General features: G+C 43.7%; 4 protein-coding genes across 6 annotated transcripts; 2 read left to right on the top strand and 2 right to left on the bottom strand.

Moving 5' to 3' along the window:
• Window positions 1-1410: 1410 nt before the first annotated feature.
• Window positions 1411-6542, bottom strand: TARM1 (T cell-interacting, activating receptor on myeloid cells 1). The gene is made up of 3 exons (XM_083376443.1): window positions 6081-6542; window positions 4516-4776; window positions 1411-2129 (listed from the first exon to the last, which is right to left on the bottom strand). Exons 1-3 carry the CDS (start codon window positions 6205-6207, stop codon window positions 1999-2001), a joined length of 519 nt encoding a protein of 172 aa, XP_083232569.1. The 5' UTR covers window positions 6208-6542; the 3' UTR covers window positions 1411-1998.
• Window positions 6543-15061: 8519 nt separating this feature from the next.
• Window positions 15062-22933, top strand: NDUFA3 (NADH:ubiquinone oxidoreductase subunit A3). The gene is made up of 4 exons (XM_083379105.1): window positions 15062-15234; window positions 18374-18448; window positions 19278-19355; window positions 22745-22933. The coding sequence occupies exons 1-4, from the start codon at window positions 15219-15221 to the stop codon at window positions 22831-22833; spliced, it is 258 nt and encodes an 85-aa protein (XP_083235231.1). The 5' UTR covers window positions 15062-15218; the 3' UTR covers window positions 22834-22933.
• Window positions 22934-24845: 1912 nt separating this feature from the next.
• On the bottom strand, window positions 24846-33112 carry TFPT (TCF3 fusion partner). Of its 3 annotated transcripts, none has more exons than XM_083378490.1 (6): window positions 33063-33112; window positions 31817-32050; window positions 31438-31508; window positions 30656-30725; window positions 28700-28924; window positions 24846-25263 (listed from the first exon to the last, which is right to left on the bottom strand). In XM_083378490.1, exons 2-6 carry the CDS (start codon window positions 32039-32041, stop codon window positions 25165-25167), a joined length of 690 nt encoding a protein of 229 aa, XP_083234616.1. In that variant the 5' UTR covers window positions 32042-32050; window positions 33063-33112; the 3' UTR covers window positions 24846-25164. The 3 variants fall into 3 exon arrangements, with proteins under 3 accessions (XP_083234616.1, XP_083234614.1, XP_083234615.1); XM_083378488.1 differs by having other exon boundaries at window positions 24846-26207; XM_083378489.1 differs by lacking the exon at window positions 33063-33112 and adding an exon at window positions 32809-32915 and having other exon boundaries at window positions 24846-26207.
• Window positions 33113-33500: 388 nt separating this feature from the next.
• Window positions 33501-50610, top strand: PRPF31 (pre-mRNA processing factor 31). The gene is made up of 14 exons (XM_083378487.1): window positions 33501-33680; window positions 35187-35372; window positions 36497-36557; window positions 36759-36842; window positions 37928-38025; window positions 39317-39423; window positions 40668-40837; window positions 41530-41687; window positions 41773-41862; window positions 43412-43539; window positions 44334-44406; window positions 47164-47292; window positions 48902-49000; window positions 49554-50610. The coding sequence occupies exons 2-14, from the start codon at window positions 35199-35201 to the stop codon at window positions 49680-49682; spliced, it is 1500 nt and encodes a 499-aa protein (XP_083234613.1). The 5' UTR covers window positions 33501-33680; window positions 35187-35198; the 3' UTR covers window positions 49683-50610.
• Window positions 50611-51192: the final 582 nt, after the last annotated feature.

Here is a 51192-nt window from a genome sequence, read left to right on the forward strand (position 1 = left end):
CAGGTCTTCCAATGGCCAGCTCGCCACCCCCAAACTGCTGGAGGGCAGCTCGCTGCGGGACAAGAGTTACACTAATATCAAAGAAATGGTGGAATAGAATCATTAAAGAAAGGATGCCAAAGGAGGGACAGAATGAAATGTGAATGACAAAAATTAAAATAATGTTTTGTTTTTTAAAAATAATTAAACTGAATGGTTAAATTGTCCCGTGACAAATTGTCCCTGCGGTGAGCTGACGATGGCAAGTTGGCTGTGGCGAGTTGTCTCATTCTGACTCCTGAGCGCCTCCACCCCTAGGTCAGGGGTAGGCAACCTTGGCTCTTTTATGACTCGTGGACTTCAATTCCCAGAATTCCTGAGCTAGCATGGAAACCTCTCCATTTCTCCTCAACATGGCTGGCTCAGGAATTCTGGGAGTTGAAGTCCACGAGTCATAAAAGAGCCAAGGTTGCCTACTCCTGACCTAGGTGCAGATTGTCTGTTTGTCTATGGACATTCTCAATCTTTCAAGTCATGGTTGTCCCAAAAGAGCTTTTTCAGGAGGCAACTGAATATAAATCCTTTGATTCCTCACCATCCAGTCAGAGATGAAGAAGCTTCTTGGATGAGAAGCGAAACATCTTCAAAGAAAAACAAGGAAGTCTAGATGCCTCCTGAAAAAGCACCTGTGGGAGCTTGTCCTTTTCTTCTCTTTCCTTCCACCTTTCCCAGCCTTATGGACTCTTCCATAAGGCTGGACTCTTATGAACTCCCAGACTTCAATTCTGGGAGTTGAAGTCCACAAGTCATAAAAGGGCCAAGCTTGAAGACCCCTGCTAGAGGGTTGGACTGCAAATCCCAGAATTCCAAGTTGTGATGGCCAATGGGGATGCTAGTTGTTTCTACTCCCAGCCCCTTGATGAGATTCTATGTACTGATTTGCTGAAATGATTACATTGGGAGAAATATTAGTGGTACTTTAATTTTCCTGCATAGATAACACAACTTACTTATTTTATGTGTGTACCTTTCATACTTTTGAACAAGAGTCCACAACACAAAGTTGAACAAAATTCCTGTTTCAGCCTCAGCTACTGAAAGTTGACTCAGCCTTCCATCCTTCCGAGGTAGGTAAAATGAGGACCCAGATTGTTGGGGGTAATTAAGCTGACTTTGTAATAATGCCGCTTGGGGGTGTGTGTGAAAGCCCTAATAAGCAGGCATATACATAGAATGAAGGCTACTGCTAAGTTTGTAAGCCGCCCTGAGTCTTCGGAGAAGGGTGGGATATAAATGGAATTAAAATAAAATAAAAATAAAAGTAAGTGAGTAAATTGAGGACTGCTCTAACAATATTCTGGTCACTGTAATAATTCTCTATAAATGTCCAATCTACCTCCAACCTTCCATAAGACAGACAAGACAAACACATAAGTAAAATAAAAAAAGCAGGTTTTATTGCAGATATGAAGACCAGCTTCTAGAGCAGTACTTCTAAATCTGGGTAAATTACCCCAAATTGGGTAAAAGCAGTTTTTTTGGGGGGGGGTAATGACACACGAATCCATTAACCATCACCACAGGACAGTTCAATTTAAATGGACTTAAAGATTGCCACGTGTGCTAAAATACAGTACATTCGAAAATCTCCCAAAGTATTCCTTTTAAGATGAAACGTGGATGGAAATTACTAAAGGTAGTTTGTTGAAGTGACATAAAGATCATTCAGTGATTTTTTTTTATGACACAGATAGTCCTCGAGTTAAGACCATTCGTTCAGGGGCTGTTCCAAGTTACGGCGGTGCTAAAGGAAGGGACTTGCAACCACTTCTCAAAGTTCAGTAAGACTTTCTGATAAATGGTTTTGAGTAATGAAAGCTTCAATCTGCACAGGAAGCTTTCAGTTGTCTTGACTGGTTACCCCTCTTCTTATTGGATGCAGCCACCAGAAAAGACCGTTTCAAGCCATGCTTTTGCGTGACCCCACATATCTCGCGGATTCAGAAGCTTCTGCCTGGCTCACTTCTCGCGAGACCTCTCAGTCCAAAGCGCATCAGCCACAAAAGCCACCGCTGCCACAAGGATAGCGAACCCCAGGCCGAGCCGTATAGAATTGGCTGCAGTGAAGTCAGGGCTCAGCAGAAGTGAGTCTTTAAAGGAAAAAGATATATATGCATATATATATTTATACTGTAAAAAAAGGAAAGCACTTCCACAATAAATCTTCATTATACATTCTGACTTTCTTAATGACATGTTTGCATCTGATGAGCTTTTAATGGCTGAGCTTTAATAGTTTAATTACAAGACTGCTATTTAAATTTTGTTCTGGCTGGCTTGAGCACAACCGATTAAATCTTCCCTAGAAGGAACAGTGGAATTGTAATTGATCCTTCAAACTTTTGCAGTCTAGTCATAACTGGAATTAAATCATTGCCATGATGTGCTTAACTATAACTGTTGAACAAACAGCTGGCTGAGTTGACATACTCATGAGGGATCCTCAATCCTCTCTGAGCTTGGCTCTTTTCTTGCAGACATTTCATTACCCAAACTAGGTAGCATCATCAGTGCTAGTAAGGAATGGGTTTGTTCTCAGTTTATATTTGAGTGGCTTGCCCAGTCAGTACTGGTGAGAGTGGTCTTGGTTGTGCTGCTTATTGTTAGCTTGTTCGGCAGTTCCTTGAATGGCTTATTGTTTATTTCTCGATTGTTGATCTGATGTTAATCTGGATGTAAATCTATGCTCATCTGAGTGTTGGCTGCTGGTGGGGAAATGTTTTAGTATTGTTGTTCCCTTGTTAGCTTTTCTACAGTATGTAGCTGTGGTTTATGTTTATGTGTCTGTTGATGACATACTCATGGCATGAAACCACATTGGTTGTATTCATAGAACTGACTAAGATAAAACCAAACAACCTATATTACGATTTAGTAGGATGTGCAAATCCAGAGGATGCTTTCCACAAGAGTTTATTTATTTAATTTATAGGCTGCCTGATTCCATCCTGATGCTGGACGGCATACAACTCAAGACAATTAAAAATAGAAGAATACAGAGATCCGACAAAATAAATGTCTGGAAAAAAGAACACACACACACACACACACACACACACACACACACACACACAGAGGCCACTAAAATGCACCTCTCTCTCTCTACTCTAGGCCAAGATGTGGGAAAAGTTGTTTGGTTTCATTTAAGCGGAGGCAAGATGGAGGGGTCATATAAATCTCTTGAGGGATATCCTATCACAGTGTCTAATCCAATGTTTCTCAACCTTGGCAATTTTAAGGTAGTGGACTTCAACTCCCAGCCCATTTAAAGTTACAAAAGCACTGAAAAAATGGACCAGTTTTCACATGTATGACTGTTGCAGCATCCTCATGGTCACATGATCAAAATTTAGACGCTTGGCAACCGACATGTATTTGTGACATTGCAGTATCCCAGGCTCATATGATCACCTTCTGTGACTTTCTGATAAGCACAGTCAGAGGGGAAGCCAGATTCACTTAACAACCATGTCACTAACTTAGCAACTGCAATGATTCACTTGACAATCATGGCAGGCAAGTTCATAAAATGGGGCAAAATTCACTTAGCAACAGTCTTCCTTAGCAAAGGAAATTTTGGGCTCAATAATGGTTGTATTAAGAAAACCGAGATCATGGCATCCGGCCCTCTCAATTCCTGGCAAATAGAGGGGGAAGAAATGGAGGAAGTGACAGATTTTATTTTCCTGGGCTCCAAGGTCAGCGCAGATGGGGACTGCAGCCAACAAATTAAAAGACGCTTGCTCCTGGGGAGGAAAGCCATGGCAAATCTAGACAGCACACTAAAAAGCAGAGACATCACCCTGCCAACAAAAGTGCATATAGTCAAGGCTATGGTCTTCCCAGTTGCAATGTATGGCTGTGAAAGTTGGACCATAAGACAGGCATCTACCTATCCATTTGCTTAACTCTCCTTACATATGCAAATTCAGGAAAGCATCACTCATGGACACTGGGAAAGAGTTGCAGAATAGACTCCAGCAAGGTGGGAAGCAAGGCCATGATGATAAGAGTTTCCCGCTGATTCAAGGGCGGTTGGGTACTACCTCAACACAGGAATGGGGAAAGACCCCATGGCAGTTTCCCTCAAACAGGCACTGCTATACTTTCCTATGTAATCGAGAGAATAGTTGTAGCTCCGGGTTGAACGATGGAGTCCTTGGTGTTCTCTGAGCTTGGTTTGTTTTCTTGCAGACGTTTCATTACCCAACTAGATAACATCACCAGCGCCAGAAAGGAGTGGGATTTGCAGTGATGATGTTACCTAGTTGGGTAATGAAACATCTGCAAGAAAACAACCAAGCTCAGAGAACACCAAGGACCCCACACTTCCTGCATAAACGTGGAACTTTCTTCAAAGGTTAGACTGTGAGCTTCTCAAGATGAAGACTTTGCAAACCGTCATTTACCTGGATGGTACATCACCACCACCACCACCCTCTCAGTCTCTCCTGCCCTCATTCCCTCTGGGCTCACCTTGTGTCTGCCTTATGGTATCGTTGAGTTGGTTTTCCCCAAACTCGCAGCTTAGCTTGCCCTTGAGGTTGCTGAGGGCTTGTTCTGTGAGGCCAAAGCTGGCGCTTGTCCCATTTTGCCATGCTCTGGTTTCAGCAAAGATCTCCCCATCAATATAAAGATAGAACCAGCCCCCAGCTGTGGAGGGCATTGAACAATTCACTCGATACTTCCCTGCAGAGTCAACCAACACCTCTTGATATCTGCTAACATCAGACACACCTGGGGGGAAAAAATCAATAATTTTGTTAAAGGCAGCAAAACTAGTAAGCAAGGGAGTCTGCAGGGAAGAGGTCAAAAAAGTCAACCTAATGATGGGGTTTTGACTGCAAAGATGTGGCTGCCATTTTGTCCCCCTCAGCTGGTAAGGAAGAACTCAGGGGGTCTCTCAGCTCTCTTTTCATTACCCCTTTCTAGTCTCCAGACCACATTTCAGAAACAAAAGCTAGACGGTTTTATTAATTTATAGTCATTCCTGCAAAGATTACTGGAATTGCTGATAATGCAGGGTGTCCAGACATGAACTGTTCCGTGTATTTTTTTCCCACACAAAGGAACAAATGAAAGGACCAAGAAAGAAAGAAAACAAACAGCTCTCTGAAATAAATTTTGTGTACATTCGTGCATTGTGAGTGTATGTAGAAGAGAGATAATAGTACAGGAATTAAATTATGAATAATCTAATATTTTCCCTTCTTGTGCCACCTTTCTTTACTTCAGACAAAAGAGCTAACAGGAAATGGCAATCAAATACAGTATTAAATAACTCAAAACAGTAAACCCACAAATTCCAGGAGGGAGATCAAGATAAAATCAGCCATTTTAATCATATCCGAATATGCCTTTAAATTCAGTTTTGACTCCACAGTATGTTCAGAAGTGAAGTTCCCGCCCCACCTTGCCTTCTTTCTGGAGCTGAAAGAGAAGAACTGATCCGAAAATACTATGTTGGATTTGTTTCTAAGGCAGGACTAGAATTCACAATCTCCTGGTAATTGACCCAAAGTAACACAACTGGCTTTCGTGCTTAAGATCAGTCTAGAATTCAGTTCCTGGTAACTGGTTCAAAGTCATTTAATTGGCTTTCATACCTATGACAGGACTAGAACTCACAAGTTCCTTGTGATTGGCCCAAAGTAACACAACTGGCTTTCATGCTTAAGGCTGGTCTAGAATTCAGTTTCTGGCAACTAGTTCAGTTATTCAGTTGGCTTTCATGCCTATGACAGAACTCACAAGCTCCTGGTGATTGGTCCAAAGTTTCCTTTAGATTTCATGCCTAAGGTGGGACTAGAACTCACAGTCTCCTGGTAATTTGCCCAAAGCCACCCAGCCAGGTTTCACACCTAAGTCAGGACTAGAATTCACAGTCTCCTAGTTTCTGGCCTGGGGCTTTTAACCACTACACCAAACTCTGTCTCAGTTAATCCCAACATGGAGCCAACATTCCCCACTCATTGTACAATTCAGGAAAACATCTGTGTGCTTTAATTTTGGCAAGATGCCACCTCCTCGCCTTTCCTCACCCAGGATTTTCAGCACCACTGGGTTGCTGGCATTGGACCATATGACAGGATCAGTGAGGCTGTGGTAGTAGCATGTGTAGCGTCCTTCATCAGCCCCTGTGACATTCTCCAGGGAGAATTCAGCCATGTTGGAATCCCCTCGAGGAGTGACCTCATACCGGAAGTCCCTGGCCTGGTAGAAGACGAAGCTGACGCCTGAAAAGGGAGCCCAACAACGGAGTGTCCAGTCCTGTCCCAATGAGATTTCTGTGCTGGGACTCGCAGCAATTGAGGGCTGCACGTAACGCACTGGAGGAGACAAAAGTTTTACATTCAGCTTCAGGACTAACCAAGTTAATTAGAGTGGTTGTGGTTATTGTAATGTATGTGCCCTTCCCTCTCTATTTATTGCAGGGTTTCCCAACTTTGGCAACTTTAATACTTGTGGACTTCAACTCCCAGAATTCCCCAGCCAGCCTAGCTAGCTGGGGAATTTTGCGAGTTGAAGTCTACAAGTCTTAAAATTGCCAAGGTTGGACACTCCTGCTCTAGAGCAGAGGTCCCCAACCTTTTGTGCACCAGGGACTGGTTCTATGGAGACAGTTTTTTTCCATGGCCTGGAGGGTGCATGGTTTTGTGTGCTGCCTGCATCTTGCGGATGAGGCTTTGCTTGTTTGTACGGACTGGTTGCTGGCATGCTGCGGCATGGTACTGGTCCACGGATTGGGGGTTGGGGACCCCTGCTCTAGAGCAATATTTTTCAATATTTTTCAGCAATTTTAAGATCTCTAGATTTCAACTACTAAGAGTTGAAATTCACACGTCTTAAAACTGCTAAGGTTGGGAAACATTATTCCAGAGCATCCAAGGAAACAAAACATAATAAAAATTAATCTCTGCCTGGAATATGCCAGCACCCCAGGCAGGGAGGAATGAAAAACAATATATTTCCTTTCAGAACAGCAGCTAGATCTGTTTCCTTGGGAGCAAGCTTTTCCAATTTAAATAAAAGGTGGGTTTTTCTATTTTTTTAAAAACATAGATAAAAACCAGGTTTTTATATCTGTAGTTATTCCTAGCCAAGCTATCTTTTAGATGGACTGGCTGAGGATGATGGGAATTGGAGGATTTTTACAAAGTGAATGTCATTCTTGATGCTCTTCTATCCTGCCTCAGTTTGGAGCGGGGTTGACATTTGACCTGGTGTGTACATATTTCAAACAACACATGCTTAGTTAGGATTGAAATGTAGTGTTGCTTTTCAAAATGGAGGGAGGGAGGGATAATAGGATGGATGGATAATAGTTTAGTTAGTTTAGTTTTATTAAATTTTTTATACCGCCCTTCTCCCTAGGGACTCAGGGCGGTGAACAGGGCAAATGATAAAAGTACAAAACTACAAAAGTTAAAATAGAATTAAATTAATGCCCAAGATAGAACAGTAAAATATACAAATATTTAAAAACCCAAATTAACTCCCCATCAGGCCAGGCCAGCTTGTTCAAACAGGTGGGTCTTTAACCCGCGCCGGAAGGAGCGGAGATCCGGTGCCATCTGGAGCTCCACCGGCAGTTGATTCCATAAGGCTGGGGCACCCACAGAGAAGGCCCTCCCCCTGGGGGCCACCAGCCGGCATTCTCTGACTGGAGGCACCCTGAGGAGGCCCTCTCTGTGGGAACGCACAGGGCAGAGGGGGGTTGATGCCGGCAGCAGGTGGTCCCCGAGGTATTCCGGACCCATGCCATGTAGGGACTTAAAAACCATCACTAAGACCTTGAACCTCACCCGGAAGACAACTGGTAACCAATGTAGCTCGCGGAGTAAAGGTGTAACATGGGAGTACCGGGAAACTCCCAAGACAACTCTCGCGGCCGCATTCTGTACCAGTTGGAGCTTCCGAGTGGTCTTCAAGGGAAGCCCCATGTAGAGAGCATTACAGTAGTCAAGGCGAGAGGTCACGAGCGCATGAGTGACCGTACACAGGGCATCCCGGTCCAGATAGGGCCGCAACTGGCGCACCAGGCGAACCTGGGCGAAAGCCCCCCTAGTCACAGCTGCTACATGATCTTCCAAGGTAAGTCGTGAATCTAGGAGGACTCCCAAGTTGCGAGCCCTATCCACGGGATGGATAGATGGATGGATGGATGGATGATAGAATGCACAAATGGATGGATAATAGAATGGATGGATAGAAGGATGGAGGGATGGATAATAGAATGGATAGATGGAGAGAGGGCTGAAGGGAGGGAGGGATAATAGGATGGAGGAAGGAGGGGATGAAGGGACAGAGGGATGGATGGAGGGTGGTTATTGTTGTTCAGTCACTAAGTCATGTCAGACTCTTCATGATCCCATGGACCACGGCATGACAGGGTCTCCCAGAGTTTGCCCAAATTCATGCTCATTGTATCAATCACACTATCCAACCATCTCATCCTCTACCATTCCCTTCTCCTTTTGCCTTCCTTCTTTCCCAACATCAGGATATTTTCCAGTGAGTCCTCTCTTCTCATTAAGTAGCCAAACAGAATGGATGGATGGATGGATGGATGGATGGAGAGAAAGGGAGAGAGATAGGATAGATTCAGCTTAATACTCACCTTCTGTGATGTTTGCAGGCTGGCTGAGTGGAGAGCGGATGGCCTTCCCAGCCTGCCAGATTTCATAGCTACAGTGGAATTGCTCACCTGAGCCTAACTCATGGACCTCAAAGGTGGCACTAGATTCTGTTGGCAAAGCTCTCTTTTGAGCTACTGGCTTCTGGCTGCCTCCCGTGTATAAGGAAAACCAGCTGCCTGCATACTCCTCTTGGGCAGAACACTGAAGCTGGTGCTTCCCCATCGCATCTTGAGCTTGGTGCCATACAATGGATGGTTTTGGCAGAGCTAGAAAAGAGAGAGAAGGGGGAGGCTTGGATCACCAAACATGCCAAGCCAAATGTGATTTGTTTGGTTTTGGGTTAATGCATACTGTAAATCATGCCAATTGAAGGTTACTCAGTCAGCCATGATTAGGTAAACCAAGTTATAAAACGATGCATAATGCCAGCCAAAGGGAGTCTACATTTGTACAAAAAATAAACCTGTAGGTAAGAGGGAATGAAGATGAATGCATCACTATTTTATTTGGTGTCCTGTCTTCTCCAAACCTGGATTAATAACTTGGGGATCACCGAAACCAGATTTGAATCCAAAACTCAATAGTTTCTTCAAAAACCAATGATTACAGCTATCAGTCTGGGCTGCAAAAATTGAGACAACCACCAAATGGCAGCAGAAGATTAATTGAACATCTTTTTGTTGCCTTCTAGGGATGCGGTGGCTCAGTGGGTTAGGACGCTGAGCTTGTCGATCAGAAGGTCGGCAGTTTGGCGGGTCAAATCCCGAGTGCCGCGTAACAGAGTGAGCACCTGTTACTCATCCCAGCTTCTGCCAACCTAGCAGTTCGAAAGCACGTAAAAATGCAAGTAGAAAAATAGGGACCCCTACGGTGGGAAGGTAACAGCATTCCGTGCGCCTTTGGTGTCTAGTCATGCCGGCCACATGACCACAGAGGCATCCTTGGACAAGTGCTGGCTCTTTGGCTTTGAAACAAGATGAGCACCAGCCCCTAGAGTTGGAAATGACTAGCACGCATGTGCGGGGGAACCTTTACCTTTACCTTAGTGGTCATTTAGATTTTTGCATACCTGAACTCAGATATGTTGCATTGTAACTTCTTTAACCTCAAATAGTTCAGTCCCAAAAGGTGTTGTATTGGAGAAGATTGACAGGCATACAAAACCCTGGTTCAATGTCTTGCTAAGCCATTATTTGTTTTATTGTCCAGACTCCAGAATCTGCTGAAATTGATTGGAATCAAGCACCACCCCAATCCCTTAGAGCAGGGCTTTTCAACCTTTTCACCCATTGTACCATTTTTAGGATATGGCAACATCTGAGTACCACCAGTCGCCTAGCAAGGTGTCAAAAACTTGATGACCAAAAAAAACAAAAGGAAAAAAGTGATGAAGTACAGGTAGTCCTCAACTTACAACAGTTCGCTTAGTGACTGTTCAAAGTTACCATGGCACTGATAAAAGTGCCCCCCAAGCCACAGCAGAGCAAGACACCTACCTGCCCGCCCGGCGGCGCTCTTCCTCCTGTCCAAGGTTGAGGATTGGCAGTGGGGGTGGGGTGGGTTGGATGTTTGGTTTTTATTCCCCCCCATCTGCTGGGTGGTTGAAGCAAGTTTTGGTCACTTCACATGACCCTGGGACACTGTGACTGTCATAAATATGAATCAGTTGCCAAGCATCTGAATATAAATCACAAGACCCTGGAGATGCTGCAACATTCCAGCTGATCAGCAATTCTTCTGGGCTCAGAAGCGCCAGGATCAGCGCTGACCTCCAGCTGGAGCCTGGCGCTGATCCTGGCGCTTCCGCTGAGCCCTGACAGCCCTGCAGCTCCAGCCGTCTCTCGCTCAGGCTTGTGCGGTGCTGCCACCGGTTCAGCTCATTCCCCTCCCCCACTACCACTTTTCTAGGATGGTCGTGTACCACCTGCCAGGTGCCAATGTACCACTGGTTGAAAAGCCCTGCCTTAGACAAGGGCCAGATTCACATACAATCCTGCCTCAAATAGAATAGTGAGTCCCATCCTTCCCCACAAGTTATGCCCAGTAGAAAACCCCGAGACCCACTTGGATATAGTGGTGAAGGCACCAGGGTAGAAACCAGGAGTCTGTGAGTTCTAGTTCCATCTAAGACACAAAGCCAGCTAGGTGATCTTGGGCCAGTCACTCGCTCTGAGCTCTAAGAAGGAGGCAACGGCAAACTACTTCCAAAATCTTCCCAAGAAAACTGCAGGACTTGTCCAGGCAGTCCCAGGAGTTAAAACTGAAGGTTTCTGAAGGCAAACAAGCAAGCCAGCCAGCCTCTCTTTACTTTTCAGCAGTTAAAAAGCTGTAATGTAAATTAATGAATAATTATTCATTTTCTGCCTTTTCGTATCACCCCAGATCAGCTTACTCTGGCTAGGAGCCCCTGTGTCCCTCAATGATAGGTCTGTCTCTATCTCTAGAAGAGCCATTGCCAGGAGGAAAGGTTATAGAGTCCCTCAGGACTAACCTATACCCACCAATACTCACAGATTGTAAGGAGCAAGAAAGGAAGCGTAACAGGCATTTTAGAGCAGATGCAGTCTGTAAATGAGGAGAAAAAGGGGCTCAAGGCTCTAATAAATGTGATTCTTCCCTCCCAGGAAACAGTGATAGAACATGAGTCATTATGGTTAGGAAGGGAAGTATAGCAGGAAAAGAAATTGTTTTATAACTAATGGAAGAATAAATGAATTCTGATTTGAGCAGTTCAATTACTCTGAAATGAGGTTCAGAAGCTTTCTTTTAAGGTGAGCAGGAAAATCTGGCAAAAAGTGGTATCTCCATAATGGCCAAGGTACATTTATACTGTGTACTAATTAATGGCTTATTTTACTTTGGATGACTAAATCATCCTTACTGGATTTGGTTTATACACGGTGGTGGGATTCAGCCGGTTTGCACCACTTTGGCAGAACCGGTAGCTACATTTTTGTTGCCCAGACCCAGAATGGACTTCTGGAAGTGACATCAACACAAAGAACCGGTTGTTCCCATATTTGAATCCCGCCACTGTTCATACACTGTTAAGCTATTACTGGGTTTATAAACCATAGTGCCTTATATTCAGACATGCCAAAAATAAGTATAGTAAATTACGTTTGGACTTGTTTTGTGTACAACACAGTTGTTACGCTAAGTAGTTTAGCTTTAGCACAAAGCTTGCAAACCGTGTCTGCTAGATTCACAGAACACCCTTAATCACAAACTGAGAGCCAATTTGGTCTAATGTTAAGGCACCAGGCTAGAAAACGGGAGACCATGAATTGAAATCCTGCGATAGCCATGAAAGCCAGCTGGGTGACTTTAGGCCAGTCAATCTCTCTCTCAGCCCAATCCACCTCACAGGGTTGTTGTTGTGGGGGGAAATAGGAGGAAGAAGAAATATTAGATATGTTTGCTACCTTACGTTATTTGCAAAAATAATAAAGGCAGAATAAAATAAAAAATAAAATAAATGAGCAAATCATATTTTGAATTAGTATATTATGTAAGCATAGCCACCATGTTGTGTGAAGTCATCTATTGTGGTATGCAAACCATAGTTTATAATTCAGCTATTTACATTGCAATTTGCTGGTGTGCCTAGCCCAATAATAATAATAATGAAAAATTGTCAGATGATTCAAAATACAGATTGTGCAAAAAGGCAGAAAAAACTAGCTTATTCAAAAAGATCACACAACAGATTATAAAGAATGATATAGCGCAGCTGCCAAAATGATTCACTGGAACATCTGTAAAAATTATCCTGTGCCAGTAACGAAAAATTGGTGTGAACACAGAGTTGAAAAATAGAAAATGAGCAGGTTAAAATATTGTGGAATTTCTGAGTACAAACCACTAAATTCTTGGCATACAACACACCAGATTTAACTGTGGTTTGAAAGAAGAAAGTGTGGATAATTATTGTGGCAATACCAGGAGATAGTAGAATAGAAGACAAAGAATTGGAGACGATCACAAAATATCAAGATCTGAAAATCAAAGTTCAAAGATTATGGCCTAAACTGGCTGTGGTGGTCCCAATGGTTATTGGCACACTGGACCCCAAGGTCCCTTCCAGATTCTATTCTGTTCTGTTCCGTTCCGTTCCGTTCCATCCCATCCCAAATGTTGGGTGGCACTTAGAAAATCTGCACTTGGACAACATTTCTGTCAATTGTAAAAGTCCATCATTGGCATTCTTCAGGCCACACTTTTATGGATCTACACAAGTGCTGCACTGATATCTTATGACATCCTAGGTTTTTGAGAAGAATTCAACATGTATGAGGGGCAACACCAGCAAAAGAACTGGTAGCTATGACCTCCTGTGAACAGATAATCATTTATTAAACTTGTAGGCCATCTGACTCTCAATAGCCTAAATGCCAGTTAATCAAACTATGATTTAAAGCCAGCAGTAGGAATCCAGTTAATCTAGAGAATTATCCAAACTTTAATCACATGCTTAGAAGGCATTGTCTGGCACTCCAGCTTTGGTGTCTTTTCTCTTTTCAAGAAATAAGAGGTGGTCACAGAAGTGAAGTTCACTGAAGAGATAGATCCCTCTTCTTAGAACAGACATGTGCTGCAAAAAACTAGATAGCCACCAGATGGCTCCACCAAAATAAAGAAACCTTTGACTCTTTGCTGCCATCTACAGATTATCTGGATTTTTAAAGGGGAGAACTGATATTTTTTTTGTTTGACTAAACACCATTTGATGATGAGTCTGCCTGCCTGCCTGCCCTGCTCTGCCTATCTTCCCTGAATTTCTACTTCTCAGTATGGAGGGAAATTATAAGGGGATATCACTGTCAACACACTCTACAGCTACATAAAACACAACATTTTTAGCCTGTAGCTGCATACTTCAAAGGGAAACTATTTTTTTTCCTTCTCAGAAACAGGAGTCTTGTGGTCAAGATCAAGCAATGCTGAAAATGTCCTACACTCAGGGCTGGGAAAGACCCTGATGATTCAGCAGGAAAAAAGGATGGTTAAGTTAGTCATTTTTCTACGGGGTTGTCTGGGATCTAACAGTGTAAATAATTAATTTTGCATTCATATTTATACATATTGTGCTAGGATTTGAAAATGATTGTATAAATTTTGCATTTTTATCTGCAAATCATTGTGATCAATTGTCTTTACTATCTATGGGTATTATCATTATTAAAGACACATTTTCCCCCTTACATACTGTACATATGTATAATTATTACAAGTTTGGTTTGGGCTTAGCTTAGCTGAGTCCAATGAATTATAGTTTATGCAGGGCTTATTTTGTCATAGTGTTGTAGAAAGAAGAGACTCACACCAGCTCTTCAGAGAAGGAAAGTTTAATGCGCAGGTTCAGAGAGTAACAAAATGAGTACAAGGGTCTGAACCCCGAGGGGCTCGTAACCATACATATTTATACCCCTCATGTCCTGGCTGTACATTGTTCCTTATTTGATTATATCCTTTACAGTGCACAGACCACGGTTGAAAAACAGGATATAGTTACATAATGGTTTCAGAGGAGTACATAATTTGGAAATAAAGGATATAGTTATCTGGCTCAGCATCTGTCTGAAGGATGGGAATATCTTATGCACGTTCAGCACATTTAGAAGTGTCCAGCTTTTTTTTCTCATTTCACATGCACCCTAGTATTTTTCAACTTTAATAGAACGCCCAGAAAGGAGTTCCGGCACCTTTTTGGGATGGAACCTTGTAGGGTATGACGTGTGTGAGTTCTGGCACCTTTTTTTTTTTTTTTTACAAAAAAAGCACTGAGTTTATGCAACAATAATTAAAATGCATCATGGCTTAGCATATTATAAGAACGTGACTTTGGTGTAATTGTATGTAAGTGGAATATATGTTTTGGACAGAAACTTTCCCTGCTGTAGGTTGAACTACCTTGAAGATTTGACATGCCAAAATCCAAAGGGAGGGGGAATTTGAATCCAAGCTTGCAGGACTATAAAATAAAAAAAAGTTGTCAGAAAAGAAAATATTTGCATTCGCTGCGTCGTTCCATTCCACCCGTTTGCAAACCACGTTCACACGGATATTGTTTCTCAGTCGAGAAACGGATGGCAACGAGCACTTTAAGCACGTCCCGCGTGGCGTAGCTGTAGATATTTTACTTTGCAACCCAGGCAACAGGAAACGAGACGAAACATTTTAAAAGTCACACGTGCCCCGAAACCCAGATTAGTCTCTATTCGGATTGCTAATGACGTCAGAGCAAGTGATTTTCTAGCAATCGGTTTAAGGTGGACGTAAAACATTGGAAAAATTAATTATTTATACACAGAATTATAAAACAACTCTTTATCCTCGCCGGGGGAAAACCCGGTGTGTAATACCTGACACACGGAAACGGACACACATCGGTGAAATATGAACAGTTAAAACAGAGCCGGGCACAGCTTTCATACAGTACAATAGAGCCTTCGCCGACCAATCCGAGAGAGGGAGGAAGAACGCGAGAAAACTACACTTCCCAGAAGGCCGGCGGGCTCCGTTCCCCTTGATTACAAGATGTCTACCTTCAGCAGTAAGTGCGAGAAGACTTTGCCGCGGGTGGGAGGATGTTGGAAGATGGACGGGTGTATATGACGGGCTTTTGTTGTCGACGGTGTCTAGGGGTGCAATGGTGGGCGAGGGTGGAAAGACAGAGGAAGAGGAGGAGGAGGAGGGTGGAAGGATGAAGATTCCGTAGGTACTGTAGAACAGGGGTCTGCAACCTTGACGACTTTAAGACTTGTGGACTTCAGCTCCCAGAATTCTATGCTGGCTAAGGAATTCTGGGAGTTGAAGTCCACAAGTCTTAAAGTCGCCAAGGTTGGGGACCCCTGCTGTAGAGGGTGTTCGAATGTCATGTACCTGAGAGCGATGATGTCGAGGGGGGGCCGGTTCATTCATTACATTTAAATCCTGCCTTTTTTCCTGCAAAGCGTAGTATAGGTAGTCCTCCATTTCTAACAGTTCATTTAGTGACCATTCAAAGTTACAATGGCACTAAAAAAAGTAACTTACGATCATGTCTCACACTTATGACCGCTGCAGCACACACACACCAGTCACGTGATCAAAATTCAGATGCTTGGTGACTGACTCATATTTTGACGGTTGTGGTGGCCCAGGGTCATGTGATCCCCTTTTGGGACCTTCCCACAAGCAAAGTCCATGGGGAAGCCAGATTGACTTTAACAACTGGCAAGAAAGGGTGTAAAATAAGAGCAAAAGTCACTTAACAACTGTCTCACTTAGCAACATAAATTCCGGTCTCAGTTATGGTTGTAAGTCGAGGACTACCTGTATTCAATCTATCGCCTTTCTTTTCAGGACTCCTCTACAGGGTATGCTAGGGTTGTGGTTTGTCAGTAAGTGAGGCCCATCTCTACCAGTTCATTTGGACTTCCAAAGTCGACAGAGGCCTGAAATGCAACACTGAGGGCACCCACAAATCCATTTCAAGCTTTCTTCTGAGGGGCAGAAACGTCATTTGACGAAGCTTGCAAATGATTGGGAATTAGCCAGTTTGGTCTAGTGGTTAAGGCACCAGGCTAGAAAGCAAGAGGCCATGAGTTCAAGTCCCACCTTAGCCATCTAACTGGGTGACCTTGGGCCAGTCATTCTCTCTCAGCCCAACTCACCTCACAGGACTGTTATTGTGGGGGAAATAGGAGGAGGAAGGTGTGCTAGATATGTTCTCCACTGGGGTTATTTGTGAAAATAATAAAGATGGGATATAAATAGGGAGTCTTAGTAGACAATCACTTCAATATGAGCCAGCAGTGTGCTGCAGCTGCCAAAAAAGCCAACACAGTGCTAGGCTGCATTAACAGAGGGAGAGAATCAAGATCAAGTGAAGTACTAATACCACTTTACAATGCTTTGGTAAGGCCACACCTGGAATACTGCATCCAGTTTTGGTCACCACAATGTAAAAAAGATGTCGAGACTCTAGAAAGGGTACAGAGAAGAGCAACAAAGATGATTGGGGGACTGGAGGCTAAAACATAGGGAACGGTTGCTGGAATTGGGTATGTGTAGTTTAACGAAGAGAAGAGTGAGGGGTGACATGATAGCAGTGTTCCAATATCTCAGGGGCTGCCACAAAGAAGAGGGAGTCAAGCTATTCTCCAAAGCACCTGAAGGCAGGACAAGAAGCAACGAATGGAAACTAGTCAAGGAGAGAAGCAACCTAGAACTAAGGAGAAACTTCCTGACAGTTAGAACAATTAACCAGTGGAACGACCTGCCTCCAGAAGTGGTGAATGCTCCAACACTGGAAGTTTTTAAGAAGAGACTGGACAGCCATTTGTCTGAAATGGTATAGGGTTTCCTGCCTGAGCAGGGAGTTGGACTAGATGACCTCCAAGGTCCCTTCCAACTTATTATTATTAAATAATTCCACCCCAATTTAAGAATATAGGCAAACTAGGTGCTGAGGTGAAAGGTGGATCTGGGCTTGGATCAACATGTGCTGCAATTTCAACACCTACCCACCCATGACAACCCACTAACTCTTTTTTCCTCTCTTTCCTATTCTTGATAAATCTCATGCCACAGTCTGCTATTGCTGCAAAACCCAAACTTTGCAGCTATAGATACTTTAATTTAAAAATACTTCTCTATGAAAGCTCTTTCTAAAATTGTACAAGATAGCATTTACATAGTCCTCAACTTACAACAGTTTGTTTAGTGGACATTCAAAGTTACAATGGCACTGAAAATGTGAGTTATGACCATTTTCCACACTGATGACCATTGTAGCATCCCCATGGCCACATAATCACAATTCAGATGCTTGCCTCGTATTTTTGACGATGGCAGTGTCCCAGGATCATGTGATCATCTTTTGTGATCTTCTGACAAAGAAAGTAAATGGGGAAGCCAGGTTACTAACTTAACAATTGCAGTGATTCACTTAACAAGTGTGGCAATAAAGGTTGTAAAATGGGGCAAAACTGCCTCACTTAGCAACAGAAATTTTAGGCTCAGTTGTGTTTGTAAGTCAAAGACTACCTGTCCTTTCATATATTTAAAATACTTAGATGTCAGTTTCTATTAACAATGTTCACAGTGTCAGAACAGATGCAAACCAAAAGCAAACTGCCTGTAAAAAAAAAAGACCAGGAAAAAAAAGCAAAATCTAACAAAAGCCTGTGTAATAAAACAAAGTTTTCCAGATACTTGTGTAACAACAGGCTGGCTGTTTTAAAAGGATGGAGAACATCATGTCCCTAATTACTGTCCATTTGATTTCAGAAGGCTGCAAAGTTTCAGTTTTAATCAATTCTAAAGCAACATGTTGTGCGGCTGATTTTACAGGCAGAACTGTGGCTATGAGGAAACAGATTTATTCAAATTGATAAGCATTGTAGAAGAGCTAAGTATTCAAGTTAGCAAAAAAACAAAAAAAAACAGGAAAAGTCTGGTAGCAATCTTTCTAATACATTCTATTAAAAGACATCACATTATACTTTTTTAATGAAATGTTAATTGGAAAAGGTGCTATCCAGACTACTACTGATCAAGTTTTGAAGTGAGTTAATAGCTATTATCTTTACTGAAAGTTGGGAAGGCACTTTGGATTGCTAGCCCAGATCAGCCTGAGTAAACAATTCCAGATGTTACTGTGAAAAACAAATCTGCAAATCAAAAAATGCCTCTTCCTCTTCTTGCAGGAATGGTAACATATATGAAATCTGCATGGGGCAAGGAACCAGTGATTGTAAGCTCCGTAGTCATTACAGTTGTGGGTGAGTTATACTGATATTCCCTGAAATCCAAATATGTTTTATTTTTAAACCCAAGGGTGCTTTTCCAAAAGGCAACTGGACTTTCTTGTTTTTTTTCCTTGAAAATCTTTCACTTTTCTTCCAAGAAGCTTCTTGGATGAGAAGTGAAACATTTTCAAGGAAAAAAAAACAAATTCCAGTTGCTCTTTGGAAAAACACCTTTGGGACAACCATGACCTGGATGATTGAGAATCTCCATAGACATTTTATTCTTTAACTTTTAGTATCCTTGAGATAGTAGGAGGGGGGGTTGCGGCAGCCCTAACATTGGGGCATTGAGCAGAGCGAGGATTAGCTTTAAAAAAGGATGTTGCATTGAAGATTTCTAGATTACATTCCTAGTATTTCCGACCCTGGTCCCTTTCCAAATCCCTGGCAATTTCTAGCACAGGGTTGACTTTGATATGGGGAACAGACTGGGATTCAGTTAATGGCACTTCTTAGTGTGAAGAAAATCACAGGTTCAATTCCAGACACTTTCAGTTTGGAAAATTCTTGGAAAACCACTATGAGTTCATTCTAGAGAATGTTGGCAAATATCTGAATTGTGGGACTATAAGTCTGGCCCACCGTTTCAAGGAATGATGCTCAGGTACTTCGGTTTTAGGTCGATTTTGTGACCAGTGGTCAAATTTAGCTTGCTGGAGGGGTTTGTAGTTCCCATTGTCGATCATTCTGAGTAAATTTATTCATTCACTTATGGTAGCTTTGTATATTGCTGGATAGCCAGCATGCAACATATATGTTAAATGTATTTCTGGCATGCATCTTTGTTTTCATTTTTTTTCAGCTGTAACATTGCCATGGGTGAGCCCCTATGCCCATTATTCCACACTGATGAACGAGAACATGCCATATCACTACCCAGGTGCATCTACATCTACATTTCTAGTTTTTAAAAGCAGCTTTGTAGTTTTAGGCCAGGGGTAGGCAACCTCGGCTCTTTTATGACTCATGGACTTCAACTCCCAGAATTCCTGAGCCAGCATGGCTCAGCTTGGAAACCTCTCCCTTTCCCCTCAGCATGGCTGACTCAGGAATTCTGGGAGTTGAAGTCCATGAGTCATAAAAGAGCCGAGGTTGCCTACCCCTGTTTTAGGCATAGCAAAGAAGCAGCACGTTATTTTCATCAATTTTTAATATGTAATACGTTGCACAGATGCATGTGACTGAACCATTTTTGGGGAGAAAGGTACAGGCAGTCCCTTGATGTAAAGTGTCCAGGTTGCAGACAACTCATACTTAGAAACAGGCGGGCCTGCTACTAAAAATGGCAAATGACCTTCTCCTTCCTTGAGCTGATAAATCACTGAAGCCGCACAGAGTTTTCACAGGTGTCACTTAAATGTGAGCCAGCAGTTTGCTGCAGCTGCCAAAACAGCCAACAGAATCTTGGGCTGCAGTAACAGAGGGATAGAATCAAGATCACGTGAAGCGCTAGCACCATTTTATAACGTTTTTGGTAAGACCACACTTGGAACATTGCATCCAGCTTTGGTTGCCACAATGTAAAAAAAGATGCTGAGACTCTAGAACAGGGGTAGGCAACCTTGGCTCTTTGATGACTCGTGGACTTCAACTCCCAGAATTCCTGAGCCAGCATGGCTCAGCATGGAAACCTCTCTTTTCCCTCAGCATGGCTGGCTCAGGAATTCTGGGAGTTGAAGTTCACGAGTCATCAAAGAGCCAAGATTGCCTACCCCTGCTCTAGAAAGAGTCCAGAGAAGAGCAGCACAGATGATTAGAGGCTAAAACTATGAAGAATAGTTGCTGGAATTTGGTATGGCCACTTTAATGAAAAGAAGGACCTAAAGGTGACATTCCAATTATCTAAGGCAGGGGTGTGAAACTGCCGGCCCGCAGGCCAGTTGCATCATGCAGAGTCCAAGCCCACCCCAGCTCCAGCAATGTGGAAAAAGTAGCGATACATCACGACATATCACATGACGCGGCGAGTTTGACACCCGTGATCTTAAGGGGTTGCCACAAAGAAGAGGGGGTCAAGCTACTCTCCAAAGCGCCTGAAGGCAGAACAAGAAGCAATGGATGGAAACTAACCAAAGAGAGAAGCAACCTAGAACTAAGGAGAAACTTCCTGACAGTTAGAACAATTAATCAGTGGAACGACTTGCCTCCAGAAACTGTGAATGCTCCAACACTGGAAGTTTTTAAAGAAGAGATTGGACAACCATTTGTCTGAAATGGTATAGGGCAGTGATGGCGAACTTTTTAGAGACCGAGTGCCCAAACTGCAATCCAAAACCCACTTATGTATTGTCAGGTGCTGGGGGGGCATGGCCCATTGGGTAGACATGGCTGTGGTGGTAACGGCAGAGTGGGTGGGACTAAAAAGTTCAATCAATCAATTCCAACTTTGCGAGATCTTTTTTTCCCTGAGAAGTTGGAACTGATTGATTGAAACTGGGTTTTTTTGCACAGGGCGGCAGAGGCCTAATGCGAAAAGGTTTTATAAAACCCAGCTGTAGGACTGGGGCGACGGGACGTGTGCCCACAGAGAGGGCTCTGCGTGCCACCTGTGGCACCCGTGCCATAGGTTCGCCACCACGGATATAGGGCTTCCTGCCTGAGCAGGGGGTCAGACTAGAAGACCTTCAAGGTCCCTTCCAACTCTGTTATTCTTTTTTCATGAATATACAGCCTGTGTTCAGGGTTCATGAAAATACTGCCTGGCTTCAGCGTTTCATCAGCTCAAGGAAGGAGAACGCTGCCCAACATTTTTAGTAATAAGACAGCCTGTCTGTAAGCATAAGTTCCGACTTATGTACACATCTGAGTTAAAGACAGACGTAGGAATGGATCTCATGATTAACCCAGGGAGTGCCTGTATGTGAAGGGAGACATAAGGATGGGGTGTTATAGAGCAGTTTAAACTATTTTTCTTTCTGCTTTAATTATTATTGGGTTGGGCAGGCAGAGAATGGGCATCAGAAAAAAATGGAGGGAAAACTATTTTCAGGTTTCTCTGTGCTGACAGCGGATAGTTTTCTGATAACATTTGGGCATCTCAACCTTTATGGTGTATAAGCCACAGGATACAGCTTAGCGTATTGATTCAGTTGTAGGTAAGTCAGTGAATTAAATCTAATGCAATGATGCTGAATTGAGATTTTTACTTAACCAGAGATTAAATGAACTACAATTATCTAGGTCAAGATAATACCCGTGGGATGTTTTTCATGGGATGCGCTTACCTAATATAGGTGATCCTCAACTTACAACAGTTTGTTTAGGGACTGCTCAAAGTTACAACAACACTAAAAAATCTGACTTATGACTGTTTTTCAGTGACGACCTTTGCAGCATCCCCATGAACATGTGATCATAATTCAGATGCTTGGCAACCAGTTCATACTAATGACCTTTCCCGTGTCCCGAGGTCACGTGATCCCCTTTTGCAACCTTTTCACAAGCAAAGTCAATGGAGAAGCCAGATTCCCTTAACAACCGTGTTACCAGCTTATCAACTGCAGTGATTTACTTAACAACTGCGGCAAGAATGGTCGCAAAACGGGGCAACACTCACTTCGCCAATGAGTCATTTAATAACAGAAATTTGGGGCTCTATTGTGGTCACAATTCGAGGACTACCTGTAGAGATAGTCCTTGACTTACAGTTGGGCCTGAAACTTCCATTGCTAAGCGAGTTGCACCTGATTTTTATGACCTTTTTTTGCCATGGTCATTAATCAAATCATCACCGTTATGAAGTGAACATCGTCATTAAGTGAATCGAGTTTCTCCCATTGACTTTGCTTGTTGGGAGCCAGCTGGGAAGGTCACAAAGGGTGATGTGACCCTGGGATGCTTCAACAATCACAAACCCAAGCCAGTTGCCAAGGGCCCAAATTTTGATCCTGTGGCTTAGGGATGCTGTGACAGTCATAAGTGCAAGGACCGTTGTCACTTTTCTCAGCGCCATTGTAATTTCAAACAGTCGCTAAACAAATGCTTGTAAATCAAGGACTACCTGTATGCCTAGCTACAAATAAACAAGCTATATTTTGTCTTAGCATGTTAAGATGTGAAATCAGGCCTGAGTAATGTACTTAATTTAAGAGAGGCAAGATTTGTTCCCCACGCTAGGCCAAAACCAATATGGTTTAGTATGAGAATCCAGGCATTGAATCAAGCGCTCCGTGTCCTTCCTTGCAGTATATAGTTCTGTAAGTGTTGCCACTGGACGTTTACAGTATGCTCATTTGGTTGATGTTCATGTTTCTCCTTTCTTCATCATAGTCCCAGTTCGAGATGATGGCAATATGCCAGATGTTCCCGCTCATCCCTGTGACAAGGAAGGTGAACGGCTTGAGTGGCTGAAGAAATGAGAGTCAGCAGAGTGAGAGTTACCACTGAAGAGGCAGATCTCCCCACAAGATGCCACTGCCTTGGTTGTATATGTGTGTTGTTCCCGGGGGCAATAAATTTCCTGGCTTTTCTGTCATTTTGGTTGAAAATTTAGACCGGGGGGGGGAGGGGGGGTAGGAGAACCTGGAATTTTTGGAATACTTATCCTCATAAAATCAGATGGTTAAAGTTCTACTTAGGAGACTTAATCAAGTCACGTTTTTGTTTTGTTTTTTTAACTAATGGAGCTGGGATTTTTTTCCCCCTGAGTTAAAAGAGTTTGATACCGCTCGCTGCGTATGCTGTCACAAATGGCTGTTTTAAAAGAAACAGTGACAACCTGCTACACCAGTTGGGGAAGAAAGAGGTGAGCAAACTCTCTTGCGTTTCAGATTGTCAAGAAATATTTTTTAAAAAGATCCTTAAGGGAGGTACAGAGAAGACAAGACTGCGCAGTGTCAGAAAATTCTTGGGGGAAAAAAGTGGTAGAGAGTTATTTCGGTCTCCGTTGTTTATTGATAAGGAATTCCTTCCTTCTACCTCCCACTTCTAAATCAGGATACGGAACCAAAGTCCTGGAGGAAAATTTGACAGGGTTTATACACGCCAAGCCATAATATGCTTTGTTCGGTTTCAACACAGCATGATATATCCATGCAGCGGTTATTTCTAAACTTAGGTCAGTCAGTGATTTAATGTGGTGTGGGGGCCCAGCTAATTGTGGCTTATATATATGCCTTATTCACTTTCCTTGGTAGACCCAAGGGGTGCTAGTAAAAACTGCAGGCACAACTTGTGCAATGTATTAAGCCAAGCAGACTGGTTCATAAGTGTGTGCTCGTCTCCGGGTTGCAGAGTGTGCTGAGCTTTTAAGGCTTGTCGGAATATGTTTATCCATCCAGAATGACTGCCAGTTTCTGTTACAGAAACTGGATTTTTCCCTTTAAACACAGTCTGCGTCATACTGCATTGCCACAAGCACAGTATTCGCCCTCCTAAATAAGTAGAATAATGTTAGGAAAGAACTGCTTTTAAAAACAAAGTTAGCTACTTTAATTCTGACTTCTGCAAGCTAAGGACTTCAGGTTTTCATGACCCCATCAGCTTTACATAGCCTCCCCCCCCCCCCGCTCCTTGTATGTACGTATGCACACACACACACACCTTTGCATCAGTTTGAACTCCTGGTGATTGCTTGTAGAAGACCCTGAAGTTTTCTTTGAAATATTTTTGAGCAGAGGTTTGCCGTGGCCTCCTTCCTAGGGCTGAGAATGAGTGACCGACTGATGTAATCCAGCTGGCTTTGTGCCTAAGACAGGACTAGAACTCATGGTCTCCCGATTCTAGCCTGTTGCCTTAAACATTACATCATACCGGCTCTTTTGTACCTTAGATCAGCGATGACTAACTTTTTAGAGACTGAGTGCCCAAACCACACCCCAAACCCACTTATTTATCACAAAGCGCCAGGACCCCATAAGCATTGTGGTGCCCTAGGGGGGGGGGGCATAGGGGCGTGGCTGCAGTGGTCACAGCACACTGGATGGGCGTGACTAGGGTGGGCACGGCCACCTTGATGTTGCTCATGGGGAACACCTGTGGGGGCTGGGGAGGCCCAGGGGGTCTCTGGCGGGTGGGGTAGTGGGCAGGAGGCCCAGCACAGATGGGGGGGAGGCACACAATGCTAGCCAGGACTGGGGGGTCATGGCGACGGTGGGGATCTGGCTTTCCCCACTCGGGGTGGCCTTTGGCTTGCTGGGCGTGGGCGTGCTCTGCCACCTCTACTTGGGCTTGCTAGCCGGCCGCTTCACCTCCTTTGTGCTGGGTGGAGATGCCTAGTAGACCTGCACAAGCTGCTGGCAATGGCGGCGTGCGTGCCCACAGAGGGCTCTGCGTGCTGCCTCTGGCACATGTGCCATAGGTTCGCCACCACTGCCTTAGATCTTGGTTAAAGGAGGCACACCAAAAGATGCAGTGATAATGAGAGTATGGACGCTGTCAAGTTTTATTGGTTTAATGCATCATTCAAATCTTGCACAAAGTAGAAGCCATAAGCTTGAAGGTTGCTAAGTTGTATTTCTGTGACTCTTCAAAATCCAAAAATGCAAGCAGACTGCAGCTGTGGTTTGTTCAAATATTATCATTCCTAAGGTAAAAGGTAAAGGTTCCCCCCCACACGCGTGCTAGTCGTTTCCAACTCTAGGGGCCGGTGCTCATCTCCGTTTCAAAGCCGAAGAGCCAGCGCTTGTCCGAGGACGTCTCCGTGGTCATGTGGCCGGCATGACTAGACGCCAAAGGCGCACGGAACGCTGTTACCTTCCCACCGTAGTGGTCCCTATGGTTATATTGGGAGCGGGGAATTCCCGATCCGTATGACTAGCGGGAAAGTCTTGGTACTTTTTGGGTGTTACCTTGAGGAGGAAATGACAGGAAAAGAGTGCTAGCTCTTGCTCTCTTCTGGACTGGCAAAGGTATGCTAAGTTCTTAAACTGACACATAAAACAATTTGCATAAATACGCAGGTCAATAGCACAGAAATTATTTCCTTTAATACAGACTTCAATTGGCCTTTTAATCATGCTGGATCTCATGATGCCATAGATCGAGACACTGTTAAAAATCCTGAAGGAAGATTAAAAGAACTCAGCCTTCCCTCGAACCGTGGTTTTCCAACCAACATCCACAGAAAATGCCACGACAGAACGCAACAATGACCGTTTCTGTGCACTTTCTAATGCACACGAGCCACATTTTCCCCTTTTCCCTCACCTACCAGAATTACAAATCCAGAGTCCAGAATGGCAAGTGTGGGAATGCTGGACACTGACCTCTCAAAAGGGTTCTTCCTCAATCTTGAAAGGGTAGGAATGTTTCTGCTCAAATTGTTTCTTCCCCACTCACAACTTTACGGACACAAGTTAAGTCCATTGTGGATTCAGTTCTGTGACTTAAGCTAATCCACTGAATATTCTTACACGTTGACTCCAAACTTTTCTTGGAGTTTAACTCCATCACCACTTCTTCTACCATTTCCCCCCACCCCAACAGTTCAGATCATCTTTCACAGATGTGATTGATGTCCTGCTATTCCTTAAATCCTGGTTGGTATCCAAGGGAAAAAAAAGACGCCTGCAAGGCACCCTGATGGCCAGCCTAGCTGCCACATGGGTAATATATATATATATTTATATTTATGCTTTCCTTAGATAAGGGGCCAGCCTCAGTCAAAATCAGAACAGGCACCAGGGCTAGGAAACTTTGAGTAATGGAGTAACTTGTCCTGGGGACTGGACTGCTGCCAGGCTGTGCTGAGAACATCATCCTGTTCACACTGGAAATCCTCTTCAGATTTTATCTGCAGCCACAAAAACCAAAATTTATTATTACTTGTGCAGGAGTCATCAATCTCTGCAGTTAAAATAAGTCAGGTTTCATATATTTGCATAAGCTGACATACTGTATTTCTGTGTCATTTTAATTGTTTCTAATAAAGATATCAACCACTTCTGGATTTTGATTTCCCTCACCCACAATTCAGAACTAGGATAGCTTTTTAAGTTTGGCCAAGTTTACTAATTTGAGAAAAACAGAAATGCAATTGTTTTCCATTTTCTAGGGTGTGAGTGAATGTCTATCATTCTATCTTCATCACAATCCATAGACAGCATGGTGGAAGGAATAAAAACACCTAATCTAAATCCATGTTAGATAACATTCACTCCTGTGACTTCTGGATAAGCATACAATACAATCATTAGATGGATAGGAGAAAATATGCGGTAACCATTATTTAAAAGATGAACTTAGCCTGGAAAAATAAGTAATTGTTAGAAACTAAAGATTGCCCCACTTTGATTTCTAACAGAGAGAAGGTGAAACACTGTAAGGTTCCAAGATTCTGTTATTGTAGCCTTGTTGTTGTTAGTTGTGAAGTCTTGTCCGACCCATCGCGACCCCATGGACAACGTTCCTCCAGGCCTTCCTGTCCTCTACCATCTTCTGGAGTCCATTTAAGCTCACGCCTCCTGCTTCAGTGACTCCACCCAGCCACCTCATTCTCTGTCATCCCCTCCTTCTATTGCCCTCAATCTTTCCCAGCATTAGGCTCTTCTCCAGTGAGTCCTTCCTTCTCATTAGGTGGCCAAAGTATTTGAGTTTCAACTTCAGGATCTGGCCTTCTAAAGAGCAGTCAGGGTTGATCTCCTCTAGGACTGACCGGTTTGATCGCCTTGCAGTCCAAGGGACTCGCAGGAGTCTTCTCCAGCACCAGAGTTCAAAGGCCTCAATTCTTTGGCGCTCAGCCTTTCTTATGGTCCAACTTTCACAGCCATACATTGCAACTGGGAAAACCATGGCCTTGACTATACGCACTTTTGTTGGCAGGGTGATGTCTCTGCTTTTTAGTGTGCTGTCTAGATTTGCCATGGCTTTCCTCCCCAGGAGCAAGCGTCTTTTAATTTCTTGGCTGCAGTCTCCATATTGTAGCCTACAGTATATCAACACAGGTAGTCCCAGCTTAACAACCCAAATTGGGGCAGGATTTTCCATCAATAAGCAAAGTTGTTAGGCAAAACATCATGCAACCACACTGCATGCCAATGGCAGTTCCAGTAGTATTCTTGGTTGTGCTCAATGGGCCAGAACTCATGCTGCTTCTGCCCTTTTGGGCTGGACTCTGCTTCAACTCCACCAGCCATCTATCTTCCCCCCTCCCCCCATCTCCACCCTTTGGGCTGCCTTAAAGCCTGGATACCTCTGCCACCCCAGCTGACCTTTGCTATCTTCCCCCCCCCCAATGCCAGGATGTGCCAACCTGGCTCTTCTTGAAGCAGCTGCTAGCTGCACGAGGCCCTGAGAAGACTGTGCGGAGGCCTTGCACCCAGCCAGCAGCTGCCTTGGCCAGGCACATCTTTTCAGCAGCAGGAGGAAGAAGACAGCGAAGGTCAGCTGGGAGCAGTGGGGAGTGCCAAGTGGTGGGGGCAGCAGAGGCAGGGGGCAATGGAGTACGGTGGCCAAAAGGGCAGATTGGGGGGTAGGGGGAAATAGGCAGGAGGTTGATTTAGATCAGGGCTTTTCAACCTTTTCACCCACTGTACCACTTTTAGGATGTGGCAACATCCGAGTACCACCAGTCGCCTAGCAAGGTGTCAAAAACGTGATGAGCAAAAAAAAAAAAAAAAGGAAAAAAGTGATGAAGTACAGGTAGTCCTCGACTTACAACAGTTCGCTTACTGACTGTTTGAAGTTACAATGGCACTGAAAAAAGTGACCCCAAGCCACAGCCGAGCAAGACACCTGCCTGCCCACCCGGTGGCTCTTTTCCTCCTGTCCGAGGTTTTCATTGTTGTCAGCATTTCTGTTGAGGATTGGCAGCGGGGGTGGGGTGGGATGGGTGTTTAGTTTTTATTCCCCTCCCCCTCTGGTGGGTGGTTGCAGCAGGTTTTGGTCACTTCACATGACCCTGGGACACTGTGACGGTCATAAATATGAATCAGTTGCCAAGCATCTGAATGTAAATCACAAGACCCTGGAGATGCTGCAACATTCCAGCTGATCGGCGCTTCTTTTGCGCTCAGCAGAAGCGCCAGGATCAGTGCCAAGCTCCAGCTGGAGCCTGGCGCTGATCCTGGCGCTTCCGCTGAGCCCTGACAGCCCTGCAGCTCCAGCCATCTCTCGCTCAGGCTTGTGTGGTGCTGCCACCGGTTCAGCTCATTCCCCTCTCCTGCTACCACTTTTCTAGGATGGCTGTGTACCACCTGCCAGGTGCCAATGTACCACAGGTGGTACCCGTACCACTGGTTGAAAAGCCCTGCTTTAGATTGCAGGAGCATCCAACGTTCCCAGTACCTGTACAGGGAAATCGTCCATGGGCAGCAACGTTGGGGCTGCTCGACGCAGTCTCCCTTCCTTCTCCTCCCGCAGATGACGTCGCCGCTTCTTGCTGACGGGGCCTTCACTAGGAGAGATTCTCTCTGGCTCCTGGGTAGACAGGCACCTGGGGGCTTCTTTCTCACAGGGCTCATTCCCTGCGTGGCCAGGAACTGCAACATCTGCACTATGGATTCCTTCATCCTAAATAGAGAAAGCGATGCAACTAGAATCCTCCCACTTTAACATTCCCCCCCCAGTGGGAAGCCACACAGTATTTGCAATATGCGGGGGGGGGGCAGGGACTCTGGGGGGGGCGGGGAGAAGAGAGACCTGGCCTTGCTTGCTTTTCTATCCAGTTTGGGGATAGAACCAATGAAGGTAGCAAATAAATCAAAGCTTGATTCCTCCCTACAGTGGCACTTACAGCTTCATGGCGTTTGGCTACCAAACTCTTATTTTTTTGCAGGAAAGGAGCTGTTCTGGAACCCTACTCAATGGGGGGAGGGGCAGTGAGTTATTTATTTATTAAGTTTATTTGTTGCCTGCTTCGCCATGGGGCTGCTCTGGGCAGCTTACAACGGTAAAAAAAGAAAGGAAGGAAAAGAATATCAAATGGAAGCATGATAACCGAATAAAATAATGAAAAAGAACACAACGAGAATACAACGGTAGGGTTATCCAAAAAAAGAAAGAAAGAAAGAAAGATGGATGTGCAGAGAGGGAGGAGAAGTCTGCCATCAATCCAGCAGCCACCACGACCTGTTACTCGTCCCAGCTTCTGCCAACCTAGCAGTTCGAAAGCACATAAAAATGCAAGTAGAAAAGTAGGGACCACTACGGTGGGAAGGTAACAGCGTTCCATGAGCCTTTGGCATCTAGTCATGCTGGCCACATGACCACGGAGACATCCTCGGACAAGTGCTGGCTCTTCGGCTTTGAGAGTTGGAAACGACTAGCACGCATGTGCAGGGGATCTTTACCTTTACCTTTAATGTACTTTATTTGTTTGGACACAACCTGTGTACTCCACAATAGTGTTTTGTTACTCAAGTTTATGGTTTACCGTAACATATTGCATGGATGTAGCTGCTGTGTCTTTAAATGACCCAGTTATACCTATAGCCTAAAGTAGCAATCGTTCTGATTAAATTAAATCATATTTATATTTATTTAAGAAATGTATACAGCCATCTATCTTATATACAACAATGCTTGGTAGCTCACAATAAACCAGTAAAAACAGAGATAAAACAACAGTTCCACACCTTACAAAGGAAAACATCACACTTCCCAACCCAGCACTACATTATCATCATATCGGCTCCACATTTGCTGGGCTCACTCCCCTCCTAGCCCAATACTGGTGGAAAGAGCTAGGACTTTACAGCCTTCCAGAAGGCTAAGAGGAAAAGGTCCCTCCAGATCTCATTGAAATAAATAGAAGTGTTAGCATGTATGGCAGCGGTGTCAAACTGCCGGTCCGCAGGCCGGAGCGCCACGGAGAAACCGCGCCCATCCCATTTTCGGCCATGGGAAAAAGTTCTGATACGTTGCGCGACGTCACATGATGCCGCGAGTTTGACATGCCTGATGTATGGTAATATTCTTTCCTGGAGACAAGTCAAGCATTAACATGGCTCCTGACACTTTCCAACTCTTCCATAGTCTTAGAATTAAGAAACTGGAAAAAAGGAGCAAGTGTCAGGGCACATAGATGCTCTGCTAAGTCTTAGCTCATGCACACTGTAAGCTGCATTCACATATCGCATGCATTGCTACTGCATAAGACACAACCAAGTACACACATTATGCTAAGACTTAAACCATCATTTAGAAATAGTATGTATGAATTCATACAACACCCAAACAAGCAAACCATCTTAAAGATGAGAGCAATGTGTAAACCCGACCTTGTCTAAAGCTCTTTCTTACCTCCAAGACAATATCAAGGTGGCCTTGTCTGTAATCATCACCGTAGGAATCCAAAACTCTCATGAGAAACCTCAGAAGAAGTAGAAAGACATTCTTTTAAACCAACTCTTTTGTATAATTGTGCTCTTTTCTAGCCAGGAATTCTGTCTCACAAAATGAAAATTGGGGTGAAAACAGGTAAGTTTTAGATGAAAGAAGTTAAAATTCCTCTCTTTGGTATAAACGTGCAGCCTTTTTGTTCAGAAGCAGGGTTATCATTAAATCCTGATGAACTACAGTTCCCAGAAGACCCAGCCAGCCTAGGTTATTGTTGACAGTCCTGGGAAGGGCAGCTCAGCAAATTATGAAAAGTCACAAAAGTCACAAAGAGCCTTGGTGGAGCAGTGGGCTAATGCCTCCTTAAGTAACACCAGCTGCCTGAAATTAGTACAGGTTCGAGTCCCACCAGGCTCAAGGTTGACTCAGCCTTCCATCCTTCCGAGGTAGGTAAAATGAGGACCCAGATTGTTGGGGGCAATTAAGCTGACTTTGTAATAATGCCGCTTGGGGGGGGGGGCAAAATCCCTAACAAGCAGGCATATACATAGAATGAAGGCTACTGCTAAGCTTGTAAGCCGCCCTGAGTCTTCGGAGAAGGGCGGGATATAAATGTAATAAAAATAAATAAATAAATAAATAAATTAAATATCCTCTGGGTCCAATGCAGCTAGTTTTTAAAATTGTAGCACTGCACAAAGGGGAATATACGCAACATTTTGCACCTACTGTATCTTCTGACTCACCTCCTTTCCTGTTTGAGACGCAGTGTTATTCTCTGGACCTGATGGAGCCGATTTAACATTCTCTCATTCACCTATAATGGGGATCAATATTAGCTAGACATCTTTTTTCCATTTACTCAACAATTCCCTCCTCTTCCACCTCAGTCTTCACTTAACAGGTGTGTTACTTAAATTTTTCACTGTAGCTCTATGTAGTAGCCACATAGTAGTTTTCCTGAACACCTATGAATGCTGGATTGAGGCCAGAAAGACCTAGGTTCAAATCTTCATCCAACCTTATATAGTAAGAGATCTCTCTCAAGTCTATCTTATTTCACAAGATTGTTGTTAGAAATATTGCTAATAGACAGGGGAAAACATATTCACGCCTCTCATGTACCTGTTCTAACTCCTTGCAACGTTGGGCAAGCACTTGACACTTGCGCCGAGTCATCTCCTGTTGCCGCAACATATCCTCCTCCTCCTCTTCTTCCGGTATCCCGCCATCAGCAAATTCCACCTCAGTCTCTAACTCACTTTCTAGGATATTTCCACCAAAAAGAGGGGGCAATGCCAGCTCTGAGCCAGGAGGCACTGAAAATTCTTCAAAACCGACAGCAGCCATGACTCTGTTCTAAAAAATTTAAGAGAAAGCAATAAATATAAAATAACCACAGCTATATCAACTTGACCACAGTAAAATAATCTAGGGATTCACTTGAAAAACATCTTTCCAAACATTTGAGCTAGCCACTCTCTGTCAGATTAACTTACCATATAGGGTTGTTGTCTGTGTGTGTGTGTGTGTGTGTGTGTGTGTGTCTGTGTGTGTGGTGGAGGAATAGAAGAGAAAGAGAGGAAGGAAGAGAGGAAGAAAGAAGGAAAATATAGATTATGAAATAAAGAGGTAAATCCCCTTTTCCAGCAATATTTAAAATAGGATACAGGTGATTTATAGTCACCTCTATTGATATGTGTAGAGTATGTAATAATTCTGTTGATATTTTTGTGAAAATAAAGTCCTGCTTAATTAAATCTGACCTGTTCTTTGATCATATAAGATTGCACATTTCCCCTTTGGTTACTACAGGTAGTCCTTGACTTACAACCATTCATTTTGCGATAATTCAAAGTTACAGTAGCATTGAAAAAAGTGAATTACAACCAGGGCTTTTTTTCTCATAGAACGCTCAGAACGGAGTTCCGGCACCTTTTTTGGATGGAACCATGTAGGGTAGGCAAGGCGGGTTGTATGACATGTGTGAGTTCCGGCACCTTTTTCTTTTACCAAAAAAGCACTGATGACAACCAACCCTTCCACTTACAACTGTCACTGCATCCCCACAGTCACATGATCAAAATAGGATTGCTTGGCAACTGGCATATATTTACCAGGGTTGCAGCATCCCGAGATCATCTGTTTGCCATCTACAACTTTCCTGGCTAGGTTCTGACAAGCAATGTCGATGGTGAAGCTGGATTTGCTTAATGCCCTTGTGATTCACTTAACAACCACAGTAATTTGCTTAACAACAAAGACAAAAAAAAGGTCGTAAAATCAGGTGTGACTCACTTAGCAACAGGAATTCTGGTCCCAAGTAAAAGAACTACCTGTAAGTTGAAAATAAATGCAGAGACACTCCTACCTTTTTCAATGAGACCACGAAAAACACAGGGACGACCCGACGCCGATTGATGACGTGTTCAAGCAGCTAACAAAAGCGCTGTAGCAACAAAGAAGTTTCGTGCCCGCGGTTTAATTGGAGGAAGGGAGGCGTCGCACTCCGATGATCTCTGAGCATAAGTTGACCCGACCCTTGACAGAAGAGTCTGTCGCATTGCATTTACGTAATCGGAGCGCTTTCTCGATCCTGTTCCTCCCATAAGTTTCATGAATGGAGAGAAGGCCGCACCAGAAAGGGATGATGTAAGCGTGGGTTCCGGAAGTCCGTAGTCATAGAGTAGGCATTGTAGAGGCCGACCCATCGTTCGAAACGGAACGTTTCCTGCAATTGCTCTATTTCCAGGCGTCCATAGAGTTAAGAGGGCAAGACAAGCCCTTTGCTCATCGGCGTTACGCCACGCCAATGGCGTCCAAACCGGAATCGGAAGTAATAGGCCTTAAGCTACTTCTTTCTTCGGTTCTTAGATTCGCGTTTGGGGCTTCCATGATGAACGTAGGAGCGACGTGCTTTGTTGCGTGAAGGCTTTAACGGGGGACTGAGAAGAAGCCGGAGCGGCCTTGTGAAGTGAAGAAGAAGCCGGTGAGGAGGAATAAAAATCCTTAATAAGTGGAGGAGGTTGGACTGGGGTTAATGCCTTGTTTAATCTCCAGACTGATTGAAACGCTAATTCTCCACACACACACACACCCCGGTCCTCCTAACAACCCTCTGAGGTAGGCTAGGAGGGGGCCGCTTGGGGCTCAGCTGGCTTGGCGAACCCTGTGGCCCGTTGGAGAGATCTGGCTCTTCCCCAGTATTTTCGCAAATGCTCTCTGCCTGGCCTCTCGATTGTACTTTAGTACTTGGCTACTGTAACCATACGCCTTTTATTATACTATAAAAAAACGGTCTGTTATTTCAGAAAACTGCCCTTTAGATTTAATTGTTTTTCTTGGTTTTGCTCTTCACTTTTCCTTTGTAAAGCAGCGTTATGAACAATTGTGTTGTTTACGATTTCACGGTTTTATTAATTTATAATATAAAATGCAAAAGCAAATAGTAGGAAAAAATAAGGGGGGAAAGGAGAAGTGTTGAAAGGAGAAAAGGGGAAAAAAGGCTCCCTCTGGTGCAGTAGAATAAAACAGTAACATCAAAACTCAGCTTTTTACTTTAATATTCTCGGTGGGTGCGCCAATCCTTTGGAACCGCTTACCAGCTGAAATCCGGATAGCCCCTGACCTTCGCTCCTTCCGGCGTGATCTAAAAACTTATCTATTCCAACAAGCCGGCCTGGCCTGATGGATTTGGGTTTTAAAATTTTCTCACTTTATTGCTTTATTGTATTCTTACTTTATTGCTCTGTACACCGCCCTGAGTCCTCCGGGAGAAGGGCGGTATATAAAACAAACAAACAAACAAACAAATAAATAAATAAATAAATAAATATAATAGTATAAACTAGCCATTTCTGTAACAACAAACTGAGATATTAGAAAGAACATATTGTGAGGAACTAGTAATATATGGAAATTTTTGACTGAAATGGATTCGATAGGAAAGCAATTACAACTGTGGTAAGGAAGAAATTCAGACAGAATGAAAGAGAAAATAAATAAATAAATAAATTAAACCTTTATTGTCAAAGTACAACATGTGTACATTGAGATTAGCTGAGCCTCCCCCCCCTGCTCTCTCCCCCCAACACACAGTGACAACAAACCCTCCATCCTACCACACCATGTGAACCAACTACACCACACACCGGCCTCCCAAGTCAATTGGGCTTAGCATCCCGAATTGTTGCGCTTATTCAGATTCTAAGATTGTGTATTACTTTCTAGACTAGAGAGTTGCATAGATTACAATTATTACATGGTAACTGCACCTTACCAAGGATTATATTCCTTTACTGGCATCTGGAAACTGAAATCCTACCTTCTGAAGGGTGGGTGGTTGCAGAAATATAGGATTGGAACTGTTTCCAAGCCAGTAATGAGAAGTAAGACGAATGAAAGGCCGAATCGTAATTTAATTACTTTAGAGTGTGTGTTTTTTATTAGCCCAGGTTTGACTGACTTCTTTAATCCAGTTTTATTCTTTTTTCAGCCTTGATCCACCATGTCTTTAGCAGATGAGCTTTTGGCTGACCTTGAAGAGGCAGCAGAGGAAGAAGATGGCAGCTTTGCAGATGAAGAGGATGAGTATCCCATTGAAGATGTCCATGAAGAGATGCAACTGGATCTGGCAACCGATTCGGTCAAGAGTATTGCCAAGCTGTGGGACAGCAAAATGGTAAGAGAAATAGGCATCTTTCACATAAAAGAGGACTCGCCAATTTAATATGTTTGTGAAGTCATCTCTAGGATCATGGCAATTTGACCAGAGGGAGGTGCAGTCAGAAATAAAATATTTTTATTTTTTTATTTATTTAGTTAGATTTATATACCGCCCTTTCCCTGAGGACTCAGGGCGGTTTACAGGGAGTTAAAAAATCCAACATACAAAAATTAAAAACCGAATTAAAAAATACTAAATTAACCCTGTAGACTTAAAAACCCCAATTAAAATTTCTCCTCAGCCTGGGCCCGAAAGCTCAAAGAGCCAGGTCTTCAGGCCCCGGCGGAATGATCGGAGGTCAGGGGCAGTTCTCAGCTCCACCGGCAGCTGGTTCCAGAGGGCCGGCGCTCCCACTGAGAAGGCCCTATCCCTGGGTGTCACCCGCCGGCAATCTCACCGGCGGAACCCTGAGCAGACCCTCCCTGTGGGAGCGCACTGGGTGAAGGGCGTTTGATGCCGGCAGCAGGTGTTCCCTCAAATAACCCGGACCCAGGCCATGTAGGGCTTTATAGGTGATAACCAGCACCTTGAATTTCACCCGGAGGGCAACTGGAAGCCAATGCAGCTCGCGGAGTAGAGGTGTTACATGGGAGTATCGGGAAACCCCCATTACAACTCGCGCGGCCGCATTCTGCACCAGTTGAAGCCTCCGAGTGGTCTTCAAGGGCAGCCCCATGTAGAGAGCGTTACAGTAGTCCAAACAGGAGGTCACAAGCGCATGAGTAACTGTGCGTAGGGCGTCCCGGTCCAGATAGGGCCGCAACTGGCGCACCAGGCGAACCTGTGCAAAAGCCCCCCTGGTCACGGCTCCTATATGGTCTTCAAAATTGAGCCGTGAATCCAGGAGGACGCCCAAGTTGCGAGCCCTATCAACGGGGGGTAACACAAAATATACCTTGGAAATTAGAAAGGCACTAAATGTCCCTTAAATGGCTTCCTGTTAAATAATAAGGTTAGATTTCAGAATTGATTTTGGCCTCAACACCACGTGTTCTGTAGCCTGCCATTACTGTTTTACACTCTGAAGTTCACGATGGAGGGGAAGCATGGCCTTAGATCTTTTTATTCCTTTTGTGCAGTTTGCTGAAATTATGTTGAAGATTGAGGAGTACATCAGCAAGCAACCAAAAGCATCTGAAGGTATTGTTGGATTCAAATTTGTCTACGAAGAAACAGCAGTATTGATAACACTTCTTTTAATTTTTTTGAGCCTATTGAGGTCACATCCTGTTCCTGCATTAAGACAGCTCATTTCCCTTCAGTCAAGAGCTTGGACACGTCAGTGAACTCACAGTCAACTCCGCTGCATAGATATCGACTATCCTCTTTTTCTCTCCCCAGTTCTAGGTCCAGTTGAGGCTGCTCCCGAATACAGAGTCATTGTGGATGCCAATAACCTCACCGTAGAGATTGAGAATGAACTGAGTGAGTGAAAAACCTTGGCTGCTGATTTGGGATAGGGCAAGGAACGCACTATATTAGGTGTTATATAGTGATACATATCTGTACTGATATCAATACAATGGATTTCTGGGAAAGGAATATGAATTAATAGTGTAGAAGTTTGAGGCACAAGGATATATAAGTGGGCTAATTGTTATGCCATGAAATGCATGGCAGTTCAAAAGCTGTTTTAGGAAATGTTCCTCTCTCAGCAACAAAAAATTAAGCCTGGACTATTTCTAGAGAAATTTTTTTGAATTAGCCGTACTAAAATAATACTTTTGATGGCTTGCTTTATTTTTTTTCCTGCTATCATGCTCTAAAAACCAAGAAAGACTCACTGAGATTCTCTTAGCGATTTCCTTTACAAGTAATCCTCAACTTACAACCACAATTGATCCCATAATTTCCATTGTGAAGCAAAATAGTTAAGTTTTGCTCCATTTTATGACCTTTCTTGCCACATTTGTTAAGTGAATCATTGTAGCTGTTAAGTCAGTAACATGGCTGTTAAGTGAATCTGGCTTCCCCATTGACTTTGCTGGTCAGAGGGTTGCAAAGGTTGATCGTGCCCGTTGCTAAGCATCCAAATTTTGATCATGTGATCATGGGGATGCTGCAATGGTTGCAAATGTGAAAAGGCATCTTAAATCACTTTTTTTAGTCACTAAATGAATGGTTGTAACTCGAGGACTATCTGTATTGTTTCTCACCTATTGACCGAAATCTTGCCAAACTAAAGCAGACTGTGCATCACAAAATGTACACTCTGGGAACTATTAAGCAGGAACCATCTTCGCCCTCTTTTTCTCACACAAACTTTCTGAACTGCAAAGTCTCTTGCTCCTCTGAAATGCCCTCCCTCCCTCCTGGGATTCCAGAAAACATTCCATCACACCTCCCTACCTGGCAAGTGCCAGAAGCACTGGATCAGAACATTATTCCCATCCTGCCTTGGAATTACAGAGCTTGAAGTCTAATCCATCTATAGATTATTAAGTTCAGGAAACCTGTTCCACACTGCCAATCACCGTAATGCTTTATGGATTGCTGTCTTTTGTCTCTAGATATTATACACAAGTTTATCCGAGACAAATACTCCAAGCGATTCCCAGAATTAGAATCCCTTGTTCCCAATGCTTTGGATTACATCCGGACTGTTAAGGTATCGTGTTTGTTCTTAAACTATGCAAAGTTCATTCTTCTGTTTACTCTCACGAATAACTTAAGTGTCTGTCCTCTGGAACGAGTTCCCCCCTTGATTAAGATGGCTGCCATTCTTCTGCTGTTTAGAAGAGCTGTGAAGACCCGGCTCCTCACCCAGGCCTTCAGTGAGGGAGATTGATGCCGCTCCTTCATCCTGCTTGCCATTGTGTATCTTTATTTTTTATTGTTTTTATTGACATTCCTTTGATTGTTGTAAGAGAAGTTGAGATTCAGGTGGCAAGTAACTTTAATTTATTATTACCGTCATCCTCCGTTGTGTTTCTGCATTCTTAACACTTTCACCCTATTGGTTACTTTTGTTGCCGATTCACTGGCCATATTAAGAATTTGCATTTAGATTTGCTGGACTGAAACTCAGTACTTTTCTTCAGCTTTCCCTTGTCTGGTATTCTCCATAAACATTAAATCAGCCCAAACCAGGCATTGCTCTTATTTTAAAAGTTGTAATCCTGCACATATGGAGGGTATAAAATACAGAAATGGAAATTATAGGTAAGTTCCAGTTTTATGAATCATGTATGAATCCAGCATGAAAGCCACCTTGGCCAGTCCCCCTGTCTTAGCCCAAACCACCTCACAGGGTACTTAAATTAAATTAAATTAAATAAATACTTGTGGGAGAAATGAGAGGAAGGAGTATTGTGTATGGTTGCAGCTTTAAAATATTTATAAAAATAATAGAAGTGGGATAAAAATCAAATAAAAATGGGTGCAGGAAATGTTGGTGAGAAGTTCTTCCATGTGTATAGGAAGATAACGATAACATTAACATTTGTTTCTCTGAAATATTTTTTAGACTTTGTTCTCAGCCAGATGTGCACGCTGACTTACAAAGACGCCTAAGGTTGTCCTTCAGGCTTGCTGTGCACAAGGCATGACAGAAGGAATTGGAAAGGATCTGGGGGGGGGAGGGAAACAGGCCCTGTTTTTAGTTACAAAAGCTGAAGGAAGCACCTTGCAGTGCTACATCTCTGGCAAGGATGAGACTAAGGGGTTAGATAATATTCTACAGAGAATAGAATATAACTAGAATACGGAGAATAGAAGCTTCAGCCTCTTAATGGTCCCTGGTTCATTTATTAGTGAAAAATTCCAGAACAGGCCTGGCATTTTGAAATCAGATGAAGTATCTGTGGTATCTCTCACAGTGCCAGTCAACCCAGCATGTATTTGTACAAAAATTCCTGGCCGATATCAAAAGCTAACCTTCAAATGTCGGACATTTGCAGGAACTGGGCAACAGTTTGGACAAATGCAAGAACAACGAAAACCTTCAACAGATTCTTACCAATGCCACAATCATGGTGGTCAGTGTCACTGCATCCACTACCCAAGGGTAAGGTGGTCCTTCTGTAAGAACCGAGGGGAGGATTTAAAAGGGATTTGGGAGATCAGGTCTGGGTAGGGGCTGGGACCAAATCCACACACAGGGCCAACCCCCCTCCCCCCCAGATTGTTCCACTCCTGACTGAAGGTGGGGCATTCCTTTAATTATTCTTAATTCTTTGCACACTGAGAGAAAAGATCTTCCAGCTTTCTCTTTGGTGTGCTTTCTTTTCACCTTCAACTAAGAGAGGAGGACTACTTAGGTATTTAAGAAAGCTTACAAGAATGAGTAGCGCTCCAGCAGAATTGATATACTTTTAACCATTATAGTAGTTTTCCGTTAGAGGATTGTATGTTCTACATGATGGGTGAAAAAGTGCTGGAGTTCAAATGAAAGTGGGGTGGGGGGTTGTGCTGCTTGTACATTGACGTCTGACAATACCATATTTAAGAGAGGGCAGGGAGATAAGAAAGTTGTGTATCTAGGTTTTTTCTAAGTATACTTGAGAGCAGGAATAAAAATGTTAGCCCGAGTCAAATATTATTCTTGATGCAGCTTGCCTGCATCGCCGAAGATCAGGAAAACATTGCCTTATTATCTCTGCCCTTACATACGTTCCTGAATCCTGCAAACTCTGAAAAGTGTTTCATTTTTTTCTCTCTTCCCTAACTCTGTGCCCTTCAGATTCCAGCACAGATAAAGGAATGGAAAGAGTTAACATCCAAATCCACTACATCTAAAGCCAAACCTGGTCCCAACAGGCTAGGGTAGAGGGAACTAATATCTATAGGATGCTACTGAGAGACCCTAATGAAAAGGACCTTGCGTTAGCATGTTGCTAATATCAGTGACGCAGTGGCTCAGTGGGTTAGGACGCTGAGTTTGTCGATCTGAAGGTCGGCAGTTTGGCGGGTCGAATCCCAAGTGCCGCGTAACAGAGTGAGCGCCTGTTACTCGTCCCAGCTTCTGCCAACCTAGCAGTTCGAAAGCACGTAAAAATGCAAGTAGAAAAATAGGGACCACTACGGTGGGAAAGTAACAGCGTTCCGTGCGCCTTTGGCGTCTATTCATGCCGGCCACATGACCACAGAGACGTCCTCGGACAAGCGCTGGCTCTTTGGCTTTGAAACGGAGATGAGCACCGGCCCCTAGTCGGAAACAACTAGCATGCATGTGCGGGGGAACCTTTACCTTTAATATCAGTGATGCAAAATGAATATGAAATTACAAGAGGGCACTTTCTGTCACCGCAGGCAACAGTTGACTGAGGAAGAACTGGAACGCATTGAGGAAGCCTGTGACATGGCCCTAGAGCTGAACCAATCGAAGCACCGCATCTATGAGTACGTGGAATCCCGTATGTCCTTCATTGCCCCCAATTTGTCCATCATTGTTGGGGCCTCCACTGCTGCCAAGATCATGGGTAAGATTGTTGCTGGGCAGCCTTGCGCTGCGCATAGAGTTTTTGACTAAGCTGTAGAGTTTTGCAGGAAATATGTGGGGGGGTTTTTTAGAGAGAAGTTAAATCTTTTCCCCTCTGAAAGGATGATTTTGTTTTGTTATTAGGAGAAGCTATTTTGCCCTTATGCTTCAGCTTTATCAGAATAATTCACAAGTCAGCTGGTTTTTTTTCTTCATTTAAAACTATGGAACCAAGAAATGCCTAGCCGAACAGTGAAAATTCTGTTTCTGATATACGATTAATTCTGGCAAATCTCCACAGTCAGGGATTAGCAAGTATCCTTTGTGGACAGCAAGTTCAGCTTCCCAGGGAGAGGCCCTTCTCTTCAAATTCTCAACAAGCGGGGAAAGTGACATGCCCCAAATTAGATTAGATTAGAGTAGATTTATTGAATGTATATGCCGCCCTTCTCCCTAAGGACTCAGGGCGGCTCACAACAAAAATTTAAGAAACATGGAATACAGAATTTAAAAAAGAATTAAACAATAAATGTAATAGATACATGACAATTTAACTCAATAAAAGCCAAATTTAAAAAAACATAGTCCAGACCCGCTTGCTGGAATAACCAAGTCTTGACCGAAAGCCTTGAAGCTTCTTGGCTGTTCGATCCTGCTGCACGATGTTCACCCTCCGTTTCTTCTTTGATTAAGGCATTGCTGGTGGCCTCACCAACCTTTCCAAGATGCCAGCTTGCAACATCATGCTCCTGGGAGCCCAGAGAAAAACTCTCTCGGGCTTTTCCAGCACTTCTGTATTGCCACACACCGGTTACATCTACCATAGCGACATTGTGCAATCGTTGCCTCCGGTAGGTGTGTGAATCCGAAGCTGCTTTTCTGATTGATGTATTCGTGCATCGGGCTCCAGCCTTGATTTTTCTTCATTCTTTGTAGGATCTGCGGAGGAAAGCTGCACGTTTGGTGTCAGCAAAATGCACCCTAGCAGCTCGAGTAGACAGCTTCCACGAGAGCGCTGAAGGGAAGGTGAGGCGTGCAGGTTACTAAGGCAGCCGCCATCCAACTTTTCTGGCTCTGTGGACTGGCGGAGGAAGAGGAGGCACTGGGGAGGGGGGGATAGTTTTGTGTGCGCCGCTTTCACAAGTGCAACTTCGCAAGTGCATGCGCACACTCGCCCACCACTTCTGAATGGGTGCGTCCTGGCACTGGGCCGTCGACCAGGGATTGGGGGACTCCTGCTCTAGGACACTGGGGTAGCAGCAGGGATAGGAACAGAAGTCAGACTTCCTGGGACATCTCTAAGTGAAGTTTTAAAAGACTTTGTTTCACTGAAGATATGCAACAAGTCCCTAAGATATGGACCTTCTTCGGAAAGCTATTTAATCCTTCTGGAGCATGTTGGGTACCAGCAGTAATTATTGCTTTTGTGTTTATAAACATTGTAGAGAATCCATACAGGCTTAATAAGGAAATAGGTAATTCCCCTAAATGAAAGGGGATTTAGATTGGATTGTCAAGACAAGGAAGTAGGGTATCTCTCTGGCTGCACATCTTCCTGTTCCTCTTCCTAGAGAAGAGCAGAATTGGCTTTGCAATCCAGATTATCTCTACACCAAAATATCTTAAAATATCTTAGATTGAGAGGTGCTAGCTGGCTCAAGGTTTGTCAGAGCCTGGGTTGTTTTTGAACTTGAGTTTCCAGGGTCTAATATAACCTATTACCCTTTCCTATTTTTGTGAGAATAGAGTTTTCAGTTTGGCCTAGGGAATGGATCTACTGTGAGAGGCAGATTAAAAACAAAGTAACTGATTTTTTTGTAGGGAAAGGTTACAAAGATACAGCAAGAGGACAGGTTGAGAAGGCCAGTAGATCAGGTTTAGTCTGTAGGGATGTAATCAGTCCGGTTTTTAGTATAGCTCCCAGAACTCAACCTCTTCAGATACCAGAGGAATCATAAAAAAAACAACCCCTGAACATTGGGTTTGTCATAGGGCCATGGTGGCAAACTTATGGTACGCGTGCCACAGGTGGCATGCAGAGCCCTCTTTATAGGCATGCGTGCCATCGCCCCAGTCCTAGGCCTTCAGCTGGGTTTTATAAAACCTTCGCTTTAGGCCTCTGCCAAACGTGTGCAAAAAAAAAGGTTCAATTTCAACTTCTCGTGGGAAAAAAAAGATCTCGCAAAGTTGGAATTGATTGAACTTTTTAGTCCCACCCAGTCTGCTGTTACCACCGCAGCCACGCCCACCCAATGGGCCACGGCCACCCAATGGGCCACACCCACACAGCAGCCAACGATACGTAAGTGGAGTTTCGGTTGCAGTTTGGGCACTCGGTCACTAAAAGGTTCGCCATTACTGTCATAGGGTGTTGCTCATGTATACGCATGGAGTCTACGAACAGCAGATGCAGCAACCAATTTTCTTCAGTGAAAGCTGGAACGCTCACTTTTTCCACATGGATGCAATGTTGCTCTCCAGAGCTGTTCACTAATGTGACCTCTCCCCCCCCCAGCTTGAAAAGAGCTCCTTTTGCCCGCTGTAACTTCATGTTTTACTTCTGTTAACAATCCAGGTTGGATATGACCTGAAGGAAGAGATTGAGAGGAAGTTTGACAAGTGGCAGGAGCCACCTCCAGTGAAGCAAGTGAAGCCACTGCCAGCCCCTCTGGATGGACAGAGGAAGAAACGGGGAGGCCGCAGGTATGGGGAGCTTCGGAAGAGCTAAGGGGGAAGGTCAGGTCAAATGCCAGGACGTGAGAAGCAGGTCAGTTAATATCTGTCAGGGTTCTTTCTTTTCCAAGAACTGGACACACCACAGCATAACACATCTGTACACAGCATTTTATTGCACCACATGCCATCCCTAACAGTAGACTATCACTCTACCCTTGTAGGACTTACAAGATGATGTTGCCATGTAAATATGTCCTTAATACTCTAATACTTAGTTTAAGCCAACATCTGTGTGTAAACTGACATACAGTCTTCCTTCCAAAAATTCTTACACTGGTTAGGATGAGGCTTCAGTGTGTTTTTATTCCTCTTTGAGTTGCTACTGAGCTCTCGCAGGATGTGCTGCTCATTGTAGCTTGTGGTCCTGGCAGTTGACTGATAAGTCGTCTTGCCGACTTGCAATACCTGCCAGTCTCCAGAAGTTGCCTCCAGTGCCCCCATCTGAATGCCATTTGTTTTTCTCCTTGCCACCTATAGACAGACAAGACAGGTTTTTTTTGTTCATTGACCAGGACGCTCATTTTTGTTGTGGTAGAGCTAAGAACCACTTCCAACTATTTGGGAAAAGGTGGTGAACCATTAAGTACACAAAATCGGGGATCCATACCCAGGGATTCTGATATTCAGCACACAACTCATCTGGATTTTACAATCTAAAATGATCCTTATTGTCATAGACTAGCATAGGTCATAGCGTAGTAAACTTGCAATTTTCAGAGTATTTTTTGTTTTTTGTTTTTAAATCTTTTTGCTGGCTTCAGGTATCGTAAGATGAAAGAACGCCTTGGCTTAACAGAAATCCGAAAGCAAGCCAACCGGATGAGCTTTGGAGAGGTACGAGATTCTGCACCGTCACAGAATCTTTTCTCTGTTGTTGCTTTCAAATGTCTTCAGTTCTCATTCTTCACATCTGAGGAATGAAGTTATACAGGTGAAACTCGAAAAATTAGAATATCGTGCAAAAGTTCATTTATTTCAGTAATGCAACTTAAAAGGGGAAACGAATATATGAGATAGACTCATTACATGCAAAGCAAGATCGTTCAAGCCGTGATTTGTCATAATTGTGATGATTATGGCGTACAGCTCATGAAAACCCCAAATCCACAATCTCAGAAAATTAGAATATTACATGCAATCAATAAAACAATCAATAGAACAATATCGGACCTCTGAAAAGTATAAGCATGTATATGTACTTGGTTTGGGCCCCTTTTGCAGCAATTACTGCCTCAATGCGGCGTGGCATGGAAGCTATCAGCCTGTGGCACTGCTGAGGGGTTATGGAAAACCACGATGCTTCAATAGCGGCCTTCAGCTCTTCTGCATTGTTCGGTCTCATGTCTCTCATCTTTCTCTTGGCAATGCCCCATAGATTCTCTATGGGGTTCAGGTCAGGCGAGTTTGCTGGCCAATCAAGCACAGTAATCCCACAGTCAGCTCATCTGCGGAAGGAAGCATGAAGTGCTCCAAAAACTCCTGGTAGACGGCTGCATTGACCCTGGACTTAATGAAGCACAGTGGACCAACACCAGCAGATGACATGGCTCCCCAAATCAACACACACTGTGGAAACTTTACACTGGACTTCAAGCATCTTGCAGTGTGTGCCTCTCCATTCTTCCTCCAGACTCTGGGTCCTTGTTTCCAAATGAGATGCAAAAGTTGCTCTCATCAGAAAAGAGGACTTTGGACCACTAAACAACAGACCAGGTCTGTTTTTCTTTAGCCCAGGTAAGACGCTTCTGACATTTGTTGTTCAGGAGCGGCTTGACAAGAGGAATACGACATTTGAAGCCCATGTCCAGGATCCGTCTGTGTGTGGTGGCTCTTGATGCACTGACTCCAGCCTCAGTCCACTCTTTGTGAAAGTCCCCAACACTTTTGAATGGCCTTTTCCTGGCAATCCTCTCCAGGCTGCGGTCATCCCTGCTGCTTGTGCACCTTTTTCTTCCACACTTTTCCCTTCCACATAACGTTCTATTAATGTGCTTTGATACGGCACTTTGGGAACATCCAACTTCTTTTGCAATTACCTTTTGAGGCTTTCCGTCCTTATGGAGAGTGTCAATGATGGTTTTCTGCACAACTGTCAGGTCAGCAGTCTTCCCCATGATTGTGATTCCTACTGAACCAGACTGAGAAACCATTTAAAGGCTCAGGAACCCTTTGCAGGTGTTATGGCTTAATTAGCTGATTAGAGTGGGACACTTTGAGCCTAGAATATTGCACCTTTTCACAATATTCTAATTTTCTGAGATTGTGGATTTGGGGTTTTCATGAGTTGTAAGCCATAATCATCACAATTATGACAAATCACAGCTTGAACTATCTTGCTTCGCATGTAATGAGTCTATCTCATATATTAGTTTCCCCTTTTAAGTTGCATTACTGAAATAAATGAACTTTTGCACGATATTCTAATTTTCCGAGTTTCACCTGTATGTGGAAACTTGATGTTTTATTTCTTCAGATGGGCAATACGCGATTCTGTTACCGTTCTAAGTAACTACCGGAAAACTTGGTTGCTTTCCTTTTTTACGTGCAAAGCCCCAAGCCATGTTCATGGCTGCTTTCTGAACATACCGATTTGAATTGAGAACACAAATAATTTCTGCCTTTCAGAAATGCTTCTCGTAAAAAAGAGGCAAAATTTCCTAAATCTTTCAAGCTGATGCTCCAGTGTCCATCCTGAGTTTTGTTTCTGATGATTCTAGGTTGGGGAGCATTGCCCCCCCCCCCAAAGCAACAGGTCTACAACTCGGGGTTACTCCTAAACTTAACAAGTGTTGCCGAGTAGGCAGGGGAGAGTGGAGCACCAGTTGCACCAGTTTTGTAGCCCTTCCTGGAGCATGATTCCCTGTTGACAACTCCCTGTGCCCTTATCATTTCTTAAATCAACTTAATGTAGTACAGGTAGTCCTGGTCTCATGACCACAATGGGGACTTGAACTTCCGTTGCTAAGAGGTGCGATCATTGAGTCACAGCTAAGCGAATCATGCGGTCATTAAGTAAATCTGGCTTCGCCCATTGACTTTTATCAGAAGCCTCCCGGAACAATGGAAAATGGCAGTCATGTGATCCTGGGACACTGCAAACGTTATGAATACCTGCTGGTTGCCAAGCACTTAAATTTTGATCATGTGACCGCCAGGATGCTGACAGTCATGAGTGCGATGTCTGGTCATAAGTCATTTTTCTCAGCACCATCAACAACTTCAAATGGTTGTTAAATGAAAGGTCGTAAGTTGAATATTATCTGTATATATTTCAACATATTTTGAAGATTACCTAGTCAAGTATGCCATTGGCGTGAAATGCAGCGGATAGGTGAGATTTACCAGTGCTATATAGCAGTACTGTAAGCATGGCATTAACTACCAATAGGTTCTTGAGTACAATTCCAGGTGCTGGTTTTAACCTAAAACGCTGTCCACGTGTTTGGCTATCTGAAGAGTCATCCGCTTGAGGTAGAACCAAGCCACGTGGTCCATTTGGGGACAGCTCCTGTAAAATGAAAGAAGTCCTCTGGTGGTAGAGAAATGACATAAATACATTATTTACTTCACTTCCTCTCATGCCTTTCTTAGATTGAAGAAGATGCTTACCAAGAAGACCTTGGGTTCAGTCTTGGCCATTTAGGCAAATCAGGCAGTGGCCGTGTCCGGCAGACCCAAGTCAACGAGGCCACCAAGGCCCGCATCTCAAAAACACTGCAGGTGAGTGAGGAAATGGAGAACACTGGCAGTATTCAATTTCTGCTTTTGTCCTTCTAAGGAGCAGGTTTGGCACAATCTCATTACAAACGCTTTGGGCTTTTATAGACCTCCAGAATCAGGTTTAGCGCTTTTGGCTGAATGCATGCAACATGCTGCAACTTCATGTTTTATTGCTGACCTTGGCAACTTTTTAAGATTTGTGGACTTTCAATTCCCGGCATTCCCCAGCCAACCCTCTGGAAGTTGGAAGTTCACAAGTCTTAAAAGTTACCAAAGTCAGACACCCCTGCTTCATTGCATGTGAATGCTACCATTGTAGTTTGTAAACTGTAGTTCAGTCATTGCATGCAGTCAGAGTCACAAGATCAGCTGTGTAATCTTTTGTCACTGGGTGTGATTGTTTTGAGCATGTATGCCTTGATTCTTGCTTAGGACTCTTTGGAAGTCTCTCCGTGCCCAACGCCTTTTACTCTCCACCTGGATGAAGTACTTCTTGAAGCCTTTACTGGGCTTAAATTAGCTGCCTGTTCTAACAGCATAGCTTACCATTAGGATTTTACTTTGGGGAAGACTGCAAATGTTCCCAGAGGATATCTGGAATACTTGATCCCTACCATTTCTAGCCACTGATTTCCCTACATGATATATTAAATACAAGTAATCCTTGACTTACAACCACAATTGGGCCCCAAACTTCCATTGCTGAGCAAGGCAGTTGTTAAGTGAGTTTTGCCCCCATTTTACAATCTTTCCTGCCACAATTATTAAAGGAATCACTAGAATGGTTTAAGTTGGCAACACGGTTGTTAAGCGAATCTGGCTTTCCCATTGATTCTGCTTGTCAAACGGTCACAAAAGCTGATCACGTGACCCCAGGACACTGCAGCCATCCGAAATACATGGCAGTTGCCAAGCATCCAAATTTTAATCACGTGACCACCACGGGGATGCTGAATGGTCTTAACTGTGAAAAACAGCCATGTCACATTTTTCTGTGCCATTGTAATTTCGAACAGTCACTAAACAAATGGTTGCAAGTGGATGTTGTGATTCAGGGTCAGCCTGTGGGTTCGGCAGTTGGGTCGGATGACTCAGATGAGGGGGAGGAGGGGGGTGTTGAAGAACTTGCTGATGATGGCTTTGAGGCTCCGCAGAGCCCCCAGCCAGGCCCCTCCTACCTGGTGGAGACCCAGCTGTGTGAGCCTGACAGCGTGGATGAAGATGACCCACAGCTGGCCCTGTTCAAGGACGCCCGACGCAGGAGGCAGTCAAGTAGGAGTAAACAGAGGAAGGCAATGGGGCTTCTCGGAAGGAGGGAGAGAGAAGCCACGCCCTGAACTCTTTATAAAGGACTTGTGTGGGGAGGGCTGGTTTGCTGAAAGCAACCGCTCAGATAGTGTTTCAAAGCTCCGGTATCTTGGTTCGTGTCTTGTTTGTTTTTGTAATAAATTTGGCAGACGTATTCCAGCCTCTTGCCGTCTGTAAAGGGGTTGCCTTTTCTGCAAGGCCGGTAGCAGGCTGGTATAGAACAGTGGAAGCCTACCTGTATATATATTATCCAATACATATTAAAACCCAAATGTCACCTTTTTTTCCTCGTCCCAATCAGCGCACGCTCCAGAAGCAAAGCATGGTGTATGGGGGAAAGTCAACCATCCGGGACCGTTCCTCTGGGACAGCTTCCAGTGTGGCCTTCACTCCACTGCAGGTAAGCATAGCTCTTGACTTACATTCCAGTTTCCTGTTACTCATCCATAACAGGAAAGCTAGATCATGCTTGGGAAGGATATGAACCTCCTAAGAATCTTCTACCTTGTCTTCTTTTTACAAAACAGACCAAACCACTGTAAGTAATTTTCTGTCTTCGGTGCTCTCTGAGCTTGGTCGTTTTCTTGCAGACATTTCATTACCCAAACTAGGTAAAAATCATCACCGATTATGTTACTTAGTTTGGATAATGAAACGTCTGCAAGAAAACGAGCAAGCTCAGAGAGCACCAAGGACCCCTCATTTCAACCCTGAGCTGCAAGTCTTCTCCTTTGTTGGTAACCATCTGTCTCCAAGCTGGGGGGGGGGGGAATTGGGAGTAGATTACAGCCCTTCCTCTCCTCTTGAGCAGCCTCTTCTAACCTGACGCTCTCAGCTGTTTTGCAATTGCAACTCCTCGAATTCCGCAGCTGAAGGTTGCCAGGTTTGGATAAACTCTGCACAAATCTTGGTTTTTATTTTGCCCGTGCAATCTTTCCCCTATCTACTTGCAGGGTCTGGAGATTGTGAATCCACAGGCAGCTGAGAAGAAGGTCACCGAAGCCAATCAGAAGTACTTCTCCAGCATGGCAGAATTCGTAAAAGTAAAGAGTGAGAAAAATGGCATCATGTCCACCTCATAGCGAATATGGGTGCTGCTGTTTCGACCAGTAGTTGGAACCACATCGCACGTGCTGATAGAAAAGTCTACACTGGACGTGGACCTCACTGAGGTTGAAGCTCAATAGACTATTTGACTTTCATAACTCAAGGTTCTTTCCAAATATCCTAATGACACCAGTTCTCCCCCCCCCCCCCGCTTTCTGTTCCCATATAATCCATCAGAGAGAGCCTGCTATTGTTTTATCTATTGATGCGGTGGAATGGCCGAATAGAACTGAGTTCAGTATTCAAAATAAATTAGTTAAGCAGTAAGCTATTTAATGGCCCATAAGAGCTGTCCGGAACAAAAGGGCCCTGTCTTCCCCTGTCACAGATTGTCTTATGTGTCAATTTTAATGCAAACTAATTTTTGTAAATACAGACTGAGATGCTACCATTCTTTCTCCATTGCTGTCTAGGAGCATTGGGTAGCTAATCCTTTCTTCTAGATTCTGAGTTAAAAAGAGATTACTTCGATTAAAAAAAACAAAACACTTTGCTTCCTGTGCGTTAGATTACATATTTCTCAGGAATTAATTGTAACAGGACTATGTGTAGGAGGTGGGGCATTAGAAAGAATTTCTCTAATAGTGCTTCTGTAGTTGGGTGCCTCCCTGTTGTGTGGGTTTGGGCTCCCAGGATTCCTCAGCCACATGGCTATTTTTGAATTCGGGGGATTAAAGTCCACCCATATGGAAGTTTTCACCTAAGACCTTTGGACAGCACGGAGTTAGGGTAGGAGTTACTTATATTTAAAGCGGGAGAGGTAAGAGTGCATCATATGTATCTAAACCAAAACTTGTGTTATGTTATATGTAGTAATGTGGTTGAGTAACTCTGGGAATGTGCAGATAAATTGTATTCTATTTCTAATACACAAGTGAATCATTAAAAGGACAATTTTTCTAACTTCCAGGTGTCAGTGGGAATTTTATTTAGTGTATTAAAATCATAGTTGCTAAAAATTAGTCTCTTTCTCAATCAAGGGCACGGGATCATGCTAGATATGTGTATGCAACAATAAGACAGTGAATGTGAGCTGGCATTACTTTCAGGAAGAATAACTAAAGGGTGGTGAAATAGCTGAAGTGTTCTTGTATATTTTACTTGCAATAGTTTGAAAAATGCATTCAGTGTATATTTTGGAAGAACTATTATTAACACCTGTATCTAATCCCCTTGTTTTGTGGAGTAAGAATAGGGGAGAATTCTTGCGCTATCTTTGTTTGCTGTCTTGTGGCTTGAACATTGTTCTCCTAAGCATAGCTCTTACTTCCTATACCTTTGGGATAGATAGGACTTTAATTTCTAGTAAACTGAGTGCAGATTAGATGCGATCAGTAGTTGTCATCAACTCTTAAGAGACCACATAGATTTTTCCCCCCACGAAATTTAGCAGAGACAAAAGATGTCACAATTAACCAGTGGAACAGCTTGACCCTAGAAATTGTGGGCGCTCCATCACTGGAGATTTTTAAGAAGAGGCTGGAC

This window comes from Vipera ursinii (assembly GCF_947247035.1).
Source record: "Vipera ursinii genome assembly, chromosome: Z".
NCBI classification, from domain to species: domain Eukaryota; kingdom Metazoa; phylum Chordata; class Lepidosauria; order Squamata; family Viperidae; genus Vipera; species Vipera ursinii.

Excerpts from the sequence above, each read along its gene's own strand:
- TARM1 (XM_083376443.1), bottom strand. The coding sequence starts at position 6,207 with ATGGCTGAATTCTCCCTGGAGAATGTCACAGGGGCTGATGAAGGACGC. Across the intron at positions 4,777-6,080 it reads AGTGGTGCTGAAAATCCTGG|GTGTGTCTGATGTTAGCAGA; the intron begins GTGAGGAAAGGC and ends TTTTCCCCCCAG. Across the intron at positions 2,130-4,515 it reads TACCATAAGGCAGACACAAG|ACTCACTTCTGCTGAGCCCT; the intron begins GTGAGCCCAGAG and ends TTTCCTTTAAAG.
- NDUFA3 (XM_083379105.1), top strand. Across the intron at positions 18,449-19,277 it reads CGTAGTCATTACAGTTGTGG|CTGTAACATTGCCATGGGTG; the intron begins GTGAGTTATACT and ends ATTTTTTTTCAG. Across the intron at positions 19,356-22,744 it reads CATGCCATATCACTACCCAG|TCCCAGTTCGAGATGATGGC; the intron begins GTGCATCTACAT and ends TCTTCATCATAG.
- TFPT (XM_083378488.1), bottom strand. The coding sequence starts at position 32,041 with ATGGCTGCTGTCGGTTTTGAAGAATTTTCAGTGCCTCCTGGCTCAGAG. Across the intron at positions 28,925-30,655 it reads ACCTTGATATTGTCTTGGAG|GATGAAGGAATCCATAGTGC; the intron begins GTAAGAAAGAGC and ends TTCTCTATTTAG. Across the intron at positions 26,208-28,699 it reads TGGACGATTTCCCTGTACAG|ATAAAATCTGAAGAGGATTT; the intron begins GTACTGGGAACG and ends TTGTGGCTGCAG.
- PRPF31 (XM_083378487.1), top strand. The coding sequence starts at position 35,199 with ATGTCTTTAGCAGATGAGCTTTTGGCTGACCTTGAAGAGGCAGCAGAG. Across the intron at positions 36,558-36,758 it reads GCAACCAAAAGCATCTGAAG|TTCTAGGTCCAGTTGAGGCT; the intron begins GTATTGTTGGAT and ends TTCTCTCCCCAG. Across the intron at positions 41,863-43,411 it reads ACGAGAGCGCTGAAGGGAAG|GTTGGATATGACCTGAAGGA; the intron begins GTGAGGCGTGCA and ends TTAACAATCCAG.